Source organism: Hevea brasiliensis, chromosome 16 (assembly GCF_030052815.1).
Source record: "Hevea brasiliensis isolate MT/VB/25A 57/8 chromosome 16, ASM3005281v1, whole genome shotgun sequence".
Lineage (NCBI taxonomy): Eukaryota > Viridiplantae > Streptophyta > Magnoliopsida > Malpighiales > Euphorbiaceae > Hevea > Hevea brasiliensis.
The window spans coordinates 43,254,748-43,326,836 of NC_079508.1; the positions used below are offsets into that span (position 1 = coordinate 43,254,748).

General features: G+C 33.3%; 3 protein-coding genes, 1 non-coding gene and 1 pseudogene across 4 annotated transcripts; 3 read left to right on the forward strand and 2 right to left on the reverse strand.

The window, feature by feature from the left end:
- Positions 1-10,834: 10,834 nt before the first annotated feature.
- Positions 10,835-14,442, forward strand: LOC110642671 (multiple C2 domain and transmembrane region protein 6). Its single transcript, XM_021794777.2, has one exon. The coding sequence runs from the start codon at positions 11,092-11,094 to the stop codon at positions 14,161-14,163; it is 3,072 nt and encodes a 1,023-aa protein (XP_021650469.2). The 5' UTR covers positions 10,835-11,091; the 3' UTR covers positions 14,164-14,442.
- A 131-nt stretch (positions 14,443-14,573) lies between these two features.
- Positions 14,574-24,712, reverse strand: LOC110642672 (uncharacterized; annotated as a pseudogene).
- A 14,809-nt stretch (positions 24,713-39,521) lies between these two features.
- LOC110642673 (uncharacterized) lies at positions 39,522-41,941 on the forward strand. The gene is made up of 4 exons (XM_021794779.2): positions 39,522-39,757; positions 40,251-40,313; positions 40,419-40,695; positions 41,546-41,941. Exons 1-4 carry the CDS (start codon positions 39,584-39,586, stop codon positions 41,860-41,862), a joined length of 831 nt encoding a protein of 276 aa, XP_021650471.2. The 5' UTR covers positions 39,522-39,583; the 3' UTR covers positions 41,863-41,941.
- Positions 41,942-44,923: 2,982 nt separating this feature from the next.
- Positions 44,924-58,314, reverse strand: LOC110642669 (phosphatidylinositol-3-phosphatase SAC1-like). The gene is given in 17 exon segments (XM_058137428.1): positions 44,924-45,139; positions 45,141-45,302; positions 45,570-45,681; positions 46,162-46,353; positions 47,195-47,404; positions 47,532-47,639; positions 47,845-47,966; positions 48,075-48,441; positions 50,583-50,717; positions 50,833-50,966; positions 52,132-52,229; positions 52,355-52,542; positions 53,766-53,842; positions 54,467-54,689; positions 56,380-56,545; positions 56,632-56,836; positions 57,948-58,314. Coding segments are annotated over 17 exon segments (2,718 nt in total). The 5' UTR covers positions 58,086-58,314; the 3' UTR covers positions 44,924-45,058.
- Positions 58,315-60,196: 1,882 nt separating this feature from the next.
- Positions 60,197-60,269, forward strand: TRNAR-CCU (transfer RNA arginine (anticodon CCU)). The gene has a single exon. It is a non-coding gene; the product is annotated as a tRNA-Arg (tRNA).
- The last annotated feature ends 11,820 nt before the right edge of the window (positions 60,270-72,089 follow it).

Consider the following 72,089-nt stretch of genomic DNA (forward strand, 5'->3'; position numbering starts at 1 on the left):
ATTAATCTTAGGAAGACCATTAACAAGTTCTTTCTTAGATAATTTTGAGAGTGTATGCATGCTTGCATGAACTAGTCTTCTATGCCACAAATAACTAGAATTATCAAAAGATACTAGACATGTACCATAATTAGTTTCAAAATTATTCATGTCAAGCAAGTAAACATTATTGGATCTATTTGCAATGAACAATGTGTCATTATCTAAGTTATTGATTGTACGTAGAGAAGAAGTGAATTTTACCTCAAAACCTTTATCACAAAGTTGGCTTACACTTAGCAAGTTGTATTTCAATCCTTCAACAAGCGATACATTTTCAATACAAGGTTTGGTTCCAATTGTGTCATTTCCAATTATTTTTCCTTTTCCTTTATCTCCAAATTTTACATATCCTCCATCTTTCATTGTGATTTTTGAAAACTTGTCCTTTTCACCAGTCATGTGCTTTGAACAACCACTATCTATATACCATTTTTCACTTTCCTTCATCCCTTTGAAATATACCTAAAATTTAATCATTAAGCTTTAGGTACCCAAGCAACTTTGGGTCTTGGGGGTTAGTGACCTTAGGTAAGGTTCCCTTTGGTACCCATACCTTCTTTACCTTAAGACGACCTTTCCTAAATGCACAAGAACTAATCATATGACCTCTTTTATTACAATAATAACATGTAACATTAGGCAAGGAAGATGTAGATGCTTTAATGAAATGATTCTTATATTTGTCATAGTTCATGAAACCATCAAAACCAATTCCATATTTTTCATTTGAAATTCTTTGGTTTCCAAGAAGTACATCTAGAATTTCTTTTCCTTTTGTAAATTTAGCCAAATCATTTGTCAAAGATTCTACTTTAGCCTCAAGAACTTTATTTTTCTCAATAAGCATTTCACAAGTTTCTTTTGAGATTTTCAACTCTAAGTCTAGTTCTTTAAATAAAGCAATTTGTCCTTTATAAAATTCATTTTCTTTATGCACATTGGACATGGCAATATTTTGTGATCTCAACGATTTAATCTCTAAATTCATTTTGGAGCACTTTCTCTTGTAATTTCTATACTCATCATATACTTTAGCAAATGCAAGCTCAAGTTCTTCTACATTAGGAGATTCATAAGAATTTACCTCATTGTCACTTTCTTCTTCCTTTTGTGAACTCTCGACTTTCTCTTCAAGTGCCATCATACAAAGAAGAGCAGTTTCTTTGTCACTTGATTCATCATTTGAAGATTCTTCACTGTTGCTCCATACTACTTTCATAGCTTTCTTGCTCCTATCTTCTTTTCCTTTTTTCTTTTTGAGTAATGGACATTTGGGCTTGATATGTCCAGGTTTGTGACACTCATAACATACAATTTCTTCTTTTGAATCCCTGAAGTGTTTATCCTTGGGAGTATACTTTTTCAAGAATTTCTTGTATTTGCTTCCTCCCTTCTTGAAAGCTCTTTTAAATTTTCTTGCAAGCATAACCATTTCATCATCATCATCATCACTAGAAGCACTTGAGTTGTCACTTGAGTCAACTTTGAATGCAACTCCTTTCTTCTTATCTTCATCCTTATTTGACTTGAGAGCAATGCTTTTCTTCTTCTTTTGCTCATTTTCAACTTCATCTTTCTTGTATACCATCTCATGTGCAATGAGAGATCCAATGAGTTCATCATAAGTGAATGTTTTAAAATCCTTGGTATCTTGGATAACTGTAGTCTTTGCTTCCCAAGATTTTGGAAGTGATCTAAGAATTTTCTTCACAAGTTCAGCTTCCTCAAATCTTTTACCAAGCGCTTTGAGAAGATTTACAAGATCAGTAAACCTTGTACTCATATCCGCAATTGATTCTCCTGGCCTCATTTCAAACAGCTCATAATCTCGAATAAGAAGGTTTGCTTTGGACTCTTTGACGACATCAGTTCCTTCATAAGTGACTTCAAGCTTATCCCAAATTTCCTTAGCAGATTGACATCCTGAAACACGATTGTATTCATTAAGGTCAAGTGAGCAATGCAAAATATTAATAGCTTTAGCATTTATAGAAATTTTCTTCCAATCATTGTCATCATATTCATCTTCAAGTTTTGGAACTTTTGTAGTTCCTGGACCATTCTTTTGAGGAACATGTGGACCATTTTTAATAATTCTCCATGCATCAATATCTACAGATTGTATGAAATTTCTCATTCTTACTTTCCAAAATGAATAATTAGTGCCATTGAAGAGTGGTGGTATAGTGATTGAGTAGCCTTCAGCTAATGGTGCGGGTATACCGGCAGTATTGCTAGATGAACCAGCCATTATGGATCACTCTAAGGTTGTAACACCCTAAGCAAGAGAGACAAGCTCTGATACCAATTTGTTGTCCCAAAATAGTCTAAGAGGGGGGTGAATTGGACTTTAACAATTTTTCGGCCCTTGCTTGTAGCCTAATGAAAAATTATGGCTTTGTTCAACTAGGTGCTTCTCTACATATAATGAAAGTAATATGTGTTTCAACAATGTGTTCCTAAGTTGCAATTCAAGCCTCAATCACTATTTATAGCAATATCTAACAGAACATGCATCATACAATATACAACTAATTTCTCAACTCACTCAATATGTCCTCAAGTTTATCAATCCAATCTATTCAACCAACATTCAATATCATGTATAGAAGGAAAAATTTAAATTGCACAAAAATAAGGAGGTCAAGGTTAGAGAGATCAAACACAACGATTTTTATAGTGGTTCGGCTTAACTAGCCTACATCCACTCTCTCAAAGAACCCTCTTTGAGTCTTCTCTCCACTATTTGCTCTTTTAAAGGAAGAGACCAAAAGCCCTTTACAACTTTTCAACACCAAGCTTTTACCAAGGTAGCTTGAAACCTTCACAAGTGCTATTACAAGCACTTACTCTCTCAAGCTTCAATAGGTGCTTGTACAACCTCTCTTAAATGCAATTTAATGTTTCAACACTCACTCTTATTCAATACAAATCAAATTATAAAAAAGAGATGAGTTGATTTGCCAATGGTAGCTCAAAGACTTTAAAGCTCTTGAATGAAAGCAATAAATGAAAAATCAATATTGGAGTTCAAATGTAAGCTTTCATCAAGTGTAAATGAAGTAAAGAAGGTGTATTTATAGTCCCAAATCATTTTAGACCGTTTAAAACCTTTTTGGAGCGTTATACACACTGCCCAAGATAAAATGGCCATTATTTTGTCCTTTTGTGCGAAGTTGAGCAGCTCTGATCAATTATTAAACTAATGAAATATTGATAGCAGTCAGTAAACTGGTTAGTAAACTAATTTTTTTAGCAAACACATTAGCAAACTAAAAATTTTAGCAAACCAGTTAGCAAACTCAGTCAACAGCTGCATGTCTCAACTTGCAATGTAAAATGATTTAGACCTTAAAAAAAATGTTTCAATAGTAGTGTCCAAGGTCATGATGAGAAAAAGTAATCACAAAATAAAATTTCATTTTTGAGCTCCATTTGACTAAATTCTCATCTATTCTTTTCACATAAGACCTAAGACTCAATCTCTAACTCTATGACTTTCATACCTTTTCTTTGAGTCTTGGCTTTCATAGTCTTGTTCTTTTCTCATTTTGGATTTGTCTTGAAATGCCTTTGAGTATCATTTCTCCTTAGATGCAACTTCAAAGATACTTTAGGAATAAGACAAAGAATCTACACATCACTTTAAAGTTGGGTTAGATAGATTCTGTTTGATTTTTGTTATCATCAAAATCAATGCTCATTTTGAGCTACACGGGGTCAACATAAAGAATTTATATAAATTATGAAAAATCATACTAAACTGAAGTTATTTCGATACTTTGGTTTAGTTCTTGTTCTTCATTAAGAACTGAACTAGAATCGTATCGAAATTAAACCAGAATCGAACAAAGAACTAAATTTATATATGTGTTTTTCTATTTTTTTTTTTAAGATTTATTATATACTTTTAAAATATATATATATATATATATATATATATATATATATATATATATATATATATAAATATATATAAATATAAACTAAATACAACCTAATATTTTATTTCATTTCTCTATATCTTCTTAATAATCTTAGTTATAAATACATTAAATTACCTTATAATTCTTAATTATAAATATACTATTATACTATATATATGTTAATTCACAATTATATTGATATGATATAATTAAATATTACACAATTAATAAATAGTTAAAATGTGATTATATGATAGACTTATACTATTATATTATATAATATACTTAATCTTAAATTATATATACACTTTATCATTGAGGATTATAAAATTTAGAAATAGTTAAAATATATATTATATAATATATTATGTATTAATAATCAAATTCAAAACTTAAATGATAATTCAAATATGACTTTTTTAAGAAAATAATTATATAAAATTGTTTCAAGAGTTGAGAACTAAAATGGAACTGTATTAGAATTGAAGAACCGAGAATCGTATTAAATAGGAATTGAAACAACAAATAATCAAACTTGAACCATATCAAAATTTTGGTTTGGTTTTGATTTCTAAGCAGACTTTGAGTCGAACCGAAACCACACACCTCTAGTTAAGAGTCCCACATCTACTCAACTCAACTCAACTAAGCCTTTATCCCAAAAATTTGGGGTAGACTATATGGATTCACTTTCTCCACTCTAAACAATTTTGAGTTAAATCCTCAGAAATGTGTAATACTTGTAGGTCATGTTGTGCTACTCTCCTCCAAGTCAATTTAGGTCTACCCCTTTTTTTCTTTCTATCCTCTAACCTAATGTGCTCTACTTGTCTAACTGGAGCCTCCATATGTCTACACTTCACATGACCAAACCACCTCAATCTCCCTTCTCTTAACTTATCCTCAATTGGCACCACTCCTACCTTTTCTCTAATACTCTCATTACGGACTTTATCTAGTCTAGTATGGCCACTCATCCACCTTAACATTCTCATTTCTAAAACTCTTATCTTAGACGCATACGACTCCTTCAGTGCCCAACACTCACTACCATATAACATAGCCGATTGTATGGCTGTACGGTAAAATTTTCTTTTCAACTTATTGGGAATCTTGCGATCACATAAAACTCCCATGGCACGTCCCCACTTCAACCATCTGGCTTTAATCCTATGACTAACATCCTCCTCACATCTCCCATCTACTTGAAGGACTGAGCCGAGATATTTAAAGTGATTACTTTGTGATAGTACCACTCCATCCAAACTAACTCATTCCCTATCACCAGTTTGGCCTTCACTGAACTTGCAATGCATGTATTATGTCTTTGTTCTACTTAACTTAAAGCCCTTTGACTCTAGAGTACTTCTCCAAAGCTCTAGCTTTCTATTGACTCCTTCTCGCGTCTCATCTATCAGAACAATATCATCCGCAAACATCGTGCACCAAGGAATACTCTCTTGTATATGTTTTGTCAATTCATCTAAAACTAGTGTAAAAAAGTAAGGGCTTATAGTTGATCCTTGGTGTAATCCAATTGAGATCAGAAAATCTCTTGTGTCCCCTCCCATTGTGTATACAATAGTAGTTTCTTCTTCATACATATCTTTCAACACTTGTATGTACCTAATAGATACCCTCTTTTGTTCTAACACACTCCATAAGACATCTCTTGGAACACTATCATAAGCCTTCTCCAAATCAATAAAAATCATGTGTAGATCTTTCTTCACATCTCTATATTTCTCCATCAAGCTTCTAATGAGAAAGATAGCTTCCATAGTTGAACGACTGGGCATGAAGCCAAATTGATTGAGAGAGATAGAAGTATCATGACGTAGTCGATACTCCACAACTCTCTCCCACAACTTCATAGTATGACTCATGAGTATAATTCCTCTATAGTTTGAGCAACCTTGTATATCTTCCTTATTTTTAAAAATAGGTACTAAAATACTCCTCCTCCATTCATCAGGCATTTTCTTTGAGTTTAGAATCTTATTAAATAATTTAATTAATCATGCCACTCTCATATCTCCCAAACACTTCCACATCTAAATATTATAAAAAAAAAATTCAAAAGATTTATAAGAATAGAGAGCTAGCTACTTAAATTTCACTTGTTATGAATTCTTATCTCGACTCACTCGTTCATTTCCAATTCAATTAGTAATATACATCTTTCATTAATTGTATATGCAAAGCATGTTTAATTCAGTAGCTCCCATTAGTCATTGACGTTGGTACTTAAAAAGAAAAAAAAAAGGCTAAAAATTTATTATTAATAATTGACATTTAAATATAATTTTGAATTATTAATTTTGAGAAAATGAATTTAAAATTATATTTATTAAAATTAAAATTCTTAAAAATCTAAGATTGACTCTTAACTGCTTAATCAAATAAATGCATGATTCATTAGAAGCAGAATTGAATTAGTGGATTGATTTTTTATTTTAAAATTATTTAAATTATTAATATTTCAATTTTATATTTTATAAAATAAATTATTACAGTAATATGAATAATGGTTGGATCAAAATATAGATGATGGGGGCTATAACCAAGTGTGTAATGGTGGGCACTATATTATTATTAGATTCTATCCATAGATTATCCCATTACAAGATGAGCTACTTTTTGAAAAAGTAGGCCACCTTTGGACTCATCTTCTAAATATGCCCTTAAAATAATGCAATCAAACACAAAGCAAACAGACAAAGACCAAAAAAAAGAGGGAAAAGAGAAAAGAGGGAATAGGGAGAGGAGGAGGAAGGTTCCCTTCATGTGAAGGTCCAAAAGAAATATCCAATTTTGCTTACACAATACTTTGCATATAATTGGACACCTAAATTATGAATTGTAGATTTTAAAATGTGTGCTTAGGTTATTGAAGTTTTTTATTTGGGGGCCAACCCAATCCCATTTTTAAGGTTAGGGTTTGGAAATTGTGGAAATTAATACTAATTCAATTCTCAACTTTGTCATTTTTAATTTCACAACATGCTCCATTATAATCTCTATGATATTATACCTATAAAATATTTTTGTTTCTTTGTCTTGCTACTGTAGAAGAGAAAGAACAACATAAATAAATAAATAAATAAAGAAAAGAAAAGAAAAGAAACAAAAGATATGGATTCCTACCATCCCTTGCAAAGCTTCCTCATCTTTAATAATTTATAATTTAGGCTCGTTTGTTTCATGAGAAGTATTTTATTAAAAAATATTTTTCTATTATTTAGCATTTAAAGCTGTAGAGAAAATGAATCGATTTAACTTTATCATAAAAATTAATTCAAAGGAATGAGATTTGTCAAAGTCTTATACTTACACCAAAGTTTTTATCCCTAATCCATATGAGACAACATATGCTCTCATGTCTAGACATGTACATTTGGAACATTAAACTTGCAAGCAAATACATTTACAAGTGGGTTAACATTAAAACAAAGTAGGCTCTGAAAGAACCAGGTTCAACTCTGCTAAAAAACTAGCTCAAGGGAGGCAGAAGTACCCAATACCTTAGAAAGGGACATTATCCATATCCCAAGCCAATGTGGGATGTTAATAGTAGCATTCAAGAAAATGGATCAAAGGAAAATATTTTCTTGATTAAATAGAAAATTAAGTTATTTTTTATTTTATAAACTTTGATAATCTTATTAAAATGTGAAAACACTTATACATGCATAATATAAATATATATGATTAGTTTAATATTACAACCAAACAATAGAAAATATTTTTATAAAAAATATTTTTTTAGAAAATATTTTTCATTAAAAATATTTTTCATAAAAAATATTTTTCATGTATAAATTATTTTCTACAAAACAAATGAAGTTTTAGATCTTAAAATATCATAACTGTTTATTTCATTATATTTTATTTTTATAATAATTTAATTTTTATAATTTTAATATTTATAATAATTTAATCTTTTAAATTTAGATTAATTGCTTTAATATATAGTTGATTAATTGTGAATTTTAATAAAAAATTATTTTGTTAATAAGAATATATTCAATTTTTTTATTAAAAATAAAGTAAGTAAATTATAATTTTATTATACATTAAAAACAAAATTATAAAATTCCTTTTTTCTTTCTTTTATTACACTTCATAGCAGGTGCACAATAATTGTCTCATTGAATTCTTATTATATGATATCGATAACTCTCTTATTTTGTCTTTTCCAATCTTAACTCTTCTTGTGGCTTAATTTTTAAGTTAATATATAATCACATAACTTTATTTGTTAAATAAGCAAAATATAATATGGCATTGATTTCTTAACTAATTTGGAAGACATTGACTATTTATGAATTGATTTCTCTTCTTGAACTTAATTTTCTTTTGCTATCAAATATATATATATATATATATATATATATATATATATATATATATATATATATATATATGTTAGATCAAATTTAATTTTATCTGCCAACTTTATTGTTTTAAAAAACAATTTTAGATAATGATATTAAAGTACTTCATAGCGATGATAATTGATAAGGGACTATTTGGTATGATTATTGTAGTTACTATTAATAAAAGTAATTTTTTAAAATATATTAGTTATTAAAAAATAATATAAAATTAAATTTAATAAATTTTAATTATAAAAATATAAAAATAATGAAATTATTTTTTTACATTATTTTTTTAACGATATTTAAAGTGATATTTTTCTCCTGAAATTATTTTGACTGTTTAATCTCAATATCAAACAGAGTTACAATATATACAAAAATCACTATAATCAAAACTAAACTTGATTAATAATTATAATTTAAATTTATCTCAAGTTCAATTAAAATTTGTCCCAAATTATTTGAACTCTTCCCTCTATTATTATCATTATCCTTATATTACTCAATCCATTTAGTTTTATATATTTTGAATAATAATTTATATTTGTAAAATAATAATGATATAAATTATTTATATTTTATTTATTTAAAATATAATAATCTAAAAATTTATAAATATTATTGTAAAAATATTATATTTAATTAATTATTTATATAAATAAATTCAGATAATTAATATTTAATATATAAAATTTAAATTTAAAATAATATTATTTTTTAAATTTAAATTTATTCTAAATTTAATTATAATTGTTTAAACTTATTTTAATAGGATTAAATCGAATCGAGTATTGAAAATATTTAATATATCAACATGCCTATTTGTAATTATATAATTTTAAAAATAACTATAATATAATAATAGTAATATCAGAATATATATACCTTAACTTTATGTACTTAAAATTGCTTTTGATATTATTTTTTTGTACAATTCAAAAAATCTATAATAATAAAATTCACCAAAATTTGAAAAACAAAAGAGATTTTAATAGATCATACAAAAAGCAGAACCACTTGTTTTTAGTCATGGTAAAAGGGGCTAAAGTAAAACAAGAATTTATGAAAATTGCTGACCTTTTAGGCAGAAGGAATAGACAAAACTACAGTTATACATATTAATAATAGAGCTTGCCTTATTCCTTGAAAAGGAGTGATCATATTAAAAGGGAACATTGCCTTTTACATAAACTTTATAGGTTTCATCAATTTAGTGATCACTTTCAACTTCACAATTAATTCCTACTCTTTTCCTTCCTTCCCATGTTAGATGTGTATAGTGGAAAGGTAAAAAAATTAAGAGTTAAATGTTATTTTTATAGATTTTAATTTTTAAATAGAATAATTATCAATTTTATTTGTCTAAAATTAATATTTAACCTTTAACATTTCAAAACAATATAAGTATTAATGAGATGAAAAGTTAATCTAGTATTTTTAGATATTCAAATAATATTAATAAAAAGTTAAAAGTTATAAGGATAATAATTACTCCTTATTAACCTTATTAATATCATACCAAATGCTTCCTGAGCATTACTCTCTCTATCCAAAAATAATAATTATATTGGACTTTTTATTTTGTTTAAAATTATCTTTCACGTTTAAAAGATTAAGGAGAATTAATTTTTTTTTTTTTAATTTTACCCTTTATCTCTATAAAATATTAGTGGAGAGAGAAATTTATGTTAAAGTAATTACTCAATTTAGGTAAAGGATAATTGAGTAAATTATTAGTATTTTTTTTATGAAAATAAGATTATCTAATTATTTTATTAATTATTGTAAAAACTTTAAATGTCGCCATTATTTATAGATGGAGAGTATTTCCATCAAGATTATTTCTCTATGCAATTGGAGAAATTACATCTACTCAATTAATTGAAATTATCATATAAATAAAGTGTATCACAAAATGGAATTAATTCAATGGATATCCTTTCTTATAATCCCTTTCAATTTTATTAAAAAATATTTTAAAAATAATAATTTTAAATATATATAGATAGGCTTTGATGTAAGCATAAATTTATTTCATTTATAATGTAGAGATCACATATTTGATCCACAAAAATGATATTTCTGTAAAGCAGTGATAAAATTACATATTAATCCTCCTCAAAGTCTATAGATATAAGATGCTTCATCTATCCTTAAATCACTTGGAAAATAACTTAATATACACAAATTAACTCAGAAAATACTCTAACTATAAATAGAAAAAAAATGTTTTATTGTCAAATTTTGTTTGACAATTTGCTTGAATTTTACACAAGAAAATAAAATAAAAAGTACATTTTTTTACCATTGAATCCTAAGTGCACTTCTCAATCAAATGGGAGCCCACACAATAGTGGCAAAAGAAAACCACCACCTAAAAAACAAGTCACTTTCTTTCTCTCTACCACCCATTAACACATGTATCCATCAGAATCTCCTCTTCTATCAAAGATATACATAACTTGGGGGGCCACCTCGCACCTTCTCTCTCTTTTCCTTGCATATGTTTCTGTCTTCATACTCCAAAATGACCACCTCATCTCTTCACTCACTCTTTTCTTTTCACCACCTCTCTCTCTCTCTCTCTCCCTCCTTCTCTTACCACCATTTCTGTCTTCTTCTTCAATGATTCAATCCCACTCTTTCACTAACCACCACATTATCACCTTCCTCTATTGATTTTTTTTTTCTAGCTTTCTAGTAGTTCTGTTCTCCAAGTCTTCTTCTCCACAAATTCCACCATGTCCACCAAACTAACTGTAGAAGTTCTTGATGCAAGTGACCTTATGCCCAAAGATGGCCAAGGCTCTGCTAATCCTTTTGTACAAGTTAGTTTTGATGAACAACGACAAAGAACTCAAACCAAGCCCAAAGACCTTAACCCTTACTGGAATGAGAAGCTTGTTTTCACTGTAAACGATCCCAGAGATCTCCCCAGCCAGACCATTGAGGTTGTTGTTTACCATGACCGCACAGGTGAAGCTGGCCATGAAAAGAACTTTCTTGGTCGTGTTAGAATCTCTGGTGTGTCTGTCCCTTTATCTGAGTCTGAGGCTAGTGTCCAGCGATGCCCACTTGAGAAGCGTGGCCTTTTTTCAAATATTAAAGGTGATATAGCTCTCAAGATTTATGCAGTACACGATGGTAATTACTATCCACCTGCTCCTCAACAGCCAAATGCTGCCAGTATTGAGACTGAAGCCACCCCTCTCCAAGAATACAATACCAACAAGCTTGAAGAAGATGATATGGCTGGTGAGAAGAAGACCAAGAAGAAGGAAAAAGAAGTGAGGACTTTTCACTCTATAGGGACTGCAGCAGCTAGCGGTGGCCCTGCTCCTGCTCCTGCTCCTGCTCTTGCTACTCCCCCTCCTCCTCCTCCTCCTCCGATGTCTTCTGGGTTCGGGTTCGAGACTCACCTTATGAAGGAGAAGGCACCGACAGTGGAGGCAAGAACTGATTATGCTCGAGCTGGGCCAGCTACTGTAATGCAAATGCAATTTCCAAAGCCGAATCCAGAATTTGCACTGGTGGAGACTAGTCCACCGGTGGCTGCACGCATGCGATACAGAGCAGGGGACAAGACGGCGAGTACTTATGATTTGGTGGAACAGATGCGTTACTTGTATGTGAATGTGGTGAAGGCTAGAGATCTTCCTGTTATGGATGTTTCTGGGAGTCTTGATCCATATGTGGAAGTGAAGCTTGGGAATTATAAAGGAAGGACTAAACACTTGCAGAAGAATCAGAACCCAGTGTGGAATCAAATTTTTGCTTTCTCAAAGGATAGAATACAGGCCAATATTCTTGAAGTTACAGTGAAGGACAAGGATCTTGTCAAGGATGATTTTGTGGGCAGAGTTTTTTTTGATCTATTAGAAGTCCCTCTTCGTGTCCCGCCAGATAGTCCACTGGCTCCTCAATGGTATAAATTGGTGGACAAGAAGGGTGATAAGACCAGTAAGGGGGAAATTATGCTCGCAGTTTGGATGGGAACACAGGCTGATGAAGCATTTCCTGAGGCATGGCACAGCGATGCTCATGATATTGGTCAAACAAACCTGAACAATACAAGATCCAAGGTATATTTTACGCCGAAATTGTATTACCTTCGAGTTCATGTCATTGAAGCTCAGGATCTTTTCCCCTCGGAAAAGGGTCGAATGCCAGATGCTTATGTGAAGGTTCAACTTGGGGGTCAGCTAAGGATCACTAAACCTCTGCGAACCATCAATCCAGTTTGGAATGAAGAGTTCATGTTTGTGGCGTCTGAGCCTCTTGATGATTTGATAACTGTGTCTGTTGAGGACAGGGTTGGACCTGGTAAGGATGAGAACATGGGAAAGGTTTATATACCAGTTAGAGACGTCCCACCAAGAAGAGACCCTAAACTCCCGGATCCTCGCTGGTGCAATCTCTTAAAGCCTTCACAAGCAGAGGAAGGCGAGAAGAAGAAAGAAAAATTCTCGAGTAAGATTCTACTGTGTCTCTATTTAGACACAGGTTATCATGTTCTTGATGAGTCTACACATTTTAGCAGTGATCTCCAGCCATCGAACAAGTTCCTGAGGAAGGAAAGAATTGGAATTCTTGAACTTGGGATTCTAAGTGCAAGAAATTTGCTGCCCTTGAAGAGCAAGGATGGTAGGACTACTGACGCATACTGCGTGGCTAAGTACGGCAACAAGTGGGTTCGAACCAGAACGCTTCTTGATAACCTGCATCCTCGTTGGAATGAGCAGTATACTTGGGATGTTCATGATCCTTGCACTGTGATCACCATTGGTGTTTTTGACAATTGCCACATTAATGGAAGCAAAGAGGATGCAAGGGATCAGAGAATTGGGAAGGTGAGAATTCGTCTTTCGACTTTAGAAAATGATCGTATATATACACATTACTATCCTCTGCTAGTCCTTCATCCTTCTGGATTAAAGAAACATGGAGAAATTCAATTGGCATTGAGGTTTACCTGCACAGCTTGGGTTAATATGATTACTCAATATGGCAAGCCGTTGCTTCCCAAAATGCACTATCTTCAACCAATACCTGTTATGCTCATTGATTGGCTTCGCCACCAAGCAATACGGATAATAGCGGCAAGACTAGGAAGAGCAGAGCCCCCGCTTAGACCTGAAATTGTGGAGTATATGTTGGATAAGGATCACAATATGTGGAGTTTGAGAAGAAGCAAAGCAAATTTCGGCCGCATAATGAAACTCCTTACAGGGGTTGCAGCTGTCTGTAAATGGTTCAATGACATTTGCACATGGAGAAATCCAGTAACAACTTGTCTGGTTTATGTAGTGTTCTTGATGCTGGTTTGCTATCCAGAGTTGATACTTCCCACAATCTTCCTCTACCTGTTTGTAATTGGGATGTGGAACTATAGGATCAGACCACGACAGCCACCTCACATGGATATTCGGCTTTCGCAAGCTGACAATGTGCATCCGGATGAGCTAGATGAAGAATTCGACACTTTCCCAACTTCGCGACCAGCTGATATTGTGAGGATGAGATATGATAGGCTGAGAAGTATTGCAGGCAGAGTACAGACAGTAGTTGGGGATTTGGCAAGCCAAGGGGAAAGAGCTCAAGCAATTCTGAGCTGGAGAGACCCAAGGGCTACAGCCATCTTCATAATCTTTTCTTTGATCTGGGCTGTCTTCATTTACATTACTCCGTTCCAGGTTGTGGCTGTACTGGTTGGACTCTACTTGCTGCGACATCCCAGATTCAGGAGCAAGATGCCCTCAGCACCTGTCAACTTCTTCAGGAGATTGCCATCCAAATCAGATCAGCTACTGTGAGCTGGAAATTAGTCAATAAGCCATTCATTTGCTTAATTATTGTCAAGGAAGAGTGAATAAGTAAATAAATATCCGTCAATATCATAGGAGCAGAAGACAGAAAAAGCAAGTTACAATTCCTGCTTCCATCCTGCACCAACCTGCAAGAGAATATCACTTTAGCTAATTATGCATATCCTACCTTTCTGAATCTTTTGTATGGAACCCCAACATTCTTTTTGGTTCTTTATTCCATATTCTGTAATATTGCTGAGCAATTATATAGTGCATTTTAAGAAATATATAGGCAGTAGCGGCCAGAAGGTCGGCTGAAAAAGCTATGGATGTGTAAACTGTAAAATGTGCATAAGCACTAAATATGTAAGAACAAGGTGCAGTGTTTGTTTAGCTAAAATAATCACTGCAGGGGAAGCAGAAAGAGTATGTGATTCCTAAAAAGTTGCATCGAAAGCACACCCAAGCCAGAATAACAAATGTTAAAGAAAATGCAAATTTTCAGAATCTGTTTTACTACCAAAATTTCATTGCATGTTACCCCTTCCCCCCAAAAATGGATAAGTAAAATACAAAATATACAGTTCACTTGGATCAAATAGTCCAAAAACAAATATGTATTAGTAGAGCTGCTATTGTCAATAAGCTGACAAGCATTCCTCCGACAAGAGCTCTATCGACAATGCTCGACATACTCGAGTTTCCTCTGGTCCATTCTTGCTTTTTCATAGATCCCAAGGCAAGCCCATTATCTACCCTTTTGTGCATTTGATTTTTCTGCTTCCTTAATAACCACCCAATCAGATTTCTTCTGTTTCGACCATCCAGTAGCATATTATTCTGTGGAATGGCACTTTCTTCCAAAGCATTCTGTCCTCCAGAGCTCTCTGGTCCACAATCACAAAGCACTGGTTCCTTTGAACATGCACAAGTTTCACATGGGTCAGAGCTGGGAGGATATCTGTAGTCACCAGGCAAGTGTTCAGAAGAAACTGCTTTTCCATCCATTGGGTTGAGAGTCTGAATCACTTCTCCAAAAACAGACCACCTTCCGACAGATGTTATCTTAACAATAGCTGAAGTACCCAGCATTCCTTTCGGAGCAACAACAAGCGCCTGCACGTATGCTTTTGTGTGGTCAACCTTTGCACAGAAGGAATACGCTGTTAGAAATAGAAATAAGGGGTTTCTTAAAAAAGCTCTTCTGTATTGTCATATAAAATTATAAGGAAATCAACATAATTCAAAATCATAAAACCAAATTCTTCCTCCACTCCATTTCTGTTGATGATCAAGAAAAAAAAGTTTCAGGGGGAATCCTCTCATAAATGGGACATAATATTTAGTTAACTCCATGAAGGAGAAAAATGGGATGCTCATTTTTCATGCAGTGTATACCAATTGATTTATGGCATACCAAGTAGTTTTATTCTACTGGACAACAAACTGAAATCAGCAACTTAACCTCAAAATCACATGTCATAACAGAATCTAAAGGCAAAGAGTTTAGTTTAGATACAAGACAAACTAGGTGAATTCCATCAGTTGCTATTTCAGTTATCCATATTCTTTCCACTCTACCCTCCATTCCACTGTATGGAGTGAAAGCTTCAAAAACAGAAGTCAATTCATGGCTCCTTCTCTTCGCTATGTTACTCGAGACTTTTTTCATCCTGGCAGCAGGTGTCCCTGGATTCAGAGAGAAGATACAAGATGACATTGGTATAAGAAATCTCTGCGGTTGCACTGGGTTCAGTTACATGGTACCACAGTTAACACACATCATATAGTCATTTATAGCATTGCTGTGTTCACCGAACAACACAATTCCTTAGCCCCACAACTGTTCAACATTCTCAACTACCCAACATGTCTAGATTTAGCAAGTTCTTGTAGGTTTTGATGGCGATTTTGTGAGTCCTTACTGTCAATGGGTTTCCAGCGTCCATATGAATAGATTTTTATGCTTTTGTGGGTAGGTTTGCTGTCTGCTTTGGTCTAACCTCGACTCTAACCATATTCGTCTCTCCTGATTTTGCTATCTCCTTAGGCCTCAATTTCATCTAGCTATTCTTTGATTTTTGGGCATTTTGCCTTTCTCCTTGACATGCCATCCTTTTGATATAAAATTGAAGGGTAAATTACAAAATAGTCGCTAAAGTATGTCAAAAACCACAAGTCAGTTATTGTACTTTTTACAAGTAACAATTTAGTCCGTAAGGTTTCATTCCATCAACAGAACAGTCTCTTCATCCAAGTTACAGTTAATTTGAAACAATTACATCCATCAAATTTTGTTTTGTTAATAAAATGGTCCTCAATCTAAATTTTATATGTAAGCAATTATTTATTTTATATTTAAATAATTGTATATTTTTAATTATTATACTTTATTATAAAATATAATTTTCTAAAATATTAAATATTATTTAAATATTTAATTAACTCTTTATAATGTATAATCATTTAGTTATAAAAATATTCTTTATTAATAGAAAATTATTTATATAAATAAAAATAATAATTTATTAAATAAAATCTCTTTAGATAATTATTATACATATTTATTTATTAAATAAAAAATTATTATTATTATAATTATTATTAATGATGTTAATAAATATAAAACGAAGAATTTAATTATAATTTATATTTATATAAATAAAAAGAAAATTAAATTAAAAAATATATATTTTTTAAAAATATTTATAAATTATAACTTTAAATGATCTATAAATGATTATGTATATCGTCAAAATAAATTTCATTAAATCACATAAAAAAATTTTTCTTATACACTTTTCTTGGAAAAAAATATTATTATATAAAAATTAATTTTTTTCCAAAATCATAGAATATAATATAAAATATTAGAAATTAGAAAAGTATATTGCTTTAGTATCTTATATTTGAATAATTATATATTTTAATTATATAATTATTTATATTACATATTTATATATTATTTAATTATAATTATTCTATGATTTCATATTTAAAAGTAAATAATTATTTAAATATAATGTTCGAATTGAAAGACGATTTTGTTAATAAAATAAAATTTGAGGGACGTAATTATTTCAAATTAATGGTAATTTAGACAGAGGGAGCATTCTATTAACGAAATGAAATCTCAAGGAATAAGTTATTTCTCATAAAAGAAATATAAAGATTAATATATGATTTTTGATATACCTCAATGACTAACTTGTAATTTACCCAAAAGAGAACTGTCTAGTTTTTTTTTTTTTTTTTTTGGTAGATTATGATAAATCAGATATAAATGCATTTGTGTTGATGTTAGTCTTGATTGGTTGAGATTTCATCTTAAAGATAATATTATTGGGAGTTCAGGATATGAGACCAACTTTTATTATAAACATTGGGATACTTCATATTTTCAGGCTCTGCCTAATTGAGAACATTAGGCACAGTCTAGTTTTCCAAAAAAAAAAAAAAAAAAAAAACATTAGGCACAGTCTAAAAAGGTTCAAACCCAAATTTTGAAAGGCCAACCCGCCTAACAGTTTATGTATTACAATGGTAACATGTTTAAGAAAGGTGTGCCAGAGTATGCCAAAGGTGCCTTTAATGCCCAAGCACTTAAGCAGCAAGTCTAATAATGAGAAGCTTGGTTGGGAGCTTGACTGAGACCTTAGTAATCATGTTTTGGTGTTGTTTAAGCAAGAAAAATAACAAGAGTTAAACTTATTTTTAAGGACAGGAGTAATTTGCAATTTCAAGATTCTCTGAAAAGGCTATGTAAATGTCTTTAAGAGTCTTCATTTTTTTATTTTGAGTCCTTATTGGTTTAGAGTAACATTAATCCTCTTAGTTTTCTTCAGCACTCCAAATCCTTCATAGGATTAAGACTAGTTTTGAGAGTCTAACATCTGAAAGGTTTAGGGTTAATTTGAGTTTATAAATGCTCGTTCTCGTAATGCTTTATTATTTTCAATCAATAAAAGTTCTTGCAATTGTTGCCATTTGGATTGTGTGATGCATTTCAACCCTAGGTGTGGTTCCTCTTTAAGTGTAAATCATAGAATTTTTAATAATTTTTTATTTCAACCAGATATGAAATTCTGCAAATAACTCTAGATTTCAGCCATCCATATTTAACCCTAGTTGTATTTTAGTTCTTATTCCTAGCTTTTAAATCAACTCAAAACCAGTCCAAGAAACAAAGCGTGCAAACTGTCTTTGTGTCAACCATGAACTGTTCTATTCTCAAATATATATGGATGAAGGATTGCTGAAATCAGAATTCTTTTCTTGCATTCCACAATTGCCCCAAATAATAGAAAAGACAGGATGTTCAATTGCTTCTTCCCCTTCTCTCTCTCTCTCTCTCTCTCCAAAGGACAAGAAATGCTTCTTGAACTTCATTTATTATCCACAATTAACAATAAAAAGATAGCATTGTACTACTTTCTTAAGAGAACATACAATGACATATGCAGAAAGAAAAAAATAAGGGATTTTAGTTTTCTAATATGCATATGGTGATCATGAGCTTTCATGATAGGCAAACAATTTGTTCTTGGTTTCTGTCCATGACAATTTAACTCAAGTTTTAATAATAATAACAATAATAATAGAGGGGCATAAAGAATTTTTTTTTTTTTTTTGGGAGGGAGGAGGTGGAGAGAGAGAGAGAGAGAGAGAGAGAGTATAGTAGATAAAACATGGAAAAATATTATATTTCTATGATCAAAGTCGTCAACAGCAAACCTGGTCTAGGATAGAACTGTCATATATGAACTTGAGGGAATCTGTACTCATTAACAAGGCTAACGGTTTGAGCAGAATCATTATCTATTTCACCTGAGAAACCCAAGAGATCTGTGTCATTTTCCTCAAGGACTACTCAACAGAAGCCTGAAATACTTTCACCACAAAGAATGTTGTAAATGAATTCTCATAATTTTTATGAGTTCCTGGATTTTTCAGTTATAAATTATCAAGGAAAAAGTTTTTAACTTTGTTTTCTCTAGCGGTAATTGATAATAACATATAAAATTTAATTTCGTCAACCATTACTGATTTGTTTATATAAAAAATAAAGAAAAATTAAAATGAAAAAAAAAAACCTCTATTCCACCGTCTTAAAATGCAAATGTCCATGGAAGGATTCTACATCACTTGAGTTAGCAATTTGCAAATCAGTGATGTGAAAACTTAATTAATATCCAGAGAGTAAAGAGACCATGAAGTTGGAAATTGCATCCACAAATTAACCTGGGAATCCACATGTTATGTCAGTAGCAATTTGCATCCCTGGAACTAGTTCAGTCAAGGTATCTACAACAGTCCTGAACACACTCACATTGTACTCTCAATTCATTGCCTGAGACAAAAAGAGCAGTCATACAGTTAAGATCATAATTTTATGGGTTTCCTTGAGCAGAACATTAAGTAAATTGTACATTTGCAATATGAATCATTACAAGGGCATTTCTTTAGGGAGGGGAATGACGTAAAGGAAGGACAAGTTTACAACTGCATTTGGACTTGCACTCAAAACAGAATCACTCCCAGATTGCACAGGCGCATGAAGAAAAGAGTTTTACACAGGTGACACAAAACTTCTGCTATCCCTCTCAAGTGCTCGAGAATAAAAGGAGGATTTGTCATCCCAATTCGAAGCATGATGCTTGCATCAGCAGTAAGTTCAGCAACAATGGCATTGAATAAAGTTGGAAGGTCAACCCCAATGTCACGACCTGCAAAAATTTCAGCAGCATGAAAATGTTCAAGGATTTTTTTTTTCCTAAAAGCATTAGTGTGGTAGAATACGATTTAATTCAACTAGACAACTTGTATAGGTATACTACAAGTCTGAAGTCATCATAAATTTTCGATTCCACATTATAATATAAATGAGTGATGTCCTAGGAAACAATGGGAAAAAACACTCTTTAATGCAATGAGAATTGTTTTATGAGTCCTGAGATATTTCCTTTGTCATATATGGAATGACATGACAATGGTGAATTTTACTATTATTCTTGTTTTCCCCATTTTGCTATGTTAAATTGGAGAGAGTGCTAGGCAAATTACACACTAATTTATTTTAATATGAGCTTATATAAGTGATTAAATTGCTTTGCACATCAAAATAACTAGCCAATTCAATGTTGTAACCCGACCACCTACATTTACCACTCCTGATATAAGACTTAGATTCCCAACACTCACCTCTCAAATGTAACCACATAGTTGTCACTTGACAATTAGTGGTATTAACCTAATACAGGCCAAATTATATAGCCTTATGAGCAGCTGAAACCCACAACCCAGTCCTGGCTCTGATACCATGTGAAATTTTGTTCTGACCATAAGCGTGCAAATGCCTATCGGCATTAATCCTTGTGTTGATACTTAGGATTGCCTTCACCAAAATGGCTTAAGTCAATTTGGCTTGACTCCCCCTTGCTATATATTCACTTTCAATTTCTTATTATTTTCTGATGTGGGGCTTCAATACTCTCGTCTCAAGTGCAACTGGACTAGACTTATGCTTTTAGGTCCAGTTGTCACTTGAAATGGATGTTGTGGCCCATTTAGAATTTCACCTCTTCTTCTTCTTCTTCTTTTTTATTTTATTTTATTTATTTATTTATTTATTTTGCTTGACTCTATGGGTCTAGTTCATTTTACTAGCCCATAGATCCACTGGGTCTGTCTCGCTACGGCACTGCCCACCTTGCTTTTTTAAGTCTCAAATTGTGGCATGTTCTAATACCATGTCAAATTTAGAAAGTGCTAGGCAAATTACACATTAATGCTTTTTATTATGGGCTTATATAAGTGATTAAATTACTTGACACATCAAAATGACTAGCCAATTTAATATTGTAACTCAACTACTTATATTTAACCTTTTATTCTTGTTTACTCACAATGTGGGACTTAGATTCCCAACATGCTATATTGTCAATAATTCACTTATTATTTCCATATACTATTGTTTAAACCAATGTTAATGTTAGTTTATCTGTATCAAAAGAGTAGTCACATTGCAAAAAACAGCCATTGTTCTCTATCATTGAATCATGTAAAATATATATTTTCCATGTAAATAGGTTATTTGAGAAATCTACAGTAGGAGCTCTGAGATTTTTCTTAACAGATAACCTTTAGAAACAAGGTTTCTTCAAAGTAATTTCAGATCAGCAAAATATAAACAATACAATTGAAAGGTCATAAATAATTACCATATGCTCCAGTATCTTCACTATTCCATCAGCTATAACAGTTCTTACACGACCCACCTGCAGAGTTAAGGCTTTAATACCAGAAAACTAAATAGCAAAAATTTCAGTAGTCCCTGCATGTACTTACAAGGCTATGAACGGTGTAGCTCACTAGATGACCACGGGCATGCTTTGTCTTGCAATAAGTGCAAGCTCCCAGACAACCAACATTAATTGGAAGAATCTCAACAAATTTTTTATTCCGAACCTGTTGGAATCCAAGTTATGTACATTATAAGCAAAGAAGAACTATAACTCTACCTATAAAAATAGCTAGTGATTCAAATTAACCATCAACAACACAGTAATGTTGTGTTTTCTTCAGCAGAGAGACATGGACGTATTTTGAGTAGGCCACTAAACAGCCCTAGTGAACACAATGAAATGTTAATGTCACAGTAAAATGTCAGAATTTTCAATTTGTACCTTTGGCAAGTCTAGGGCAGGCAATGTCCGGCAGTTTAAAAGCCGCACCTTATGACCTTCTAGAGTCTCTTCCACAACTTCAACTACTCGGTCCATTTGCTGGACTCCAACTATACTGACCCCCTCAAGCTCTTTTAAATTTTTACTAACTTGAGGCACACAACCAGCAACAACCAGGGGTTTTTTTGGCACTTTTACCCTTTGTTAACAGAGTGTCCATGGCAGACTGACTTGTATATTTTACACTGCATCGACATCAAAAAATGTGGATTTTCAATATGCAAGTGTTAACAGAAACATTCAATTTACAACCAGTGTTAAAGCTTCAACAGAAACATTTTCTTGTTTATTCCAAGTATGCATCCATGGAAGAAGACCTAGTAGACTATAAGGCCCTAGTATGTATGCTCAAGAAACTTAACCAATTTAAGTTTTGTTCAAAAGCTTATAATAGATCATGAAAACAATAAAATCAGCGAAATTTAAGAAACATTTTAATTAATATCTAAATCAAACCATTTGTAACAAACAAACAACCACCAAAGTGAAAACAATGAAAGACTGGTATATAACACATAATGAATTATTATTTCCCAGTGATTCCTGGAAAAATTACCAGCAGTCTTCACAAAAATAAGAAATTGACGAAAGAAAAGAGAGGGTGGGGGTGGAGGCAGAGGTGGAGGAAGGATACTCACGTGTTGACCAGCCACAAGTCAGCATCCTCAGGAATGTCAGTTAATGCATACCCTAATGATGAAAGCTGACCAGCCATTTATTCACTGTCACTCTGCGACAATTGCCGAATTAATTGAAAAAAAAACTGAAAATAAGTACACATTATCAATATCTGATTAAGAATAATGCTTTCGAGATCCCCTTGACGTGGCCAAGCTCAATAAAACATAATGTTGGGATAAATAGGTAACGGTTAGTTGCTAAACATTTGATTGCTTTGTGACTCAGTTGACACATATTACAACTTCGAATCATAACTATTTATTGTAGCTGAACACAGCAATATGTAATAGGATTCCTCAAGAAGCATATGTAACAGACATTACGGCTGCTATGTTACGTAAAAGCTTTTCCATAAAGGCCTCACCCAAGAATTTTTTTAAAAAAGGTATAACTTTGCTCCACTCCTTTATTTACAATTAAAAATTCAGAAGAATTGCAACTTCAAAGATCCAACATGGCCACAAAAGTTTTCCACAAGATAAAAGCTAAAAGAAAGATTAAAAATGATGTAATTTTAACAAATTTTTGAGAGAAAATCCAAAGGCGACTTGAATGTAACCTTGTTTACATTTTAAACACTTCAGCTCACTCAGCAGGATAGGGGAGGATGGGGGATTCAAAACCTTCTAATGGAGATCCTAAACCTCTAACATTAGGATTTCCCTTAGGTGGTGGTGGTGGTGGTGGTGGTGTTATTGTTGCAAATGCCAACAACTCCTACATCGTTTACCATTGAATCAAGATACTATAATTTGCTTTATTACTTAGTGACTAGTGAGTACATGAGAATCTATGCTTTATTTTATTTTTCTTTTTAATTAGGTGAGAATTATCAAAAGTGTTTTTATTATCTCACATTATATTTGTTAACTTTGTTTCCTTATAATGCATGGGGCAGAGTGTAATTGAAATTGAAATCTCTCTTCTTCTCTTTCAATCTCTCTGTGTTTCTTGAATGGAGCTTAGTTGCTACAAAATGAAAGCAATCAAGAAAAGAAGAAAAGTCTACAAGACAAATTTGGATATGCAAATCTGTAAAGAGACTTGTCTTCTTTCTTGATTGCTTTCATAGAAATAAGCATTAAGAAAATTTTATCCCAAAGCATGTGGCTTGTAGCAAATAATGCACTTGTGCAATTTGCCATCACACACACACACAAATAATTGCTTCTATGGTAGATAGCGCAGGACGTCTATGTTTAATGTCTTCTTGATATATTTTCGTGTTTCTTTGTTTATGAATTATTCATATTGCACGATTGCATCGCTTCTTGCAATGATAGAAAAACAAATATTGCTGATTTTTATATTCACATTGCCTTCATTAGATCAGTTCTTTTTCTTTTTGTCTCTGTTTCATCACTGAAAAGTATTTCATTCTCTCATGAATTCCTAGCTAGCTCCAATGAAAATTCCAACCTTTGCATTTCCCTTCTGAACTTTTAGTTTGCAAACACTAAAATTATCGCCATGACTGAACAAATGAGTTCAAGATCAAGATAACAAGCTCCTCCCCAACATGTTGGAGCCCTAATTAGTAAAATTAAGCATCTGGCTTATCACCGTACACAAGAATCACAACCCATAAAGCATCTAAATTTTATCCTATTCTCCATTAAAGCTGCAAGCAAAAAGAGAGAAAAACTAGCCTGATTATGTGAGTATCCAAAGGTATTGATATAAATGGTCCAAGTGCCAGGGATTTTGGAAGAGAAAGGAATTTGTGAGAGCTTGGAGGCATTTAGGTTAGGCTTGTTCTTATTGTTCCTGGATTAACTCCAACAGCATTCAGAGGCAACCGAAATCCAGGAGCAACACCACCTCCGCTCGCAATCAACAAATCATCAATGTGTTCCATTTCCTTGGTTTCAAGCTTGAAAGCTGCAGTCTGCAGAAGGAGAGCGAAGCTTAAGGAAGGCATATAGAGAGAGAGAGAGAGAGAGAGAGAGAGAGAGAGAGGCACTCTAGTTCATGCCTAGGAGCTTGTCAAGCTCTTGGTGCTGCGAATGGATTTAAGCCCACTCATATTCGCATGCTCGTCAGAGCCCAGCTAACCTGTGTAAATTGGGCTATGGTGAAGATGTGATGTTCTGGAGGGAATCAAAGCCTACTCAACGTGTCGTGAGACTATTGAATATCGCCTGCTGGTTCGCATGGCGTCGGCGAAATGAATTAATTTTTAACAGTTACTTCGTTGATACCTCTGAGAATGCGTGAACAGTGTTGGATTTCTTTGCGTTGCCCCACATCATCCTCATAATAAACTAGCTAGATATTTAAAATTTTACTTTTTATAATATAATTTTAAATTATATAATAAAATTAAATATTATATCAAAACCATTAAATATATATATATATATGTTTTTTTTTAATTACCTCATCTTAAATTAAATTATCAACCCAATCAAAATTAGTTCAACTTATAAAATTAATGTCATACAGTTGTAAAAAAATATTTATGATAAAAAAATTATGCATATTATAAGATGCATGAATATTAACGAAAAATAATATTATTGCTATTTTTGATAAATTATAAAAATAATATAATAAATTTTTAAATAATAAATTTAATCGTAAAGGCTTTAAGATTTGGCAATTAATTTTGAAAAAAAAATAATTATTTAATTATAAAAATTAAGAAAATAATGATAATAATAAAAATATTTAAAAAAAATAAAAAGAGAATTTAATATTTAAGCATAAAAAACATAGCTATAATAATTATAAAACATAACATTTTCATGTGACAATATTAATGAAAAATCTATCCATATAGCCATAGTAAAGGAAAATGGGGCTACTTTATATATATAAATAAATAGGATAAATTATACAAACTATCTCTCAATTTGTGTAATTATTTCTTTTTAGCTATTTAACTTTAATCTGTTGAAGCAAAATCACTCAGTTTTCAAATTTTATTTTAAAAAAATTCACCCTAACCTGCGATTACAGGTTTCTCCGAGTTAAAGGAGTAAAAACCTTATAATACTCTTTTTTTTTTTTTTCTCTCCCTCTTTTTTACCTTTATGATTAAATTAATTAATAATTATTGTTAATAAAATTATTTTATTTTAACTAAATATATTAATAAAATTATCAATTATATATATGTTATTTATTATTAATTAAAATTTAATTCGTAACAATATAGAAAATAAATAATAATAATAATAATAATAATAATAATACAATTTTAAATTTTAAAATAATGTCTTATTAATATATAATATTTTATTGATATTTTTATTTTTATATAAAAAATAAAAAAAATAATAATTTATAAATTTATTTTGATTAAATATTAATTTTAGAAAAATAACCTGCTATTAGGTTGTTCATGGTTCTCAAGGTGTTAAACCAAACCAAACTTAAGAATCATACTGAATAGAACTTATTTTAATATTTTAATTTGATTTTAGTTCTTTCTTAAGAATCAAACCAGAACAGTTCTAAAATCGAATTAGAACTATAATAAATTAGAACTGAACTGAGAATTAAAGTTATATATATGTTTTTCTATAATTTTTTAAATGTATTATACACTTTCAATATAATTATATATATATTTATATTTGTATGTATAATTATGTACTAAATATAACCTAATATTACATTTCATTTTTTTACTTTTTTTAAAATAATTTTAGTTATAAATATATTAAATTATTTTATAATTCTTAACTATAATTGTGCTATTTTATATATATATATATATATATATATATATATATATATATATATATATATATATGCTTAATTCATAATTATATTTGCATCTTATAATTAAATATTACATAATATATAAATGGCTAAAAAATATATTATATAATATATTTATACTACTATATTATATAACATATTTAATTCTAAATTATATATGTAACATATAGTTAAAAATTATATAATTTAAAAATAGCTAAAAAATATATTATTTAACATACTTTAATACTTAAATACTAATTTCAATATGACTTTTCATGGAAATAATTATATAAAATTATTTCAAAAATCAAGAATCAAATTAGAATCTTATTGAATCGAACTGAAATAGAAGAACCGATAATTATATCAAACCATAATTGAAATAATGAAGAACCAAACTGGAACCATACCGAATTAAACTGCACACCCCTACTAGCTATTGCAGGTTAAAGGATTTTTTTTTAAACAAAATTAAAGTTGAGGCATTCTATTTAAATAAATTGAAATTGAGTGATTAAAATAAAATAATCACTTAAATTGAGTGACTGTCGATGCAATTTACACGATATAGATAGATATATTTAACGATCAATTATAAAGAAAATAATTATTTAATCATGAAAATTAAGGTAATAATAATAAAAATACTTAAAAGAAAAATTAAAAGAGAATTAAATAAAACAGTAATTAAATACATAGTATAAAAGATATAACTACTGTAATCATAAAATATGATTGTGAAAATTGACGTAACAATGATAATAATAAAGATATTTAAATAAAAAAATTAAAAGCAAATTAAATATTTAATATAAAAAACTTAAATATTATAATTATATAGCATGACAACTTTTATATAGTAAGTGTCATATAACCATATTAATTAAAATTTATTCACATGGCAACATAAAAAAAAAACCTAATTTGTATATAAAGAGAGATTAAATACCAATGACTCATATAGTTGCTCTAAGTAGGGTCGTGCGTGATTTATGGGGCTCTGAATGGAATCTAAGAACTGTGTCATATGGAAATTGAAAATATCGAAATTGAAAAGGAAAAATCCCTCTATACAACCAAACCATACAGAATCAAACTTGTATTTATTGTTTTGCTTCAATTTTTATTTTTTTATCAAGAACTGAATTAATGAACCAATTTTATGTATATTTTTTTTCTATCTTTTTAGATATATTTTATAATTTCAATTAAATTATATATATATATATATATATATATATATATATATATATATATATATTGTAACACCCCAAATTTTATTATTTATGAGTATTTTTGATATTTTAATTTTATATAAATTTTAGGAATTTTTTTGAGATTTTTCGGATTTTAAAAATCGGGTTCGATTTTCCGAAAATATAAACTTTGATGATTTTTAAAAATTAATTTAAAGACCACGTGGCAAAACTAAAAATATATTTGGAGTCTACGTATTTTTCTGAGTTTTACGGAATTTTTTCGGAATTTTTGGACCTCGTTTTCGGTCCCGAGGCAGAGTAAAAATTCAAAATTTTGTATTTCGAATCGAACCGGCCGAATCGAACCGGTCGAATCGAACCGGCTCCCTTTCCTTTTTCTTCTCCCGCGCGCGTCGTCCCTCTCTTTTCTCTTTCTTTTCCCCCAGTTTCTCCGGCCAAATCCGGCCGATCCGGCCACCGATTGGACCGGGTCTTGTGTCTAAAATCATCTACTCGGCGAGAGCTTTCCATAGACACCAAGAACGCCGAAATCCATCGAGCGGTTTGTCCGATTTTTGCTCGGGAAGATTTTAGCCCATTTCGACTTTTGGGCTAGATTTCTCGAAAACCGTGAATCCCACGAGGAAACCGAGGCCACCAGCACGCTCCATTCGTTGAGAGCTTCGCAACGACATAAATTTCGAATTTTTTCGACACCGTTTTTCGGTGGGTCCCACGAAACTTCGCAGTGTAATTTCGAGCATTAAATGAGCTTAGAAAATTCTGAAAAATTTATGTGCTAACCCCCGTGTTATGGGCTTCGTGTAGGTATCCTCGATTCGCGGAAATTCGACAGTTGACCGAGTCTGCAAATTTCGGGCCAGACAGACCCGTGACCGGAAAAGTCTCCGAATTGGGCCGAGGTTTTGGCTAGCCCCCCATTGTCAGACGTCCCGAGCGCGTCCCCGAAGTCGGAATCGGCAAAGGTAAACCCGAACCTAGTTTTTACGTAATTTTCTAGTGCTTAAATAGGATTAAAAATCCATAAAATATTCGTGGTAGCTTAGAAAATTACGATTCTTTTTGCAATAGCTTAGTAATATTGCTAAGGACATAGGTTCAAAGTTTTATAATTTTTAGAGCTTGTTTGGGCAGTTTTTGCAAAAATGATCAATAATAAGGACTAAATTGAAATTTTGCGTATTGTGATGGATGATTGATTTGATGGGCCCAGGAGGGGCTGTGTGATATGATTGAACTGTTGATGTATGGATTGTGAGTATAGAAGTGCGTTTTTAGCCCTTTTGCAGGTTGGGTAGGTCCTAGGTATAGGGGAGACTCTGCGGATTTTCTGATTTGACTTAGGACGTAATTGGTCTTTTTCTTTATTTGTATTGAGTCGATTGTATTAAATAAATGTAATATGATTGTCGTGTGAGCTGATACCTTCTTCCTCCGCCCACCGCCACGATAATTTGTCGTCAAGTCCGTGAGTAAAATATTAATTTTAATTATAATTTCGATATTATTATATGTTCAAGATGCCCATGCATCACTTATATGCATATATTTATGTAGTTAAACTCTAGGCACGATTTATGTTGCATTCATAATGTTGATGTACCATGGATGTTGTTGTGGTAATTTGGAGCGCAGCGTGCGTTGGCGTGCGTGATGTGGTGTGGACTATGGATAGGACGGTAGTCACGGCTGAGTAATTCGGCCGACCCGTTCCTTCGAGGGGTAGTCACGGTATCGCTGCGTAGAAGCGTGAGAGCTGCCACGCACGTAACCGGATGTGCTGACGAGGTGTCAAGACAGATGAGGCGCCGCCAGGAGGCGGGGTAGGAGGCCTAGAGCCGCTCAAGTAGAAGAGCGGCTACCCACGATTCAAACGATCTTTCATGGCACAGGTCCCATGGACCCCATGGCGCCTACTCTAGGTTCTGCAGAGAACCATCGACATGATGGCGCGATATGGTCCACCCTCCACAAAGCAGCGATCCACCGCACCAAGAGGGAACCTTACAAACAGATCATAAATTTTAAGAAGTTGGTGATTGGTACATATGATGTGTCAGACGATGCATATCTGTTTTTGGATTACTGCAGACAGCAGAAATTAAGTCTGATTGGTGATAGAAGATTGATAGAATGTATGCAACACGTCATGGGGCCCATGCCTAGGCAATGGATGAATGACTACGTGTTACCCCGGATGGAGGGTTTGACATGGGCTCAGTTTATGGAACTTTTTATCAATCGGTTTGTGCCAGAAAGCTTCAGAGATCAGAAGCAGTGGGCCTTTGAGGCCTTAAGACAGAATGGCAGGTCTGTAGATGAATATGCTACAGAATTTCTGGAATTGAGCAGATATGCCCCTACAGCAGTATCTACAGAGACTATGAAGGTGAAAAGATTCCTAAAGGGGCTTGACAGGAGGTATGCGAACTGCCATGATGTCGGATCGCTTTTGATGTGGTGGTTGATCGAGCTGCAGATTGAGATTAGCTATCTTGTGGATGACAATGAAGAGCAAAGAAAAACAGAGCAGAGGGTTCCTCAGGTGTCCCTTCCATGGGTACTCCGGACAGTGGTGGCCAGGGTAATTACAGAGGAAAGGGTAGGAGCAAGAGAAGTGGTTTCGCATAATCGACCACGAGGATCTGCACTGTGGTACGGATCCAGCGGGTAGCTGGGTACAGAGTTCTGGTCCAGTTCAGGATCCTCCTTGGCACCTTGTGCACAGTGTGGAAGAGGACATTCAGGACCTTGTTTGATGGGATCAGGAGTATGCTTCAGGTGTGGCCAACCGGGTCACTTTGCTAGAGAATGCCCCATGTTCAGCGAGCCACAGATGGGGTCACAGGGTTCTGTTGCGAATGTTCCTCGACAGTTGTATCCGGGTGCTTCCAACATGGCAGGCAGTCAGTTCAGTGGCCAACAGGGCCGAGGACAAGGGGGACGTGGATTTGGAGGCAGATCAGGAGGTAGAAGTCAGTATCAGGGTTCTGCCACTCAGGGTAGGGGTCAAGCTCGGGTTTTCACCCTGACCCACCAGGATGCTCAAGCTTCAAATGCAGTTGTGGCAGGTATTCTTCTGGTCTGTTCTTATGAGGCTCGTGTTTTGATAGATCCGGGTGCTACGCACTCATTTGTCTCCCCTGTGTTTGCCATGAGGTTGGGTAGAAACCCTACAACCTTAGAATGCCCTTTGTCGGTAGCTACCCCACTTAGTGACAACATAGATGTAGACATGGTATTTCCGGGCAGCCCAGTGGTAGTGGATGGAAAGATCCTCCCAGCAGACTTGGTTCCTCTACCAGTAATGGATTTCGATGTAATCCTGGGGATGGACTGGTTGGCAACTCATTATGCCACCTTAGACTGCAGGAACAAAGGTTTACTTCCACATACCGTGTGGAAGAGTTTAGCTTTGATGGTGACAGAGCGTGGCTCCATATAATTTGGTGTCGTGATTAGTGCGGAAAAATGTTGAGGCGTGGATGTCAATGGTATTTGGCATTGGTGAGAGATACATCTGTAGAAGGTGTCGCATGGAAAATGTTCTGTTGTCGAGAATTCATGGATGTCTTCCTGAAGAGCTTCGGGGTTGCCACGAAAGGGAATAGAGTTCTGCATTGATGTTATTTCGGTACAAACCCCATATCCATGCCACCTTACAGGATGGCACCAGTGAATTGAAAGAGTGAAGGAGCAACTACAGGAGCTTTTGGACAAGGGTTTCATACGTCCGAGCACTTCACCACGGGTCCTCTGTTCTATTTGTGAGAAAGAAGGATGGGTCATTGAGGTTGTGTATCGACTACAATTTGAACAAGGTGATTGTGAAGAACAAGTATCCACTTCCTCGGATCGATGATTTGTTTGATCAGCTCCAAGGAGCTAGATTCTTTTCCAAGATAGACCTGCGATCAGGCTACCATCAGTTGAGAATCAGGAATGGGGACGTGTCCAAAACGGCTTTCAGGACAAGATATGGTCAGTATGAGTTCTTGGTGATGTCTTTTGGACTCACTAATGCACCAAAGACCTTCATGGACTTGATGAGCAGGTGTTCAAGCCATTTTTGGACCGCTTTGTCATCGTATTCATAGATGACATTCTGGTATACTCTCGGACCGAGGAAGAACACGTGTGGCACTTGAGGATGGTGTTGCAGAATTTGAGGAAGCACCAGCTATACGCCAAATTTTCGAAATGTGAATTTTGGCTAGAAAGCATCTCATTCTTGGGACACGAGGTATCAAGTGACGGTATTCAAGTGGATCCCAAGAAAATTGAAGTCAGAATCGATTGGCTTAGGCCTACAATCACCGAGGTGCGAAGTTTTGGGTTTAGCCGGCTACTCTGAGCGTTTTGTGCAAGATTTCTCCGGGATAGCGGCTCCCCTAACTAAGTTGACCAGGAAGAATGTTCCATTCATTTGGACAGATGACTGTGAGGTGAGTTTCCAGAAGCTCAAGGAGTGTCTAACCACTGCCCCTGTGTTGACACTACCTGTGAGTGGTGAAGGATACGCCGTGTACTGTGACGCCTCCAGAGTTGGCCTAGGGTGTGTTTTGATGCAGAATGGAAAGGTAGTGGCTTATGCTTCAAGGCAGCTGAAGAGGCATGAGCAGAACTACCCCACCCATGATTTGGAAATGGCGGCTGTAGTCTTTGCACTTAAAATCTGGAGACACTACCTGTACGTTAAAGTGTGCGAGATATACACCGACCACAAGAGTTTAAAGTACATCTTCCAACAGAGGGATTTAAACTTGAGACAGAGGAGATGGATGGAGCTTCAAAGACTATGATTGCACCATCGGTACCACCTGGAAGGCCAATGTTGTGGCAGATGCCTTGAGCGAGAAAATCTTCAGCGGTTTGGCGCACATTTCGTGAGAGAAAAGACCATTGATTCAGAAGTACATGAGTTGATGGATCAAGGTCTAATCCTAGATCTTTCGGATGAGGGGTATTGTTGGCTCACTTTTGGTGAGGCGGACTTGAGGGACAGAGTTAGAGTTTCCCAGCACAGAGACCAACAATTGATGAAGATCATAGAAAGAGTACAGCAAGGTGAAGGTGGTGAGTTTGGATTTGCCAATGATGGCGCCCTAGTGCAAGGTTCTAGGATATGTGTGCTCGATGTGGACAACCTCAGAATGAAATCATGCAAGAGGCACACTATACACTGCATAAGATTCCACCTGAGTTCCACCAAGATGTACCATGATGTGAAAGATAGCTACCGGTGGAATGGCATGAAGAGAGACATAGCGGACTTTGTGTCCAAGTGCTTGACTTGTCGAAGGTGAAGTTTGAACACCGAGACCGTCAGGGAAGCTGCAAGAGCTCCCTATCCCAGAATGGAAGTGGGAAATGATTACTATGGATTTTATGACTGGGTTGCCTCGTACCACGTGAGGATATGACTCGATATGGGTAATTGTAGACCGCTTGACCAAACAGCTCACTTCTTACTCAGAAGACTACATACTGTGGCACGGTATGCCCGGCTCTACATTCGAGAAATAGTCGATTGCATGGAGTTCCGGCTTCCATAATATCCGACAGAGGCCCGATTCACTTCGGTTTTGGAGAAAGTTGCAGGAGGCACTTGGCACCTGATTGAACTTCGATCTGACCTTCCACCCTCGAGACATGCAGACAAATTGAAAGGACGATCCAAACATCGAAGACATGCTTCGCATGAGTGTCTTGGATTTTGGAGGTCGTGGGATGAGCGACTAGCTCGTGGAGTTTGCCTACAACAACGATTATCACTCCAAAGATAGGGTTGGCACCCTATGAGGCATTATATGGAAGAAAGTGTAGGTCTCCTCGTGTTGGACAGAAATGGGGAAGCGAAGGTGCATGATGTAGACCTAGTGCAAGACACTTTGAGGTAGTTCCTTTAATCGAGGAACGATCGAGGCGGCTTTCGATGAGATGAAGAGTTATGCACCCCAGACGGAGGGATGTGGAGTTTGCGATGGCGACTATGTATTCCTGAAGGTATCTCCAATGAAGGGAGTCATGAGATTCGGAAACAAGGGCAAGTTGGCACCTCGGTATATCGGACCTTTTGAGGTTACTGATAGAGCTGGAGCAGTTGCCTACCGGTTGGAGCTACCACCCAACCTTTCTCACGTTCATCCCGTGTTTCACATCTCCATGCTCAGGAAATACATTCCTGATCCTTCTCATGTACTGCAGCCGGATGTGATAGAGCTAAAAGAGAACTTGACATTTGAGGAGCAGCCTGTAGCCATAGTGGACTACCAAGTGAGACAGCTGAGATCCAAACAGATCCCTATGGTTAAGGTTTTGTGGAGGAGTCAGTCAGTGGAAGAGTGCACCTGGGAGTCAGAGCGGGACATGCGTAGCAAGTACCCTTACTTGTTCAATGCATAATCATGTGTTTTATTCTGCCTTGTGTAAAAAATTCGAGGACGAATTTTTACGTAAGAGGAAGAATGTAACACCCCAAATTTTATTATTTATGAGTATTTTTGATATTTTAATTTTATTTAAATTTTAGGAATTTTTTTGAGATTTTTCGGATTTTAAAAATCGGGTTCGATTTTCCGAAAATATAAACTTTGATGATTTTTAAAAATTAATTTAAAGACCACGTGGCAAAACTAAAAATATATTTGGAGTCTACGTATTTTTCTGAGTTTTACGGAATTTTTTCGGAATTTTTGGACCTCGTTTTCGGTCCCGAGGCAGAGTAAAAATTCAAAATTTTATATTTCGAATCGAACCGGCCGAATCGAACCGGACCGGATCGGACCGGTCGAATCGAACCGGCTCCCTTTCCTTTTTCTTCTCCCGCGCGCGTCGTCCCTCTCTTTTCTCTTTCTTTTCTCTCTCCTCCCCTCCCCTGCGCGCGCGCGTCGCTCCAGTTTCTCCGGCCAAATCCGGCCGATCCGGCCACCGATTGGACCGGGTCTTGTGTCTAAAATCATCTACTCGGCGAGAGCTTTCCATAGACACCAAGAACGCCGAAATCCATCGAGCGGTTTGTCCGATTTTTGCTCGGGAAGATTTTAGCCCATTTCGACTTTTGGGCTAGATTTCTCGAAAACCGTGAATCCCACGAGGAAACCGAGGCCACCAGCACGCTCCATTCGTCGAGAGCTTCGCAACGACATAAATTTCGAATTTTTCCGACACCGTTTTTCGGTGGGTCCCACGGAACTTCGCAGTGTAATTTCGAGCATTAAATGAGCTTAGAAAATTCTGAAAAATTTATGTGCTAACCCCCGTGTTATGGGCTTCGTGTAGGTATCCTCGATTCGCGGAAATTCGACAGTTGACCGGGTCTGCAAATTTGGGCGCATGCGGACCGTGGCGGAAAAGTCTCAGAATTGGGCCGAGGTTTTGGCTAGCCCCCCATTGTCAGACGTCCCGAGCGCGTCCCCGAAGTCGGAATCGGCAAAGGTAAACCCGAACCTAGTTTTTACGTAATTTTCTAGTGCTTAAATAGGATTAAAAATCCATAAAATATTCGTGGTAGCTTAGAAAATTACGATTCTTTTTGCAATAGCTTAGTAATATTGCTAAGGACCGCGGGGCAAAGTTTTATAATTTTTAGAGCTTGTTTGGGCAGTTTTGCAATATGATGAATAATAAGGACTAAATTGAAATTTTGCGTTTTGTGATGGTTGATTGATTTGATGGGAGCTGGATGGGCTGTGTGATATGATTGAGTTGATGTATGGATTGTGAGTATAGAAGTGCGTTTTTAGCCCTTTTGCGGTTGGGTAGGTCCTAGGTATAGGGAGACTCTGCGGATTTTAAACTACGACTTAGGGCGTAATTGGTCTTTTCTTTATTTGTATTGAGTCGATTGTATTAAATAAATGTAATATGATTGTCAGTGAGCGGATGACCTTCTTCCTCCGCCCGCCCACGATAATTTGTCGTCAAGTCCGTGAGTAAAATATTAATTTTAATTATAATTTCGATATTATTATATGTTCAAGATGCCCATGCATCACTTATATGCATATATTTATGTAGTTAAACTCTAGGCACGATTTATGTTGCATTCATAATCATTGATGTACCATGGATGTTGTTGTGGTAATTTGGAGCAGCAGCGTGCGTTGGCGTGCGTGTGATGTGGTGTGGACTATGGATAGGACGGGGTAGTCACGGCTTGAGTAATTGGGACCCGTTCCTTCGAGGGGTAGTCACGCTTGAGTAATTCTGGGACCTCGATTTGGTTATTAAGTGGAAGTCCGAGCTTGAGTAATTCGGGCACTGTGTTGGATTTAAGAGAGTCAGATAGGGATCACTCTCATATGTTATGATTGATACTACAGGTGTGTGAGTGCTCCAAATTACCTTTTGATGTTATGATGTGAAAATGTTGTGTATGTTGCATTTCACTCTACAGGTTGCATTAGTTTCAGATAGTTATAGAGATTATAGTTAAGATTGATATTTTACTCTCTGAGTCGAACGCTCACTCCTGTTCAAAAATTTTTACAGGCCACAGGAGGATATTTTGTTCTGGGTTAACCTGCCTTTTTACCTCGCAGGTTGTTTATCAATATTGTGTAATTTTAATTACTCCTAGAATTTCCGCATGTGTTAGCAGTATTTATTTGAATTTGGTCTGTAATATTTTTATCATGTTGGACCTGTAAACTTAAATATGTTATGCATGTTGATGGATTGGATGAGGGAGCTGAGCTCCCATTTATTTTATGTTGATGAGTATGTGGAGGGTGAGCTGAGCTCCCCAATTGAGTATTTATTGTGTTTACAGGTCGGGTGAGTCGAAAACTCCCCGTTGGAAAGTCCATTTTATGGCCGGACTCTGTCCATTTGTTTTCTTGAATTTGGGCCCAATGGGCCTTAGAGTTGGGTTAATGAATAGTTAAGGCTTACTACGGGCCTCGGGGGCTTTAGGCTGGCCCAGGTCCTAGTGCCGGTCCGGCCCATAGGTTGGGTCGTGACATATATATATATATATATATATATATATATATATATATATATATATATATACATGTAGAGCTTAATTTATCTTAATTATAAGAGTATATAATTTAATATTATCTTTTATTTTTCTTATTTTTTTTAAAAAAATTAGTCATAAAACATTTTATCATCTTTTAATCTTAAATAATTCATTATATTTTTTACTTCTTATATATGTATCATTTATTAAAACTATGTAATTAAGAAATATGTAGGGTAATATAATATTCTTATTAAGAAATATATAATATATTTTTGATATTAATAATATTATTTTAATATTAATATTATTATTTTTATTGCTATTTTTAATATTAGAAATTTAATATTGCTTTTTTTTTAAAAAAAATGAACATTAGAATGGTGTAGTTCTAGGTGTAAAAAGCGAGATTCCAATTGAAATTAGAATCAAAATTAAAATCAAAACAGAACTGAAATTATATTGGAATTTGTTGTGCATTGGGAAAGCATGTAAACAACAAACAAATAAAGTAAATATACAAAATACTAATATTTATATGTTCATCCTTTTAGGGTTATATTTATGAATATTTCATCTTCCACTTATCATCAATAAAATATTATCAACTACAACTTCGAAACTATATTACCCGTTAACCTAATTATATTAGTTAGTTCTTACAGTCTCCTCTAATATAACCAAACATATTTACAACTTTAACCGCTACACTACAAAGAGTGTCTTCAATTACATGGCTAATAGCCCTTTCACCAATAGATAAGAATCCATTTATTTTGAATTCTATGCCTTTTTTCTACCTAAAGTCGAAGCCTCTTTTCTTTCATGGGACTGCAATGAACAGAGCTCCTCATCAATGGCCAAAACCAAATTTTCAATAATTGACAAGACTACTCTCTACAATGGGTGAAAGCTTCTCTCCATGGATAAAGTCACTCTCTATGGGCCAAGCCGAATGACCTTTCCACCATTTTCAAATAGTGTTAATTCCTTCAATCCTAATCTGATTAGGACTTCCACTCAATAATATTAAAATAATAGTTCTATCCTATACAGCAAATATTCCATCTACTTAGTAAAGGTCTTTCAAATCAATAAAGATTTTGAGTCATAATTCTAACAGAATCTTACTGAAATTGCTTAGAATTAAATTGGAATTGGAATTGGAATCAAAGTTTGGTTCAAAGTCTGATTCCTAAAAATTAAATAACCAAAAGTTTGATTTCGATTCAAATTCTTAGCTAGAATTGTACAAAAATGGGAAATGAGCACCCCTAACTCTAAGCAATGGGCTTATGGATGTCTCTTAAGGGATAAAAATGGGATTTGGCAAGGTGGTTTTGTGGCTAGCTTTGGTTCAACGTCAGTCAGTGGCGAAGGGAGGAGGGACCATAATAGTTTATTTTGTTTTAATTATTGGCCTCTCCAAATAGTTTACATTGTTTTATCATAATATATGTAATGTGATGTGAAAACTTGATTAATATCCACAGAGTATTAGGAGACCATGAAGTGGAAATTGTATCCACAAACTACCCTGGGAATCCACATATTATGTCAGCAGCAATTTGCATCCCTGGAACTAGTTCAGTCAAGGTATCCACAACAGTCCTGAACTCACTCACATTGCCTGAGACAACAAGAGCAGCCATACAGTTAAGATCATAATTTTATGGGAATCCTTGAGTAGAACCTTAAGTAAATTGATCATTACAAGGGAATGGTTTGCAGGAAGGTCAAGTTTACAACAGCATTTGGACTTGCACTCAAAACAAAATCATTCCCAGATTGCAGAGACAGATGAAGAAAAGAGTATACAGTCGGTGACGCAAAACTTCTGCTATATCCTTCAAGCGCTCAAACGGGAGCATTTGTCATCCCAATTCGAAGCACAGTGCTTGCATCTAGGAGTGTGCATTCGGTTCAAACCGAACTAAATCAAATCAAACCGAATTAAATCGTGAAAACCAAATTATAAATTTTAGAAACTAAACCGAACTGAAATGGATAAAAAATCGAATCAAACCAAACCGCTCTATTTTGGTTCGGTTTGGTTGAAATTGATCGGTTTTGATTTTTGATTGATTTTTTAATTTAGACTTGATTTTTAAGTTATTTGGTCTGATTTTAATCTTGGTTTGAACCTAATAACTATTAATCAATGAAATTAAACAATTTATATATATATAATTACATAAAATTTATAAATTTCCCATAAAAATAAATCAATTCAAAAATCAATAAACTATTTGGTTCGATTCGGTTTAAATGATTTTTTCTTTTCAAAACCGAACCGAACCGAAATAACTGAAATTTATATAATACAAAACCGAATCAAACTGAATTATTTTAAAATTAAAAAATCAATAAACTATTCGGTTCGATTTGATTTAACTGATTTTTTCTCTTCAAAACCGAACGGAACCGAAATAATTGAAATTTTTATAATACAAAACCAAATAAAACTGAATTATTTTAAAAACCGAACTGAATTATCGAATTAAGATGATTCAGTTCGATTTATTCGAATTAAAATGGATAATGCTCACCGCTACTTGCATCGGCTGGAAGCTCAGCAACAATAGCATTTAATAAAGTAGGAATATTAACCCCAACGTCTCGACCTGCAAAATTTCAGCAGTCCCAAAAGCATCAATGTGGTAGAATACAATTGGAATTCAACTAGACAACTTGTGTAGGTACACTACTCTTCTGAAAGTCATAATAAATCTTGGACTCTACATTATAATCTACATGAGTGATGTCCTAGAAAATAGTGGGAAAAATCACTCTTTCATACAATAAGAATTGTTTTATGAAATTTCCTTTATCTGAAAGAATTTTAACCATCATTCTTGTTTTCCCCATCTTGCTAGGTGGTCAATTATTCACTTATTATTTCCATGCAATATCCAGCGGTTTAAAAGCCCTGGATCTTAATTAACGCGAGAGTTAATTTACTATAAGTTAATTTTATATTTAATAATCTTACCTTATTAGTCCTGTCGTTGTCCTTGTTCTAATAGGAATTGGAGAAGGGACCCATAACTATTTAAGGCCACAAACCCTATACGTATCTTCATATCGCATAGCATTCTATCATGGAAGGATCAAGATCACCAATAGCAGTCGAGGTTGATAATCAATATTCACAACTTGGTCTTGTTCTTCCTGCAAGAAGAATGCAACTTCTCCTGGAGCAGGTCACCCAAATTCTTCCTCTAATCCCACAAGAACCAAACACAAATAATCTACAAGAAGCAAATCATCATATGGTGAGTTTATTTTTTTATCTTGCTGATCAAATATACTTATATCGAGCAGTTCTTGATATTAAACTATATTTATACTTAAACTATTACAGATATTTTGATAAAACTCCATAACCGTGCTCTACTCTTTAAATGGTTCACACTCTTAAGAGTCTGTTTGGTCGCTGATAGTTTCAACATATTCTTATAAGGCTCCTGTGGATTTGATTTGTTGAATGTAACAGCATATTCCTACGAGGGTTTGTTAATCGGGGTTTAATTGGAATTGATCTCGCTAGATTTTTCCTGTATTATTTTAATTTTAATAAAATTATTATTATTATCAGAAAAAAAAATATTAGAAATTACTAATTTTCTGGGCTCTCATCCATAAATTTGAGCTTTTTATATATATTTTGTGGGCTACAGATTGATTTAAAATTCTTAACTAGTTCTTGGTTTTAAAATTTTTAATGTGCTGTAATTGAATTTATTTTTTTTTTCCCGATGTTTGCAGCCATTAACTTTTGATGAGTTCTTGAAATCTTTGGAGGAAGATAAATTTAGAGAAGAATATGTGGTGAGTTGCAGAAGCACATTCAATGTATAAATAAACAATTAATTAGCATCTTTATTATCCATAATTTGAAGTTAATTAACAAATATAATATCATCGTTTTTGCAGCCTTCTTATGGTTATGTGGAAACAAGTAAAATCTCATTGAAGAGGAAAAGGGAATCTCAAAATTTAGGTGATTTTGAGAATATCAGTACAACCTCAGAATCAAACGAAACAATCTTGAAGATTTTGGAAGAATCTTACAATAATCTCCTTAACATGTCTGAAGTGGAACACAAAGAAGGAACTACCAAATATGATGCAGAATTGAGAAGAGCAACTGAAGAGTTTATGAAAAATTCATATGATAATCTCCTCAATGGGGTTTCAGAATCATCCAAAGGTATTATTATTCTTCTCTGATATCTGTTAGCATTTTTTTTTATAGGTAAAAGACCTATTTTGACTCTTAAAATATGAGTCCTTAAAGTATTTCGGATTCAAACTACTTCAAATAAATAAAAAAAAATAAGCCTTTAAAATTTTAAAAATAGATTAGATAAGTTTTTTATTATTTTAGGAACAAATAAGCCCTTTAATTTTTAAAAATATTTCAAAACAGACTGAATTATAATTTAACCAAGGTCGTGCACGAAGATCTTCTAGTGCGCGGGTTCTCATCATCAATAATGTGTATTTGATTTGCAACATCCCAATAAATATCTGCTGCATCATGAATCAGATTAATAAATTGTTCTTTGTTGAATGATTCAAGAAACTTCTCTATAGGCTCATTATCTTCGTCATAATTTTTATAGAGAAGCAACTTAGTAAGAAATAATGTATCAATCTACTATAAGATGCGGCAAATATCCATCGGAATATTACAAATCAGATAAACAGAATTAGTGATAAAAACCACGTGCATTAGAAAATCTTCATGCACAACCTTTACTGGATTTATATTAGAGGTAAATTATTATTTAGTCTTTGTTATTTATTTTTAAAAGTTATAAAGAACTTAGTTGTGCTTGTTTTATCTATTTTTTAAAATTTTAAATACTTATTTAATTTTTTTTAAAAGTTAAAGCGTTTAATGAAATATGGAAATATTAACAAGTTGTGTGATTATTTGGCATAACTTAAAAGGGTCTAATAAGCCTTTTGCCTTTATACATATATATATATATATATATATATATGCTTAATTTTCATTCTAAATATCAGCTAATAGATGATCCCATCACTTTCAGGATCCATAGAGAAAGACTTCGATGAGCTACTGCTGAAGCCTATAGAGAAAGACTTTGATGAGTTACCATCAATTTCAGGATCCATAGAGAAAGAGATTGATGAGTTAGTGCTGAAGTCTATAGAGAAAGACTTAAATGAGTTACCATCACTTTCAGGATCCATAGAGAAAGACATTGATGAGTTACTGCTGAAGTCTATAGAGAAAGACTTTGATGAGTTACTGATGAAGGACTTGCCTAGTTCGCTAATCATAGGGGGAAATTTCACTGAATCACATAATTTATGTAGTAGTTGGGAACCTCATCTTAAATATTAACCTTGGTTGATAATTGTTTTCTAGCACACAGAAATGCTAACTGATATCCATATAAATGTGGATTTTAAATTTTGGTTATGTTACAAAGGCTTTATGAGAAATTGCCATCTGTAGTTTAAGCTAATGAAATTGTTTTATGATATATATGATTATAGATAAATATGTAATTTGATTTTCTATTATATTTTTATATTTATATAATTATAAATAAATATGAATGATGTAAAGTGATTTAATAATCCAGGGAGCAAATTGAATTTTTGTACAACCTTCAGATGTCAACGAATGCATTTAGCCAATACATAGTATACAGGTGATGTGATAGAATGAATTTACTTAATTAAAAATCTCTCTTTATGGAAAATTGAATATATTATAGCTCAAGTCTTGAGTTCAAATATCTATATGATTTTTTTAATAAAAATAAATTTATCATAAACGTTAATTAAAGCCATAATATTAAAGATTTTATTTTATTTTATTTTATTTTATTTTTTAATTCCATGATTGAACCAGAGCCCTCCTGCATTGTCATAAATCTTTTTTTTTTCTTTGTTGATATGGCATAGTCCCAACTCTCAAGATCCCAGTTTGGGTAAATCTTTACTGAAAATGAAATTAAAAAAAAAATATATATATATATATATATATATAAATTAACTCAATTTTCATATAATCGTCTCATTTTTTTATTTTTTAAAAAAAGTAAAATTTTGTTTTCAGTTAAAAAAATAAATTCTCACTTATTAGATTTTTCAAATATGAAATTTGATAAAAATAAATTAATTGAATTCAATCCTAGTAAAATTCAATTGAAGCCAAACCAAAATCCTAACCAACTCAAGCCAGCAATGTGTGCTCCAGGCTCTGGCTTGGATCACAAGCCAATCATTGGTCTGGATGGATGCTGCTTAAAGATCTTTTGTAAAGGTGAGTTATTGTTTGCAGTGGGGAGGGATGGGAACAACACCATGTTTCCTATTAACCCTCTGTTTGGATATGGGGAAAGTGGGGGGAAAAGAAAAATAAGAGGGAATTTCTACTTTCCCTTGTTTGGCAAGTGAAACTAAGGCAACACAGAAATGGTTCTCAAGACACTTGAAAACGGAGCTAACTAAGGAAGCAATTCTGGAAATGTGCAAAAGCAACATACCTGAGGTATTTCTGTGATCAACTTGAAAGGCTGGATGAGATTGCTAGTGGATCAAACGGAGGCCAAGGGGAAGCATATTGTTATCGTGTTGGAAGACAAAAGGTTGTATGTTATGAATAATTTTCATAAGAAAAGGGCTGATGTTATTGGGAAAATTTTGCCTAAATTTGATACATCTGGATCAAAGATATAAATATGTGAAACCTATGTATTTAATAAGTAGATTTAATTATACATTTTGTATCTTAGATTTATAATAGGCCAAGTTTAAATAAAAAAAATATTCTGATGTTATAGAATGAGTGTTGTAATAAGCTTTGTTGCATATTTGCATATTTACTTAATTATGACTTAATTAATATGTGAGGTAATAGGAGAATTTTACATATAATCTTACAAGAAGTTAATTTTACATTTAACCCCCTTTTGATTGTGGATTTAGGTTTCCTTGTCCTTGTAAAATTAAGTATACTAACTACAAGCTAGGGGTTCGATTTGATTGGATTCAATATGTTTATATAAATCAAAGCAATTAAAATGGTTTGGAAAGTGTTGGAATCAAAACCAACGAAAACAACGTATTCAGTTTTTATAACAAAATGAGTAACGTATTCAGTTTTTATAATAAAATGAGTTGGATTTGGGTTGGGTTTGGTTTAATAATTTGAGTTGTGTTTTTTTAATTCTTTGTATTCATGTAACACTTTTTAAGGTTTTTTTTATAGCTAAACTCTTACTCATCATATATTAAATTGAATAATTAAAATTATTGATATTTATTAATTAAAAAAAAATAAAAAAAAATAAAAAAAAATTAATTTCTTAATTTTTGTACCTAATTAAGAAATCAAATAATTTAGTCTAAAAAATTAAGAAATTAAACTTTTTAATTTTTTATTTAAATTAAAAATTCTAAGAAATTTAGCCTGTAAATTTTAATTTTTAAACTAAATTAAATTTATCCAATAAGTACAATAGTCCAAGAATAAGGTTAAACATTTTACCTTTGATTTTTATTTTGCTGATCAAATATATAAATCGTATGGTGAAGTGTGTGTTTGTATATATATATATATATATAGAGAGAGAGAGAGAGAGAGAGAGAGCAGTTCTTGCAAATAATGTGCTATACTTGCATGTTTTTCTCCAATATTTGCACCCATTAAGTTTTGGATAGTTCATGGAGTCTTTGGCGAAGGAAGATAACTTAAGAAACTTTGGTGAGTTGCAGAAGTACATTCAAAGTATAATTAATTCATTAATTGGCATCCCCATTATCAACAGTGTGTAGTAGTTATGACTTAATTATTTAGCAGTAACAAATTAAGCATATTAAACAAATATTATTGTTTTGCAGCCTTTAAATTCTAATTGTTCTGTGGAAACAAGTGAAATCTCATTGAAGAGGAAAAGGGAATCTCAGAATTTAGGTAATTGTGAGAATAGTAGCGCCAATACAGCCTCAGAATCAAAAGAAACAATCTTGAAGAATATGGAAGAATCTTACAATAATCTCCGTAACATGAACCCAAGGAAGGAACTACCAAAATATGTGATGCAGAATTGAGGAGAGCAACTGAGGAGTTCCTGAAAGAGTCCTATGATAATCTCCTCAATGGGAATTCAGAATCATCCAGAGGCATTATAATTCTTCCCTCTGATCTCTATTAGCATGTTTGTTTATATTACATTCCAATAACTGTTAATTTTCATCCTAAGCATCAATTACTAGATGATCCCATCACTTTTCAGGACCTTTGAGGAAGGACCTTGATGAGTTACTGCTGCGTACCTGGATGATCAAGAGATAACATATGGATAATTTCTTCTCCATGCTTTCCTTTTTTCCCTTTGTTATTTTAACTCTTTGATGCATTACAATATAATAAAGAAGTGGATCGAGCAGTGTGGATTAATAATAGTGAAGGTGTGTAACTGAATCAGTAAAAGTTTGTGCCTTTTAATAACATAATTCACAAATAATTAGTCAAATGGTTCATCGAATGCATGTCCAAGACAAGACATTATTCAGACCACTCTACCTTACCTTCTCAACAGTGAATCATTGATGTATATAGTCGAGCATCTTGGATCTTCAGCAAAGGATTTGCAAGATATTGGCATTAATCCCAAGATCAGCACCAATTTGATGGTACTCCTTCAGAGCCGCTTCCATCTCCGCTTCAACAGAGGCATCATCTATGACATCTATCATGTTCATGCGAACAATGTTGGCATAGTGCTCCTCCCTGTCCAGATCATGCTGGAAGGGTTCCATTGCTGAGCCCTGTTGACTCCAATGGTTTCAATATGAGCAATACACTAGGGAAAGAAAAATGAAATTGATTGTATCATATGCTTTCTGTTCTTGTGAAATAATTAAAATGAAAATGAAAAATTTGTACATCAGTACAACACTGCAATATGCAATAACATTCCCCAAAAAACCAATTTTTTAAGGAAAAGATTGTCAATTACCACAAGATACCTCATATAATGCAAGAGATGCTGCCTTATCTATAACTTTGTTTCATTAAGGTCTAAGTCAATGCACCTGACATAATTCGGCATAATGTTTGTAAATTTCGCTGTCTTCATTTTGATCTCCAAGTAATGTACCGCCATACCAACCACTGGCTTCATCAACTGAGGTCATTGCAAGGTACCTTTTAAAAAAACTAAGATTCAGTTAACCGGTTCAAACAACAATTGACATTTTCATTCAGGTAATCCAAAACAAATTTGAAACCAATAAAAAAAATAAAAAAAAAAATAAATAAATAAAAAGAGAAGAAGAAGAAGAAGAAGAGAGGGGCGAGGGGGGTGTGTGGGTTAAATAGAAAAAGAAAACTGGAACAAATATGGCAAATAATGTAAAGCATGCACGCATAATTGTATGCCTGCATGCATATACAAAGTTCAGGTGGTGGAAAAATAACTTTTATCTGAAATCAACAAGCCAAACCAAAATCCTAACCAACTCAAGCCAGCAATGCGTTCTGCAGGCTCTGGGTCTCTGGCCTGGATCACAAACCGTAAAATAAACTGTTGGCTCATGGGAAGCAAACTTGCAGGCGGACCATTCCAGGAGTAAAATCAGAAGCAAGGATGTGCCTGAAAGTTGGGAGCTCCTATCAGGAAAATACCTTTGGAAGATATCTTGTTCATTCATGTCAACAACGGAAGAAAGCCAATCCAAGTCACGGTAACCATCAACTCTAATATCTTTGTGAGATCCTCCATTTTCAGCTTCTCGTTGAGCAGCCTTGGCGGCAGAACCACTTTCTTCATACTTTCTCTGGCCAAAAAGCCAATTTGGGCTTTTGAGCTGTATTTCACTGCATAATTTAATGGTTCATGTTGGCATTTGGCAATTAGAAAAGTTACCAAGTACTACTTAGAAACATTATTACAATTGAGCAAATCTTTCTGCACAGGCAAGACCAAATGCTTGCAATAAAAAAAATTATGACTATAAGAAAAGAGCAAATTCTGAAGAGAAGCCAAATTCCTGGGAAAAAAAAAACATTTAATTTGCAAGTTCTATTCTTAAATTTAATTAAGTTTCCCAATAGTATATATGTCAACAGATACATGATAATAGGAAGGCATCCAATGACTAAATAGCCCAATATAAGAGGTGGCTCCAAAAAGAATCCGACACAACCCTTAATGTCTTCAAGGATGAAAACCTGAAAGAGTAATTGATGACATATTTCTTGACCCAAGCTTGGTCTAAAAATCAAATGTTATCAGGTTCCTTCATTTCATATGTATTTCAAAACTGTTATTGCCTTTCAATACATCCAAATATTCCCTTTTCCTTACCCGATTTCATATCAGTCAATTTCCTTCCCATACCATACCTACCAACAGGTAACATGGAAAAGAAAGCAAACCAACAAACTTTGAGGATGCGTGCTATCATCTTTAGAATTTAGACCAAATAGAAAATAACCAACAACAACAATAAAGATCCTGATTTGTAAGCTACATTCAAATAATAAAAAAAAAAAAGAAAAATATGCAGAGCAGCTAACTGGGAGGTATATCAAGAACAACTTGTTTAAGGAATTGAAAACAGTAACATGTTAGCAACTGTGTCTAAACAGGGAAGCACATTTGAGAGAGCTTTGACAAAATTCAGGAAACAAAAGCTAGGTTAGGAGGAAACATTACGCTGCATCAGGTGCAACACCAGAATTTCCCAGCCCACCAGCTGGTCTTTGATCAGGCTCACAACAAAGTCTTACATTCTTTATGGCACCACATGTCCTCTCGATCAATTTATCAAAAGATGTCAACTTCATGCGTGAAAAATCTTCCCTGCAAGCTGGTACAGGAGCAAGAATCATTCCAACTCCTTCGGGCTTAGCACTGGTTGGAGTGCTGTGAAAAATAAAAAAGAACAAAATAATCAACCAAATTAAAGTTATTATTAGACAAATAGGAACATCTAACCATATGTTAACTAAAACTGAGACAAACCTAATAAGCGTGGAAGTAAAAATTTTACCTCAGCTCAGGATCAAGGTCTTCTTTAATCCCAACATGAAGATAATAATCTGTATCCAACTCCCAAAGAGCAGGTTTCCCATCCTGTGGTCGGAAGTAACCCAAAAATCTGGTATAACAGCATGAAGTTGATAGTTTGAGAACATACAAATTTGAAAACGTTCATTTAAAAAAAGGGGAACCTTTTGCAATCTTATTTGCAATTGTAAGTATCTTAAATTTTAAAAGAAACAACTATGATTGTGGTATGAATTTCAATTTATTCACCATGCTTAAAGCAAAACATGAAAGCATGATATGGCAAGAACAATTACAAATTTATTGCATCTTGCTTTTCACCATCAGTATAGGCATTGCTGTAGTAACGCTTGATTGACTTAAGAAATTCTCTAGATTGAGTTGTAGCTTTCCACTTTCCCTGCCTCTCTGGGAAGACCTGAACCGACAGATCAAGCATTGGTGTGATGATGCTAAAACCCTATATGCAAAGTGATGAAAAAAAAAAAAAAAAAAAAAAAAACTAGAGTTACATGAGAAAGCATACAGTATTGTGAGCAGCAGAGCCACCATATTGTTGGGCAAGAGCATCCCCCATACTCTGATACATATCCATTAGAGCTGCAGCAATGGTACTGTCAGGATCCACTTTGGGTATGTCTGTCAGACCCATTGCATGGAGTTGACGACCTAAAGCTGCTAGACCATAAGCATATTGAGCAACATTTGTACGATCTAAGCAGTCAATGCAGTTGGTGCGTAGAACTCCACTTTGAATGTGTGGTGCTTCGCTACCAACCTTATCTTGTTGGTTCTGACTAGAATCATTCTCTCTGTCTCGGTTTATTGTAGAACTTAGATTCTCATTGCCACTTCCAATCCTTGTAAGATCGCCAGAGCCAGGTCTCAGATCTCTGAGAGAAGCATCCCCATAACGAATGCATAAGACAGATGATGAAATCAACAGTGAATCAGCCTTAAAGAGAATAACACTGCATAATCTTTTTCTCAGAAAAAGAAATCTTCAATTTCCTGCCCAATCATTTACTTTGAACTTGAAAGGCAGGAAATAAGGTTAAAAAGAAAAAGAAAAAAAAAAAAAAAACACTTTTCTGAAAGGTGTTACCAAGCTTCATGCTTTCTACAAAAGAGAAACTGCATCACCCTAGATACAAGAAAAGGAACTGGACTACAAAAACTTTTCAAAAATAAAACAATTGAGGACAGAGAGATAAAGAAGCATCCCCATATTTACTCCAGCCAATAAATTGTTATCATGCTCATCAAAGCAACTCGTTAACAAAATATGAGCTAAATAAAATCATGTGACACAGAATCCATGGTTAACAATCATTATTTACAATTAATCTATCCAGTTTAATGTTTGTCAAGTATGAAAGGCTCATGATATGATGATAAAGATAAAAGCTGTCCACAAATCTCCAAAAACAGTGCTTATGTGGAATTTTGAGAACCTTTACTTACCCTTCACCAAATCCGTGATTATCATTGTTTCGTAGAAACAAAAATGTGAATTTAACAACCAATTAAGTTAGAAGTACGATTACTTGTCCCAGGATGATTACTCAATACCCACTTCACCACCAAAAGCTAAACAAATAAATGCTTCAGCCTTCAGTTCAGCTTAAGCACGTTAAAAACTGGGATAGGTTGTACAGACTCTGGATTCTGGAAAATGACTACTAATTATTTAGGCTTCTATTTAGAAACCTGCAGCCGCTCCCACATCCCAGTAGATACATTCACATTTTCTTATCGCTATTACATTATCTTCACTTCCTCTCTTGCAAGTTTGCTTTTTTAAAAATGACCCATATAAATAGTTTTATGGTAATTTTAAGGAGTTAATAAAGTTAAAAACATACTTCTTTATGTGTTTGTCACTCCAACCATACAATCCACAATTTAAATCTACAGGAGTCATCTGGATTGTCTTTTCACTTGTATTTTGTAGGATCCAGCCCCACTCCTGAATTTGCATTCCAAGTCACCAGAGGGATATATGCCTCATAGAAAAAAAAAAAAAATAATAAACGAAAGGCACAAAACTTGCAGTCATTCTTGACCAGAGAAATTCCCATGAGCCATGACACCCCATACAATTTTCCTCCAGACAACCTGGGACTTCTCTATCTCAAAGACAATCATTGAAACAAAACTTGGAAAAGCCTTTAAAAACCATGTACATAGCCTAAGTAGTCTGTTGATTTGAACATATAAAGCATCCGCCATCATCTATTTTACCTTGATTTATATCAAATACCAGAAAGTAGCAGTTCAACAAAATGAAAAACTACAACAGCATCACAATAAGACCCCTAAAAGGTAAACAAACTAATTTGTGACCTACTATGGAGAAAAGAAGACGTCAATGAGCCAATAAGCTAGGAATTTAACAGGCTAATCCTTTTTGTGTGGGGTGGGCAATTAAACAGCCTACTTATTGATTTAAAAATCTTACACATAAACATCCTACTTTTGTATCATATTCCCTATTTACCTATCTCATTGTTTTATCTTCATCATTTGATCCAGGTATGTCTACAACTCTATATGTCATTTGACAATTTTTTGAAGTCAACAAGCACCAAACCTCCACAAGTCCACATAGATTTCAAACTTTTCAAAATCAACACAGGTTTCACCTTACATCACAGCGAACTGATGGAGTAAATCATTATTCATTGAAATTATTGAACGGATAAAGCAAAAATAGAAAATTATGAAATTATGAAATATTAACATCCAGGACAACTGATAATATCACAGAACACAATAAATTGAACTACAAAAGTCCAAGCCTACAATTTTTGCAAAATCCTTTTTTCCTACTTCACTTTTTCCAGGTACAATAAATTTTTCAAAGAGCAAATAACAAGGATTAAATGGATGATCCAGCATCTATGATAAATCATACACTTCATATTTACGAAAAAAATAAAGCAGGGTCAAAAGTTATATAAAGATTGAAATTACAAGATCAAAGCAAATGTGCCAATGAATATCAATAAATTCAAAAACAGAACTGCAGTACCTTCCAGTGCTTGTTCGGTTAAGTTGGTTGATTCTCCTCTTCACAATGCTAGGTTTACCACTATAGTAAAAACCTGTCAAATCAAGTGCTTCACTTGCCACAGCACCCAAAACAGCCAAAACATTGGCGGACTTGCTATGGAAACAATAAGGAGAAAAAAGCAACAAGCTCAACATTACAATTAGTTAAGAAAGGACAAGGAAAATAAATCGAGAGCGAATTCATGCATCAGAAGAAATGCATCTTTTACCTCTTTGCGAACTTATGAAAGTCCCAGTGGATAAACTTTAGATGGTTTTCCTCTGAAAGAATTGTGTTCAGATACCCAACTGCATTAGCAAACTCACGCCTTAGCATCATTTCTCGAGGTCTTTTTTCAACAGTCTGCATGTTAGCATTTAAAAAAAGATTTGAACATACGCATAACCCAAGGGATAAGCATGTTGATAAATGAAGAATTCAATAAGGGGCTGAAAGATAATTTTCACAATTTTATACATATATAAATCTATGCCAGTGTGAAAGCTGAACATAATTCATAATTTGCCTTCCAAAATCAAATCCGAAAATGGTTATCAATAGTGAATTACTGATACAAGCACACAGTTAAATGCATGTGCATGGCAGTATTGAAAAAGATAAGGTGATAACAAACATATGTTTCATTTAGGATTCCATTCATTTCATAGAAAGTGACTTGTGTATTTTTAGAAATTATTTATTGACAAATGAATTATTTCCGATTATTTGGTCAAAACATTGAAAATCAACAAGAATTTTTTTTTTCCACATTTGGAGCACACTAAGAAAAAAATAATTCCCCTTACATAAAGAAAACCATAAGAACATCTGTATCTTCGAGGACTTTATGTTGGAACACTTGGTTTTAATCTACTAGAATAGAAGGAGACCAATTTACAGAGCCTATACTTATTTGGTTGTCTTACAGGTTCCTTCCTTTTGTGAGTTTGCAGAAGTTTAAAAATCAGCTAGTTTTCATTTTGACTAGGATAATCTAGTTGACTACTTTTCGGTGCCCTAAACACTTAAAAATGCAGAAAACATTTTCCACAAAACGCTTACAAGAATATAGTTTTAGGCATCCTTTTTGAGACAAAATATTAAGAAGACCTACCTGACCACTTATACCAGTATAATAAAGCTGAAAATGCTCAGTGTAATGATGAGTTGTGTCTCATTCTCAATGCATAAAAAATAAGAAAATGATGAGTCGTAATGTTACTTATTTTATTAGATTACTAACTTAACAACAAAATGGTACATAAGTTGCATCACTTGAAAGTTCTACAAAGAATAATACCAAAGCTATCAAAATATTTGAATTTGGGGCAGCGGTAAAGAACAATTTTTTTGATTTTGTTCTTCTTTGGTTGTTTTAACAAAAAATTGAAAATGCACCTCAGTGAATAAAGTCAAATCAAAGAATTACTCAATGACAATATGTAAGACAATGTATGGCTAATCCAATAACTTATTAACATTAATTTTTTATAGCTGGATGGATATCAAAAATGAATTTGGAAAGAACCTTAATTAAGTTAAGCACAATTATTGGATTTCCATATCTCTTTGTCAAGTCCTCGAAATGCAATTTGGTTGCCTGGTAGGTAGGATCATACCTTTGCACTGATGTAGAATAGGAAATAAGAGTTAGAAGATGTATTTTTGTGAAGCTATACATCATATTGCATATATCACTATAATACTAAACGACAAAATAGTCAAAGGTATCAAAGCCCAAGTGTCCTTACAGATTATATCAGGTTTAGGACTAAATCTTGAAGCTTCTTGTGACCAGAAAAGGGGAATTGAACCACGTATCTGCACAACAGAACTCATTCTGCCCTTGCATGATCCAGCTTCTTCATCAAGAACAATTTGCTCCGTCTCAACCTCGTTTGCAACTCTTCCCCAATCATTCACTCCCCTTTTCAAGTAACTGCATCCAATTAACAAGCCGCATTACAAAAGTTCCTATTTAAATACAAACGCAAATTTTCCCATAATTGCTTCTTAGTAAAAAATCAATCATTTTCCATTTTTTTCACATTGTTTCCCAACAATAGCAACAATCAAAAGTTCAAATAATAACAATAACAGGTGGTGGCCTTATTGGTGATCACTGATCACTGAACTAATTACTTTAGTTCATAGTTGTCATGAATAATTAACATGTGTGAACCACACTGCTATACTCACTTAATATTGCAATCAAGTCATTGACATCACTTTCCAGAAAGGGGACTAACAGAAATCTAACATGGCAACCTGGCACTTCTCACAATCATAAACAAAGCAATTGAAAAGCACATGCTAGAACATAATGGCATCTGCAGCTGTCATGTTCAATTATGAGGTGCTTACTGCCTTCACTCTCCACAATCATGCCTAGTTTCCTAAACTGACCATAGCAAACATATAATAGAAAATTTGAAAACTAATATTAGAAGTAATTATGTATTTCCACAACAGTTCATAGGCAAACTTATGAACCATTTATACCATAAATAAAATAAACTTGCACCATCCTCTCTCTCTCTCTCCCACCCCCCCCCCCCCCCAAACAAAAATAAATAAATAAATAAAAAATAAAAAAATAAAAAAAAACTCCCTATTTCTCTTTACTATATATATGTAAATTTATTCCAAACATACACAGTGCATAAAATCTATATTATAATTATTTGATCTAAAATCAGCCTAAAACTTATATGTTTATTGACAAGCAAATTGCAATACAACTGCTAGCAGTGAAAGATCAATTTTAGACTACTAAAAATTTATCTGATAGTTGTAGAAGATGAGAGCTCATCACACACTTTAACATATGCTAAAAAGTGTAAGGCCAAAAACTAGTCTGACAAGCAGAGAGCTAGAACCCAAGAAGAAAGGATAGTAATCATGAATAGAAGGAAAATAAGACACTCCCGCCAAAACCACTTTACAACTTTGAATATAGTAGCTCAATGTGAACCTAAAGTAGTAGTGCAGCTGGTGCATGTAGTAATGCCGTAAAAAGCGAAAGTTCTTAGAGAAATCCAAAAAGCAAGAACTAAGAGTAAGCAAGCACCAGCGTATAAATTAGTTATCAAAAACAAATCTGGAAGATGCAACAGAATGCTATTCACAGATAAATAATCTTAAGTTGAAACCAGAACATACCGGGTCCCAGCAAAATGTCGAGAGCGTCTAGAAACCAGCGAAACACTGAAGTCCCTCCCAAAGATTGATAGCCTAATCTGCCATCATTCAGTATGATAGAAATGGTTGAAATACTAAAACAAACATTTTGCTCAACTATAGTGAATATGAAGACTAATATCAAGCAATCAAGTATTATGAGTTCATTTCAACTAGATAACACTGTAATCAGATCTTAAAAAATATATTATTCTCACTACCTAAGATAAATAAAAACAAAAAAAAAATCCTAGAGGTACATAATGTCAAAATATATGGATGACAGCCTCTATTTAGCACCAAAGTATATAATCAACTACCTTGCCAACATTATTTTTGGTTAAAGTTAGAAAATTTAACATTTATGCTACAATTATTAGAGAGCAGATTCCAAGAAGCTTCGTATGCTTCTAGAATATTCCCAAATTCATATGCCATATTATCATTAGAACTCAGAAGTACATTTAACATCAGCTTGTAAGCACATAGCATGACTTATAGATTTAAGGAGCATTGCAACATTTTAGGTAATAGAATAAAATACAGTGAACATCTGGTGGTCAACTAAATTTAGGAATGCATTTCATTGTTTGCAAACATTTTAAGAGAAAAATACTTGCATTATCACATGATCATTTACAGACTCATTAAAATAATAGAGATAAAGCAAAACATATGCAAACCTGCTTAAAATGCCCATGGACTAATGCTATTGTCCAAATGGTATTGCCACATCTTGACCGAATAGCTTTCGTCAGATACGCATTCCACACAAACATGTTATCGTACGGCATCCTATCTTTATCCATTGACAGCACATTTTTTTGCAAGCTTTGCATTATAGGATATGTATAACTAAAGAAGAAATCTTTAGTCAAATCCACACTGGATAGTAGCTTTTTATACCTGCATTTGACCATAGAAAAAAGAACTACTTAGACAATTCATGTTGGATAAGGGGCGCATCATGTAAGTAAATCATGCAACAAACTAATAATATACAGAATTCTTTAATGAAGAAAAGAAAAACGGGTAAATAAACAATAAATTGTATCCAACATAGATAATTCATATTCTAATTCCTGTGCATTCCATTAAATGATCACTGGAAAAAATTGACTCCAAATGGCTTCATTTGCCTCATCATTCAGTCATTGAAATGGGGAGTAATATGTCCTTGGGCAAATCAGGTTATAGAGATTCCAATTAAGATGGCTACGCAATTTCTAACCCAAACAATGCTGAGGCTCTGGAATATAATGATGTGAATATGAACTATCCTCAACCAGCCAGAATATGGGTGAGGAGATAGATCAATAACAGAATAGAATGGTCTAGCAAGAGCTTGAACAGCCTACCTTCAAGCTGTCAAAATTCCCTAGCTACACCCAACCAACAAAGATGAGGATTTCGTGTCTAGAATCTTGACAGATACTTCCAAGGACTTGAATAGATAAAGTATCAATACTATACAAGATAATAAGATACTATTATCTTGAAACTGGATTCTTCTTTGACAGACTTGGAAGCAAAAAGTACCATCTAGATAGGTGAAGATGCGAACAGTGTCTTTGACAACAACAAAGATGTGGCTGGTTTAAAAAATGTGCTATCTCCCTCCTCATCCCAACTCATGGACTCTTTGAAGTTTAATCAGAACAAGAAGAAAAATCAAGATGCTAAAGAGACCACAAAAAGAAAAAGGAAAATTCTTCGAATAAAAAGAACAACAAATTTTGATGCATATGAGGGAAACATTGACATGCTATAAATGTAGCACTTCTGCATATAAAAAAGGAAAAATAGTATTAGCAAATTGTTACCAGAAGTTCAGGCAAAAGGAAAATATATATATATATATATATATATATATATAGAGAGAGAGAGAGAGAGAGAGAGAGAGAGAGAGAGAGAGATTAAGGCTTTTCAGCCATATCATAAAGCATCCCTGCATGAGGAACAACAATGAGAAACAAAATGGTTAGGAAAAATTATGGCCATAACCATGGCAATAATGGCCATCTAGAAATTTTCCATGAAACAGATCCAACAGGGATAATAAATTCTGCAACCAGCAACATGCCACAGCTGATTTTAGCATCAATTTGCAAGTTGCTTATCCTTGATGATTCCCTCCCTTTTTTCAGCTTTGTTTTTCCTCCTATATGTTAAAAGTGTAAATCCAAAATATGGATTCATTTCCATTCCCTGGGAGAAATTGAATCTCTTTGGTGAACTACATCAGAGGAAGCTGCAACTAAGTTGTCATACCATAAAGGCCACTAGCATAGACACAAACACACATATTGAGAGGGCAGGTAGGAAGCATAAACATAACATGATATGGACAATGGCCTAAATCACGTCAGAGGTGTTAAACTATAACTAAACTATTTCTTGCCCATTGCACTTAACATTGCTACCAACCATGCAACCAATTTTTCCATCAAATCCAAAAACCTCTCTCTATCTCTCTTGCACACACATGCACACAGAAAGAGAAGGAGAGAGAGAGAGAGAGAGAGAGAGAGAGAGAGAGAGAGAGAGAGAGAGAGAGAGATGTCAATCAATGATAAGCCAGTTGAGGAAGGAGTACCTTAGCTCAGTTTTAGAATGTGCCACATCAGTTTGAATGGTAGCATGCGGAATTGTAATCAGTTGGCTTTCATCTATGCTATATATTGCATGACCACATATACATCCTATTTGCCGACGCCTTGTAACCAGAATCAAATAATATGACTCCATAAACTTAATGCAACCTGAAAAGAACAAAAATAGTGTGCGTTGCCATCATAAACAAAATCATCTATCAAAAAAATACACAAATAATAATAATAATACTAACCAGCAATTCCATAAACCTTTGCCACAAAGTTTAAACCTCCAGTGGCACGATTGCCTTCAGCAATTCGCTGAAGCAAGCTCTTGATTTCTTGTGGTGAATAAACTACTGGGTCTTCACTGATATTTAGATCAGAAGGCTCCGAGCGATCAATCTTCAATACCCGAAAGAACCTCTTGCTCCGATCACTACCAATTAGATAAAATCTCTGCTCAAGCAAACTTACCTCACATTAGCTAAAATCATTTTGCTCCAAAAAGACATTTAAAAAAATTGAAATGTTAGTTAGCGTTATTTTGTTTTGGCTTTAAGAAATTTAAATCTTCCTAAGTTGATATGTAACAACCTATTTAAGTATTTAACTAAAATTTCCAACTCTTAAACTTGAAATGCGGTTAAAAAATTTATTTGTTTAGCATTTAATTTTTTAAGAGCATTTGATTTCCTTTTTAGCACCTAATTTAAGTAATCAAATTCTACTTAATGCTTTAGGATAATTACTTTTTTTTTCTTCTTAGCAACCACAACAATAAGTACAGTAATTAATAATCACCATTAGCAACAACAAAGCCACCAGCATCCACCACCACCACTAGCAGCACCATCATTATTACTAGTATTAACACCATCACCATTGTTGTCATTACCTTACCTTAAACAATTCAAATATCGTTTTTCAAATTCAATTATGATAGTTATTAGACAATATGACTAAACCATATTTTATTCATCAGTTTTAAACTTTCAACACTTATCAACTCAGCCGCATTTCATCTCTTAAACTTTGAATACAAAAATAGCTGGCTTAAATTTTCAGCTCACCTTTATCACATGCCAACTAAATGAATTGTATCAAACCCAACAATAGCCAAGAAATTTGGGTATAATCTTTCCTTTTACATTCAATTGTTCTTTTATGTACTTGTATTTTCCGCCACTTTCACAACAATCAAACAGCTTATTAACACCACTTTACTGTAATTATCTATCCCTGCTTTCAGTTAATCAACAATATAAAGATTAAAATATATGCAACGAAGTATTTGAAGAGAAAAATCACTAAAACTAAGCCAATCTAAGACATTTAAACCATATTCTCTTGAAACATGGATCAAAATGAAATTAAAGCAAGCACCCGTTTTCTCCACCTCACTTTCCAAGAAATTCCTCAGCAACAAAGCAAAAAATTTCAAATTCCGCCACAAATTAGTATAATGGATGAACTTTTCGCTAAATTTCCTTCACTTTCTGATCAACCAAACAAAGACTTAGGAATCCAGAAGCAAGTGAAGTAAAGCAAAATAATATGAGTGGCTCACCTGTCTGGTCTCATAAAGCCTAAACTTCTCGAGCGAGTAGGAATTAGGATCGATTTCAGGGTCGTTCGACGGGTGAACTTTGGCAGAGGAATTGCCGTAAGGCGCGAGATTGGATTTCGGATTCTCTGATTTTCCCATAGAATTTTGGCTGACAGTTATTTCGGATTTTTGCTAAATCACCGTGGCTTGCTTTTTGTCTGAATGTTAGGAAAATTAGATATAGGAATCGGAATTGGAAATGATCATGGGGGCGTTTGGGGAATTTTGGGATTTATAAAGGCTTAGACACAACGCTGGAGTCCGAGTCAACTCTCTGTGTCAGCCCCCCGTCCACTCCGAGTTCACAGATCTCCTTTTCGGCTTGTTTACTCCTCTTCTTTTCTTTTCAATTTTCTTTTTTTTATCTATTATCCGATTATTTTATAAAAAATAATTTATATATAAAAAAATATTTTATATAAAAGTATTTTTTATTATTTAATTATAATATTAAATTAATATTATATATATTAAAATTTAAAAAATAAAAAATAATTTAATTTTTTTTAAATAAAAAAATATTTTTTTAGTACTCTCAATATTAAAAAATATAAATATTTCTCATGAAATAAATAAAATCTTAATAGTGTTGTTAAATTATTATAAAAAATTTTTTTAAATATATTAATTAAAATATTAAAAATATTTTAAAATTAATTTTAAATATTTAAATTATAAAATATTTAAAATAATTAAATAATTTTCAATCTATAATGATATTTTTTTTTTAAATTGTTTTTTTTTTAATTTTTCAACTTTAACATCAATTGAAGCCTAAAATTTAATTTAATTTCTAAAATATATAGTTCCTCCTCACAAAATAAAGTTTTTGGTGGTTGAAAAATAAGTTAGGCATGGAAAAATTAATTATAATTTGCAGGAAAAAGTTATATTTTGAGGCAAAGTATTTAGACTTTTTTCTTTAAATGCATAATTTATTGCATTAAAACGCCCAACAAATCAGATACACTGAAGGCTTAGAGCCAAAATTACAATAAGAAAATCCCCACGTAGTTCCAAGCCCAACACAAGGCCCACTGAAAGCCGAAGCGATGATAAAACGATCCTCCATCGCTAAGAAGCCACAGCCAACTAATGATATATATTACTGTTTTATTTAGATTAAGAAAGACATATCAAATTTGTAGCTTATCTTGATTGCGTCGTGTGTCCCTTTCTGATATTTAAAGTACATGGTAGAGGGAAAAACTTCACTTAAAGGTAAGCATTATTAAGTTCAAAATAAATAAATCGAATTGAACTGTCTTAATTTGATAACTTAATTCAGTTTTAAGATAATTTAATTTGGTTCAGTTTTATATTATAAAAATTTCAGTTATTTTTGTTTGGCTCTGTTTTAAAGAGGAAAAAATCAATTAAACCGAATCAAACTGAATAGTTTTATTGATTTTTGAATTAATTTATTTTTATAAGAAATTTATGAATTATATGTAATTTTGTATATATAAAATGTTTAATTTCATTGATTAATGGTTATTACGTTCAAATCAAGATTAAAATCAGATCAAATAATTTAAAAATCAATTCTAAATTAAAAAATCAATCAAAAATCAAAATCAATTAGTTTGAATCGAACCGAATCGAAATAAAGCGATTCGATTCGATTCTTTATTCATTTCAATTCGGTTTCTAAAATATATAATTCAATTTTCATTATTTCATTTGATTCGGTTCGATTTGAACTAAATGCTCACCTCTATCTTTAATAACGTTCTCAAGTGACGAATGGATGATTTCACACATGCTCCTTCTACCTCCTAAAGGAGGAAAACAACCTTTAAAAGGCAAAAATTACTTATCTACAACTCTTTAAATGACCCACAGTATTCAATGTTTTTGAAGCCTAAAATATAGTCTTCAGATATACTAACCCTACTAAAGAATGAGCTAATTAACTTTGTCGTATCCAGCTAGTCGATACATTAAATATTGTATTCATCATCAATTCAACATTACCACAATCAAGAATTTATCAGCAATTACTGAGTCAATATTTATTTTCAAAAGGCTAAAACAGTACTTAATATATACCTATTTATAATATCTTTTTATTCATAAAAATATGTGAGTAATATTTTTCAACAAAGTTGAGAGGGTCATGCCACCGGCCGTAGCTCCGCCGTAGATTATCAATGAACAAATTTTGCTAAATTTAGATATGTATAGACGATTTCATAAAACTGCAAGAAGCGCCTGTAGCTCAGTGGATAGAGCGTCTGTTTCCTAAGCAGAAAGTCGTAGGTTCGACCCCTACCTGGCGCGTAATTTTATTTTTATTTATCATTTATTTGGTGCTTTAATTTTTTTTTTTTAAAGGGCTGTGCAAAATTCTTATAGGAAAATAGTATAATTTATTTTTCTATAAAAATTATTTAAGCCATGATGATATTTTAATATTCTCAAATACATTTTTTAATTTTATTTATCATTTATTAATAGGTTTAAAATTAAAAAAATAAATAAATAAGGAAGGGATGTAAAAAAATTCTTATAGAAAAAAGTATAATTTAGTTTTTAATAAAAATTATTTAAGCCTTGATGATATATTTTAATTGTAACAACCCAAATTTTTTTATAAATTTTTTCTTTTATTAAGTTAATAATTTATTTATATTTTTTTCATTGTTTTAAAAATAATATTTTACAATGATATTTTTGTTAAATGAATATCATTTTTTTTGCATGTATTATTATTATTATTATCATTATTATTTCATTTATTATTATTATTATTATTATTATTATTATTACTATTATTATTATTATCAAAAAATGAATAAATAAATAAAAATAAAATAAAAGAATGAAAATTTTTAAAAAAATGAATTTGGACAATATGTATGTTTAGGTTTATTCCCAGAATTTCAAAAAAAAAAAAAAAAAACCTAAATTTCCAGTAGTCTCCCTCCTGCTCCCCTTTCTTCTTCCTCTCTTGTCACTCTCTTTCTCCCTACCCTTTTCCACCCATTTCCTCCATTTTTTTCGACAACCACCACCTACCACCGCTGGCAAGGAGTTCCCCCACCACCTCACGACGCCGGTGCACCACCAGCTAGTCGGAGAAGCATCAGATGCGGCGACAAGTGATGAAGAAGAGAGAAAAACGTGTGCGCAGGGCAGCCAACTTCCAGTCGTGATTTCGGCTTCATCCGACGTCTCATCGAGGCGATTCAAGTGGCGTTGGAAAGCTTGTTCCGAGAGCTTTCTTTTGATACCCATTTTGCAACATTTGGTGGTCGGATGAGTGAGATATGGATGAGAGAAGTTTAGAGTTTTTTAAGATTTTTTATCAGATATAGGACGATCCGACCTTTGGATAGACGATTCGAGACCACCTATGGACTCAGGAAGAGGAGATGAATATTTTGGTATGATCATATCCAACAGATATCACCGGCGGCCGGCCACCATGCGCGGTGGTTTCGGCAGTGGCTCTGGCGAGCTTTGGGAATGATTCAACTTCTAAAGGCTTTCTCATAAATTTTTAAAATTTTTGAGACACATATAAGCTTTTGATAAGATTATTTTCATTATTTCTCAGTCTGTGATGCTTAAACGCAGTGTTTCTTAAACAAGAAAAATTGGAGAAAAATTCTAAGAAAAATATATGATAAAAGTAAAATTATTGATAACATGCATTAACTTTAGATAGTTATAGAAATTGTACTTAAAATCGGTATTTTACTCTCTGAGTCGAATGCTCACTCCTGTTCACTCTATTTTTCCATGCTATAGAAGGAGACCTTTTTCAGAATAACCTGCTTCTTTACTCACAGGTTATCAATAATTCCTTAATTGTATTATTATTCTCAAAATTTGTAATTTGAAACTCCGCATGTACTAGCAGTAATATTAATCTTGTCAGAGATTGTATGAATTTAAGTTTTTATATTAATAAATGAAAATTTTTTATGATTTTTAAATAGTTTGTAAATGATATGACAGGATTGAGTTGAGCTCCTTTAATTTTAGTTTCTGATAATTATTGGATTCAATTGGCCCGAACTAAAATTATAATAGTTTAATTTAAATTATTTTATACGCATGTTGGGCTTAAATTGTGAGCCTGATCATGGGTTTGGGAACAGTAAGGCTTACTATGGGCCTCAGGGGCTTTATGCCGACCTAGGTCCTAGTGCCGGTCCGGCCCATGGTTGAGTCGTGATAAATATGATATCAGAGCTTAGGCTCCAGATTCATGGGAAGTACATATCTAAAGCTTTAAGAAAAGTCTAATTAGGGGGTCACATGCGGAGTATAGGATTCTGTTTCTTCTTCTTCTGTAATTTCTTGCTTCTAGATTCTGCGTTATTCCTTGGGTAGTATAAGAGTGCTTCAGTTTAGCACCTTGGTTTTGTGAAGTACATGGTAATGTGAAATAGATTTTGCATACGTGTTGAGGTCTGCCATGGAACTATGTACTCCAAGAAATACTATATTTTTGTCAGTATGGGTTTAAGTGGTGTGCCTATCTGGTGTAAGGCACGAGTACATAAAGGTGAGTTTTGAAAGTACAGTTGCCCTAGATAAGGGTGAGGATACCATTGCTGGTAGTCGTCAGTGGATGACCCAATCAGATTGAGTTTATGATATCAGTAAATTCAAGAGAGATAAGAGATTGTGAGACCTAATCTATCATGACGTATCATAGTAACTATACAATATTCTCGATGTCCACTCTGTAAGCTGCAGATTATCACATATTTGCATACATTCATACATATCTCATGCATACATGGATAAACATACAATATGGCATGATCATAGACTTTCTAAGGGATTCAATTCTGAGCCACCAAGAATTGAATTAGGGCATTCCTAGGTGTATTTCATTCATTCATTTTATAAGATTTGCTGAAGAAGTACATAATCAACATCTTGATCTTGATCTCCTCCCACTGGTCCCACTAATGCTCTTGACCTCCTTATTCTTCTTACAATCCATTTACATTGTAACCCTTGACATACCAAGGTGAATATATAAGAATTTGGACTTTAAAGTCCTTAAATAAATGAATATACATTCTAAGTTATCACAACATTTATGATACATAGCACTAAAATAAAATTAATTAGTTTACATCCCAAATAAAAATAAAAGAAATAAATCTAATAACATTGGTCTTTTATTGTCCATGATCATCCATCATGCATATTAAAATTTAACAATTAAATAAAATATACATGTTAAAAATAAATAAGATATCACATATTCAATTAGGATTTAATTTGAATCTTATTCAAATTAATCTTAAATTTAGGAACTTTTCCCAAATTTAATTTTATGAAAACAATTTTTTAAAATTATTTGTGTAATTAGAAATCCAAATTAAACTATTTAATTAGGTTTAGGCTTAATTCTGGGTCCAAAATTATACAATAATTGCATAAAGAGCCAAAAATTAAGCTGAACATGCCCCTATTGAAAAACACAGCCCGTGTAACAATTTACACGGCTTGAGGTGCGCTCGAACACGGGCTGGGCCGTGTAAATGCTACCCAATACGGGCTAGGGTGCGAGAAGACACACGGGTCGTGCGCGTTAACACGGCCGTGTGGGACGAAAACACTCCCTGGGCTGTGTAAAAACCCATAACATGATCTAGGCCGTGTTTATTACGGTAGAATGGTATTTCTTAGGGTTTTTGATCCAAACCAACTTTAAATCAACCCAAACTTCATCCAATCACACAATTGAGCCTCAAAAACAATCCTAATGGCAAATATAGTGGCTCTGATACCAATTGTAGGCATAGAAGCATGGATTTAAGGGCATTAGAGCATTGAATTTCAAAATTACTTTTAGGGTTACATGCAACATTTAAAATGAGTTATGAACCTATATGACTTCTAATGCCCTCTAGCCTACCAAAATACACTTTTGGCACACATTAGGAGTTCATTTGCCATTTAAGATTGAGAATTAATAATTAATTCATCAAACCCTAACTAATGGAAGAAATTAATTCACCTAACCTCTAAGGTGCTGAATCAATCTTTCTTACTCCCTTAGGGTGCTCCTAGGACTCCAAATGTTGTCCCTCTAGCTTGTCCACCACAAGCACACTAATGGCAGCCCCAAAAGTGTCTTTAAAGCCTTACCAACCACTTGAACTTTGGGGTTTATGCTTTAATGAGGGTATAAGAATGTATAGGGGACTAGAAACTTTTTCTAGCAATTTAATTCAAAGGAAATCAAGGTTTTCCTTTTGAATTAATGAAAAAAAATCAAGAAGAAGGAGAGATGGCCATCTTTGCCGTCCAAGAAGAAGAAAAGAGGAAGAAGATAGTTTTCTTCTTCTTTCTTCATTTATATACATGAGACAAATTTACTTAAATGCTTGCCACATGTCATGCTAGGATTAAATCTTACTTTTGAAGACTTAATCACATTAAGCCACTTGTCAAAGCTAGATTTAATCTTCATTTAATCATATTTTATGAATGGAAGACAAGTGGCAAGCTTGTATGGTGCCACGTATCACCATGTGAAAAGTCCAATTTGCCCTTATGTATAACCTTGAGTTCTCATCCCAAAATTATAATTTCTCCCTGAAATTAATTTATATCAAATATAAACTAATTAATTAATTTTCATTAATTAGTCTCACAATTAAATTCATATTTAAATCTTTTAAATATAAATTTAATTTATATTATACATCAAATAACCTAGATTTGGTTTCAAGTCATGCTAGGGACTTTGCAATCTCATTGCAAACCAAACTTAATTAATTAATTAATTAAACTCTTTAATTAATCAATTAAATCACATTTTGCTTAGTAATTAACTTTTGTAGGTGTGTGACTTACTAGGCTCATTACTAATTGGCAATGAGAAATTATATTATCTCTTAATATCATTAGAACTCTTTTTTACCATAAATGATTTCTCTAAATTATTTCAGGCATCTCATAGACCATGGTTGACACCTAGCATAGCATGTCATGACCACCCAATCAGTAATAAGGAATATCTTAGATGAACCTTTAATCATATGTTACCATGCACTAAAATCTCTCCGTTACAAAATCTAGCTGGAGTCATGGTTAATGTCAAGCTCCATTTGCTATAAATATTATGTTCTCTTTTAATTCTAATTCTTGATTAATCAAACTTTCTTATTAAAAACTCCTTTCTATCTAAGTCTATCTGTCCTGGCCAGGAACTTGAATCATCAAGAACAATTAAATGAACATAGGATTTTATCCCTATTTACTTAGAGTAACAGATCCCATCTTGATCAACACTTATCTCCATATATAACTAGTAGAAGCCAACACATGCCCATATACCCATACACAGTACGAGTATGAAAGCAGTATCAAACTCAAATCACCTACATATAAGATAACTGTATTATCTCAGGTCTAAAGATTATATATACTTATATTATATATGACAATGCATTGACAAGAGTAAACTCCACGTGCTTGTCATAAGCGTCACTGGTTCGGCCTACTTATCATATATAAGTGCCTATCATGTTTGTTATTTGGCATGAGACTCACCGCTCTAACTTATTTATATCTCATATTAATACTTTGGGAACAAACATGATTACAATCTTTCTGGATAAGTCATATCCTTTATGAAGTATCCTCGATTGTGAACCAATTTATGATACTTTGTGCTAGAAATACTATCATTCATATTCTTAACAACTTAAAAATAGAATTTCTAACAAAATATCAATGGACCTTTTCAATTACACATAAATAGATTATGTAAACAGAAAAGTGCAATTGCCTTTTATTAATAAAGATATACACAAGATACATACAAAATAATATACTCTAGGACATACTACTAACATCAGTTATCCTAATTTGAGCGTAGAGTTATAACATAAGTGACACAAGACTAGAGGTTTTTAGTATGGTTGCAGTGTAATTATGATACCTACTTAGTGGGATCATCTAGTCACCAGTATGAAATTATTGGTAGTGTTGGTGTTATGGTGGACATATTGCCTAAAGTTTAATGAAGATAGCATCTCCTTTGTATGACAATCGAGCATAAGTATGATTCTGCTCCCTAAAGGAGACTGGAGGTTATGAATAACATATGTAGCTTGCGAAATGGCATTCTAGGAAACTTTATAATACAAAAGAGAGTAGATAGCCTTATACAGTTGTGATAATGGGGTAGATGTGGTACCTCTCTTGTAGTCAGTGATGCTGCAGAGCTTAGTGATTTCTTCTCAGGGGAGACAGAAGAGTACTACTAATATAATGATATGTAGAATGATGTCCTAAATGGGACTGGGGAGTGTGGCAGAGAACAGTTGGCTAGGGTATATTGGACAGGGTATAAATTTCATTGTAGGAACCATAGGTGATTAGATTTTGATGGATGAAAATCATGTAAATTGAATGACAGATTATGGTGTTCAGTATCTTAAGTTTTGACTAATTAAGTGGTCGAAGGACCAATTCTGAGTAGTATAGAGGTGAAGATGACCTAGTAGAGATACTAAAGGTATAGTTACCTAGCATAATTGTCAGGTCAAGAAGAATGAAGCTAAGGAATAAAGTAATCAGGGGTTCATTTTGGGATAAGATAAAAGAGATGAATTAAAGAGCAAACCAAGTAGTCAAGAATAGAACAAGATTAGGGAGATCAAAGAGATGTATGAAGCACATAAAGTGCTACCCTGGGCAAGGTAAATAGGATGAACTAAGAGGTAATATTAGAAAGCCCATAATGATATTACATGAGTAAGGATAGTTGTCAAGATTTAGAATCCAGAAGTACAGAACTTAGAGCTGGTCATAATTCGGGCAGTGTCAGGAGCCAAGAGCCAAAACATGGAGTTCAAAGTTGCAAGCTAGGGATCAAACTCTATCTATTCCTATTCTCATAATGGAGTAGGTAGCAATGGGATAAAATCTATTTAAATTTTTAACAGTAGGAGGAAAGTTAGTTGAGAAATGCAACCAGAGAAAGTAAAAGTTATAGGATGTGCAATGGTGTCTTGAACTGTCTTATCAGGCAAAGGAGTGAATTAATAAGTAATAAGTTAAATCAAAGTAAACCTAATGGTTCAAATAAGCATAAAGAGAAAAAGGGATGGTGGAAAATGGCATTTAGGCTTAGGTCACAAGTAGAGATGGTGAGATAGCAATTATAAGGTCTGTGATCAAGGGTTAGATGAACATTTTCAGTATGACCAATAAGGTCCTTTCATAAGGAAATGTGAATGAGAGTAAGTGACAGAATGACAATAAGAGATAAAGCGGGAAGAGTATGTATGAGTGACAGTCACAAGTCACTGAGAAGCACAAGGATGAGAGTTATGACAGTAAGCGTGATTGCAATCTATTTTGGAAGAGTCTATTAGTGAGAGGTATCTTCTTGAATACAGTAAAACATAGGGATGCAAAAGAGTTAAGGTAGGCATAAAAAGGTAGAAATGGAGTACAAGTGGAGATAGAAAATCTTAAGATGATATGTTAAGCAAATCGGTAGTACAACAGAAGGATTGTTGTAGTTGATATCTTATAAAAGATGCTGAAATTTTAGGGAGGAGACCAAGAGACATGAATAGTGTGCTGATGTCAGTAGGAGGAGATTTCTCCTTCTCTTCAAGTTTAGATCATACCTTTGGCTCAGGAAGTCTACATAAGCAAGGGAAATAATATTGAGACGACCTAGTATTTAAGAACCTGATAAACACTAGTCTATACACATTCTTCTTAAAAGAAAATGATGGTAAGTGTGTACCTGATGTTATGTATTAAAAGATGATCAGAGTAGTGACAGGAGTTAAAACGAGTTAGTTATCAGGACTTGCAACCCTTTTGGATTATAAGCTGGAAGAAGTGCTAATTGCGGATAAGTTTTAATGGGTGAAATTATTGTTGATGGGTAAATTTGAGGCGGAAGTTTGGAAAGTCGTGGGTAATATATGTGGTCATATTACGGAGAATTAATACAAAAAGTATCTTGTCTGGAATTAAGGCATAGCACACATTTCTCACTGCGATGTTAATTTAGATGGAACTTATAGTTTATGGGGCTTTTATCTAACCAGGATGAAAGATTTCCTACTAAGGATAGTAGGGAATGGTAATGTTCTAATGGTCAAGTTGGGAAGGAGATACGAGGAGGATTTTCTATGGTCAATTATGAGTGTTATATGATGTGAAGGATGTGTTGGTATGAGTTAATCATAAGGTTAGAATTCCAAGAGTAATGGAACTAGTAGTCAAGATAGGACTAAGAAAAAAAAAAGGAATAAGTATGCTAGGGACACACTAAGGGATATATAAAACAAGTTATGATGAGATGATAGATTAAAGGAGTAGTGGAGCCTCAATCTAAGTGCCAATGTGTCAGAAAGTATGTCACATAATAAGAAGCTTTGGGAAAAAGTCAAGATACTCCCATTCTAGAGAAGGAGTGGAAAATGATAAAGTCACATTAACTGGGTTGTTAGAGAATACAAACACTTTTGATATATAAGAGAAGAGACCCGGTTCACTTTTCAAAGTTAATAGAGGGTGTAGAGTACACTTAGCACTTAGATGGAGCTCTACATGATTGGTTACATAAGATGGACTGGAGTTGGTCTGAGGACCATAGTAATGACACAGAGTAGATTGGAAAATTCGAAGCATCATGGCAGTGAGAAGATGCATAGGTGTTAACCGTTAAGGTCAAAGGACAAGTAAAAATTTCAAATAAGATGCCTATGGTAGATGCTACAGGAAACATCTTATAGAACATTATAGGATAAGGAACATAAGTCATGTCCTTGGGAAGCAGAAGGTTGAGGGGTAAGCGCCAAGGTTGATTAAAGCTTTGAGACATCAAGTCAAGTACAGAGAGGTACAGTGAATACTTGAGATGTCAGAAAAATGGTCAATGAATAGCTAAGAGATAAGAGCATCTTTAGCAAGAGATGATGACAGTTAGGACGCTACAGTAACATCAGAGAGCAAAGGAATGCAATCTATAGTATACGAAGAGTTTAGAGAATAAAGCGTTTTAACTATCTTTGCTTAGCTGGAAGAGTAAATGATTGCACCTATCCCAATAGCCCTCTTTCCTTATCCCTTGTTTATTCAAAAATTCGAGGACAAATTTTTCTTAAAGGGGGAAGAATGTAACAACCTAAATTTTTTTTTTATAAATATTTTCTTTAATTAAGCTAATAATTTATTTATATTTTATTCATTGTTTTAAAATTAATATTTTACAATGGTATTTTTGTTAAATGAATATCTTTTTTTTTTGCATGTATTATTATTATCATTATTATTATTTCATTTGTTAATTGTATTATTATTATTATTATCTATAATATATTATTTTTATTATCAATAAATAAATAAATAAAAATAAAATAAAAGAATTAAAATTTTTCCAAGAATGAATCTGGACAAGCCCTTTCTTCTTCCTCTCCTGTCACTCTCTTTCTCCCTACACTTTTCCACCCATTTGCTCCATTTTTTCCGGCAACCACCCCCTACCACCACCGACAAGGAGTTCCCCCACCATCCCACGACGCCGGAGCACCACCAGCTGGCCGGAGAAGCACCAGAAGCGGCGTCAAGTGATGGAGAAGAGGGAAAAATGCGCGAGCAGGGCAGCCAACTTTCAGGCTCGATTTCGGCTTCATCTGACGTCCAATCGAGGCTATTTAGGTGGTGTTTGAAAGCTTGTTCTAGAGAACTTTCTTTTGATACCCATTTTGCAACATTTGGTGGTCGGATGAATGAGATATGGAGGAGAGAAGTTTCGGGTTTTTCAAGCTTTTTGATCAGATCTAGGACGATCCGACCCATAAATCGACGATCCGAGACCACCTATGGACTCAGGAAAAGGAAAGGAATATTTTGGTATGATCAGATCTGATAGAATCGCTGGCGGTCGGCCACTGCGCAGTGGTTCCGGCAAGCTTTAGGGATGATTCAACTTCCAGAGGTTTCCTCATAAATTTTTTGAATTTTTGAGACACAGATAAGCTTTGGGTAAGATTATTTTCATTATTTCTCAGTCTGTGGTGCTTAAATGCAGTTTTTCTTAAACAGAAAAAATTGGAGAAAAATTCTAAGAAAAATATATGATGAAAGTAAAATAATTTGGAGATGTTCTATGGTATTTGTTGAATTTTTAAGTGATTGTGGAATATTTTTAAAAAATATATATAGATTTTAGTTAGGTTTGCAATAGCCTTGTAATATTGCTAAAGAGTACAGGACAAAATTTTAGAATTTTTAGAGCTCGTTTGAGTGGTTTTTGCAAAAAAAATAATTTTAGGAATTAAAATGTAATTTTCAAGATTGTGAGTATTGACTGTTTTGGAGGGCCTAGGTGGGGCCATATGATGTTGATGAGATATGATTGTGAAAATTGAGATTTAGAAGTATTATTTGAATCTTTTTGTAGGTTAGGTAGGTCCTGGGTAGAGGAGAAACTCTGCCGAATTTTCGGCATAAATTATGATGTGTTTGCCTCTTTAAATTTATTTTTATTTGAATTAGCACTAATAAATTCACAATAAAATTATGTAGATGATGAGGGTCAATCATCTTTCTTCACCCAATCTCTACAGTAGTCTCTGGTGTACTGTGAGTAAAATATTGATTTTACTTATAATTTCAATATTATTTTATATGTTCAGGCATGTCCATGCATCACTTATAAATATATATTTATGTAGTTAAATACTAGCCATGTTTTATATTGTATCTTTATTTGATGAAATGTTATGGATGTTGTTTTATGGTAATTTGGAATAGTGTGCGTGTGTTGGCGTGTGTGTGATGTGTGATAGTGGATATGGACAAGACGGGTAGACGCGGCTGGAGCTTGACTCGCTGGGATCTGATCCTTTTATGGATAAGTCAGAGTAGGCATGGCTCGAGATGATCTCGCTGGCCCTCTCATTTGGTCTATTAAGAGAAAGTCTAGCTTGAGATGTACTCACTAGCAGAGGTTGGATTTAAAAGAGTTGTATATATATATATTGTTTGAACACTATATGGGTGTGTGAGTGCTCCAAATTACTTTTTGTTGGTTATGATGTGATTTGTATGAAAACTATGAAGATGTTGCATTCCACTCTTTAGGATGCATTAGCTTTAGATAGCTATAGAAATTGTACTTAAAATTTATATTTTACTCTCTGAGTCGAACGCTTACTCCTGTTCACCATATTTTTTCAGGCTACAGGAAGAGACCTTTTTCAGAATAATTTACTTCTTTCCTCGCAGGTTATCAATAATTACTTATTGTATTATTATTATTATTATCTAAATTTGTAATTTGGAACTCTGCATGTACTAGCAGTAGCATTAATCTTGTCAGTGATTGTATAAATTTAAGTTTTTGTATTAATAAATGAAAATTTTTTATGATTTTAAAATAGTTTATAAATGATGTAATAAGGTTGAGTTGAGCTTCCCCAATTTTGGTTTTTAATAATTATTGGGTTCAGTTGGCTTGAAATAAAATTATAATAGTTTAATTTAAATTATTTTATATGCATGTTGGGCCTAAATTGTAGGCTTGGTCATGGGTTTGGGAACAGTAAGACTTACTACGGACCTCAGAGTTTTATGCCTGCTCAGGTCCTAGTGCCGGTCTAGCCCATAGGTTAGGTCGTGACATTAATATTCTCAAATACATGTATTGTATTACTAAAAAAAAAGAGTACCCTTAGAGTAAGAGAAACAATTATTTGTAATTGAAAAAAAAATTGAAAAAGTTTTGTAAATTATTATCTTCATAACAAGGGGAAAAATAGTTGGATTTAAATATTAGAATTGTTTTTATAATTATAAAATTTCGAATTTAAATTTTAATCAGAATTAATTATGTTAAAAAAAAAAGTTAAATCCCCTATATTACATTAAAGGAAAAAATTTAAATTTTAAAACTATAATATAATGGACAAATTATAAAATATAACTAGAGCATGTAGAGAATAATTATGTAATCAATGACGGATGCAAAAAATTACTTAAAAAATTAAATTAAAATAAGTAATTTATAAAAATAACATAATAAAATAAATATAAGTTGACGAGAAAATTTCTCACAAAATGTTAATAAACTATTATAGAACCCAA

What these genes read in the sequence shown, in the direction of transcription:
- LOC110642671 (XM_021794777.2), top strand. Translation starts at nt 11,092, where the DNA reads ATGTCCACCAAACTAACTGTAGAAGTTCTTGATGCAAGTGACCTTATG.
- LOC110642673 (XM_021794779.2), top strand. Translation starts at nt 39,584, where the DNA reads ATGGAAGGATCAAGATCACCAATAGCAGTCGAGGTTGATAATCAATAT. An exon ending in AAGAAGCAAATCATCATATG is followed by an intron (nt 39,758 to 40,250) that starts GTGAGTTTATTT and finishes CGATGTTTGCAG; the next exon opens with CCATTAACTTTTGATGAGTT. An exon ending in AATTTAGAGAAGAATATGTG is followed by an intron (nt 40,314 to 40,418) that starts GTGAGTTGCAGA and finishes TCGTTTTTGCAG; the next exon opens with CCTTCTTATGGTTATGTGGA.